We start from the raw sequence: 72,089 nt of genomic DNA, 5'->3' as shown, positions 1-72,089 counted from the left end.
ATGTAAATAGAAAGTACCCTTTTCTTTAAAATCCAACACTTGGATTTTTATTATAAAATAATATCTATGTTTCGAGAGCTGTCTCACAAATCTGAAAAATGAACTATTGATGAACTGGCACTGGGGGAATCCCAGCAGTTATTATTTATATCTGGAAAGATAAATTGCTTTATTTCAATAGAATATTTTCACTCGTTGTAGCACGTCTGCTGTCAGCTACTCTTGTGATCTCTGTAGCCTAATGGAGGGGATATTCTGATTTTTGAAATGTTTTTATAAAGCCTTTTCTTTTTCCTTTTTGTACATGTGTGCAGTGGTGTTAGAGTGAAGTTCATAGGCTTGTGTTTCAGCACACTTATTTGATTTTGGCATTTTGTTTTATAAAGTGTTTTGTTTTTCTATGTTGCAGGGGTGGGGGTGGGGGGGTTAAGCCTCTTGGAAGCAATGTTCTTATGAGAAGAGTGACATGGCACATTACTGTTCATCAGGGTAATTAAAATAACATGCAGTACGATAGCAGGTGTTGACTTGTGCTTACAGTTATTAAGTTTGCTTTAAACATAGGGGTATGGCAGCCTATACTCTGCGGAGAAGATCCAGAGCTAACCCCAAATAAACCAGCTCATCTGCATTTTTAGGGTGTGTAAGTTTGACGCTGTACAAACAGTTCCTTGGGATTTCAACAACATCAGAACTACACTTCGTGAACATCAGTAACCCTGTGATGCAATGGAGTAGAGATCACAATACAGCTTTCGCAAATAAACAGGTGTATATACTGCAAAGTGCTGAATTGTGGTACTGATTACATGGATAATGCAATTATTATTATTATACCCTTTACCACACAGCTGAGTGTTGACATCACTGAGTGATATAATGGTGCTTTGTGTCTACATTAGCCACAGCATATGTAGATGATTATTATTATTATTATTATTATTATTATTATTATTATTATTATTATTAATTGGTTATTTAGCAGACGCTTTTATCCAAAGCGCCTTGCAGAGACTAGGGAGTGAACTATGTGTCATCAACAGCTGCTGCTGCAGAGTCACTTACAGGACATCGATTTTCCATCTCGTCCGCAGGACGGAGCACAAGGCAGTTAAGTGACTTGCTCAGGGTCACACACAGTAAGTCGGTGACTGAGCTGGGATTTGAACCAGGAACCTCATGGTGACAAGCCCCTTTCTTTAACCACTGGCTCGTATAAGCCAGTAAAACCAATAATGTAAGACTTGACTAGTTTATTCAAGAATCACTGCAATTTAAATGAATTATAAACTATACTGGGAAACCCTGGAGTTTTGCTTGCATTTGGTGTTACATGCTCATTGAATGAGCTTCATTGAAAGCAATTCCAATATGTCACATATTTACATAGTTAACTAATTGAACACCAGAGGTTTAAGGTTAATACTGTCCTGCTATTATGGCTTCTAGTAGACATTTGCGATACCGGTTTTGTGGTTTCTTTGACTACATGTTAAATAATGTTAATGGCGACTCAGTGCTAAAATTCAAGGTAGCACGAAATGTTTGGCCATAGCTGTGCACGTGACGGGAAAGATGGTACAAAACCGCAAAGTGTGTGACAGAGGTAGACTGCTGTTCTAAGCAGTTCTGTGTGTTTTGTCCTTATCCTTTGGTTAGTCTTCCTGAGCTAGTGTTCAAAATACAACTTTTTGTCTGATACAGGATTGTGGGACACCTTCCATACCCTTTTTTTGTTGTTGAATACATCCTAAGACAAGTAATGCAAATACAACTGCACCTTTAAGTTGGTATGCACTGCATCAGTATGTTATAATGAGGAAAGGTGTGTCATCTTTCTTTCCACACTCTTGCGTTGGCTGACGTAAAAAGACAACCCAGTAACCTGGGCAGGTTCTGAGTATATAAATTCATTGGCTTCTGACTAACTGCAGAATAGTACATAATTGGAAGTCTCCACTCTATAGCAAATATCATAGGTATCACAATGAAGATTTTGTTATGTTTGGCTGTCCTTCTACACACAGCTACCTCTGAAATACATGACATTGGTAAGATCATTCATTTATCTATCTATCTATCTATCCTGCTACATAGTGAAATTGTATTTATACCTTCAAGGGACAAATTTTAATAATTATACAGTAGTGTGCCAATTTATTAGAACCTTGATTTATCATTGATATCCTTTTTATACCTGCCTGCATGAAAACCTCTGGATGTGAGAATTTCAATTTCTGGTCAGTAATTAGTGATATAGAACAATATGGGTCTGGTGGTTTGATTTCATATGCACGACAAATCAAAACTGCAGGAGCAATGGAGTGTTTTGATACACTTGCACACTAATGTGGCTATTTATTTTTATTTACTAGTATCAAACATTTACACAAGAGACATGGGGATTTTAAGGATTATCTGCGGTTTAGTTTATTCACTGCGGGGTCAGCACATGTACAGCTCAACAGTGCGAGCATCACAAATACAAGAGAGACCTAAACAAATACATGAGAAAATTAAAAACATAATAACGCAGTTCCATTGCAGCGCAAACCATTTCAAGCACACATGCTGCTGAACTGTAACAGCCAGAGAGGCGAGGCACGATGTGTTAGTCTCGTCAAGGCTTGGTTTCGGAACACCAAGTGTGAAGCAATACCGAGCTTCCCCGCCTACCTTTCATCCACATTGCTCCAGAGCTGTGCAATAATGCACATGTTGGCTTTTTAAATTTCCATTAGTAACCTTTATTTTTTTCACCAGTTGTTTCAGGGGTTTTTGAGTCCAACATCATGACATATAATTACTCCCAGTCCAGAGAGTACTGTCTGTCGCAGAATGCAACTTTAGCATCCTTAGAGCAGGTGACCAAAGCTCAGAACACCAGCTTCCAGACCTGCAGGTAACGTATGCACAGACAGAGTGGTTACAGCCGAACACATGCAGTATCTTACACATTTCAGTGTTTCATTTAACTTCTTACCGTTTCGTTTCTTATTTTGGATCGTTCTCTATTGCTGTTTATGCCTGAGGAGTTTAATGAATATTCCAGCTTCGAAAAGCTGAACTTCAAGTGTGACGTGTTTTCGAAATGGCCACTGGGGGGTGTGTGCACGTCACTTCGACCACACATCTGCAATTGTGATCTGTGAAGAAGTCACTGAAAAGAATCTTTCACAAGGAGCTGGAAATTAGAGATGCACACCATCCTAGTGGGTCAGAGTCCTCGCTGCAGAAATTCAGGATTTAGACACATTTTGAAAAAAAAAAAAGACTGGAACATCCTGGAAGACAATAATCTACAAGGAAGAAACAGTAGAGAGTGGTAGAGGACACAGATAATAGGATATTAAAACAGAAATAAATGAAGTACTCTGAATCATGTTTTAATAAAGTATTAAACACAAATCATACAGCATCTTACAGTCTGGTCTATTTTACCTTGAATACCAGTGTCTAACACATTAACTTGGCTAAATCAATTGAAAATAACCCAGAATCTGCACAACCGACATACCAATGCAGTTGCACTACACTGCAATCAAATATCAGAGACAAAAAAAAAAAAATCAAAGTGTTTTGAGGGATTCTTCCAAATTACAATTTGGATACATTGCACTGTAAATGTAATAAGCTGTCCCGTAAATCGAATTCCTAAACACATCAGAGATTTTATACTACACACTATTTCTGAACCACATTCAGTTCAACTGATTTCATTTATTTTATTTTATATTTTTTTTATGGCAGTAAGTGCTTTGGCTCACCCTTCATTCTCATATTGTAACTTTTCTATGGCAGGTATGGATGGGTGGAACAGCAGCAGATTATTCTTGCCCGTATCACATCGAGCACAAGTTGTGCCAGCGGTCAAACCAGCATTATTAAACAAGCGCCCTGTGGATACTACATCGCACCCAGTGCTTACTGCTACAAATTTAACGGTAATCGTCCGGAAGACTCAGAGTCTGAACCCTGCCGTGTTCTGGTGGAAATGTCTGGTCATTTGATTTCTAAGCCAATTAATTTACTTTGTGTGTTTCACTGGAACTGATGCACACGTACATCACTTGTAAAACACTTTTTAAAACAATTCTTTCCAACTTATGTTTCTGAAAAGTCTTATTGCATGCACGTCACCTTCAATTGAAGGCCTTGAAAAATACTTTAGTCAAAACATTTCTGATTTGAGTTTTTGCAGTGTTGGTATTTCTAAATTTAGCACCATTGAAGCCTTTTCTAATATTGCATTTTTATTTTTCCAGTGGTGACAGGAGTGTTTCAAGTAGGTTCTCAGACTGGTAAATACAATTTAACTTTTGTGGAAGCCAACTCTACTTGTGCGCGCCTCAATGCGACCATGGCAACGGAGAACCAACTTCAAATCGCGCATGGCGCCGGGTTCCAGACCTGCAGGTATTTGAAGTACAGTTATTCCAATAATGACAACGGCAAAAATGCCAAAAGAGGATTCGTACACTATGGATACTTCTTAATCTGAATTAAGTTTCTTTTCTAGTTTTTCCCCATTTAATACAACGTGTTCTCTCTTTCAGAGCTGGATGGGTAGCAGAACAGAAGGTGTTCATTTCTCGGATAACATCGACTGTTGGATGTGCCAGTGGACAAGTGGGAGTAATAGAGTACCCGGGAACAAATCAGAATTCGGACGTGTTTTGCTTCAGAGGCGACTGTAAGCATATATTTTGCATGCTTGTATGAATTTATTAATTTATACTGCTGTTTTATTTTTACCATGTTATGTACACAGCAGTAAATATCATAAAACACTAAAACAAACACTGTAAAGCTGGTACTGTAAAGACTGGTATGAGACATCTTAGAACAATACAATGTGCTGTTATTGCTTTAAAGCACATTCAGCCTAAGACCAAAAAACAATTGGTCTCTGCTCAGTTACTTTACAACTCTTTCATTTTCCCACCATCCCCCAGTGGGGGCACACAGAGAGACGTCTCTGTGCATCCTGATCCAATTAACTGCTACACCATTACATGTATAACGCCTATTCAGAATCAAAACAGAACAGCACAGGGTATGACAAGAGGCTTTGGAATCATTTGGGCTCTGTTTCTTCAACAGTGAATCATACCAATGTATATGTGGTCTATCCTCCATTTGGCAACAGTACCATGACTTACACTGAAGCTATGCAACAATGCCAATCCCTTGGGGATAGCTTGGCATCAAAGGAGCAACTGAGAAGTGCATCCACACCCATCTCTGATGCCATGTAAGTACTGAAACCGCTCTGCATTGCAGTGTGTGAGGGAGGGAAGCAGAGAACCTCTCTTAGGGCCTAATGATTTCAATCACCCTGTTTTAAGCACCTCATTGTAAAACAATAAATAAAAAAATCAAGTTAGCATAATTGTATTTGTGTGAATCATATGTCCCTTGTAACTTAAAGTGTTAATTGAGCCAATTAAACCTCCAGCCATAACCTGAAGTAGTTTTATTCTATAATTGTCCCTGTTAAACCAGTGGAATGGCCCTCGAGGACAGTGCTTGCACAACATTGATTTAAACAGGGGAGGATGTCATCTCAAACCTGGCCTACCACAGTCCAGCATACTGGTTTTGCATTATGTTAATAAGGAGGGAGGGAGCCTGTGAGATAACTGTAGAGCTGAATGCGGATTCCTCAGTAAATCGCATTGTCTCTTCCCATGCAGACCCGGGTGGAGCAAAGACAATGACGTGGTTCTGTTCTCCAGTGGCAATGTGACAGTCACTCCGTGTGTCAATGAACCCAGCCAGCTTGCTGCAGCCTACTGCTTCAACCCTAATAGTAAGCTTTATCTGTCATATTTTCAAGTCCTATACAATATAGTATGAGCTTTTTAAAAGTTGCATAAGATGGTTGGATTTTAAATCTTTTTTTCTTCTTTTTTAAGTCACAGATTTTATTCCAGTAAGCGCCAAGGATGACAGATGTAAGCAGTCACTACCCACTCATATATAATACAGTATGCTCTCAAAGTGATTTCCTTATCTGAAGTGAACTTTGTTTTATGTTGCTGTTATTTTACAGTGTGGCTCAAGATTACCATGGTTTGCATTATCGCCTCTATATTTACCATCCTGCTCATGGCCGCTGCCTTCATGAGAGGGTAAGAAAACATGTTTCTAACAAATTAAGCATTTTTGTGTGTGTGTGTGTAATTTTTCAATTTTAAACACACTGATAAATGCACCAGCTACTTTTCCTGTAAGGTATGAATGTTATTGTAAAATTTACTATAATAAGTTACAATAATATAGGAACTGGTAAAAGGAGGCTGTGTGGGTCCAGTGGTTAAAGAAAAGGGCTTGTTCCAGGAGGTTCAAACCACGGCTCACTCACTGTCTCGCTGTGTGATCGTGAGCAAGTCACTGAACCTCCTTGTACTCTGTCTTTTGGGTGAGATGTTGTTGTAAGTGACTCTGCAGCTGATGCATAGCTCACACACCTCGGTAAGGCATTTTATTTATTTTTTTGTTTCCAGGAATAAGTGCATCTGCTGCGCCAGACCTAAAAATCCAGCGCAAGATTCTACCGTAGAGAAAGTCAAAGGACTGCACCATCCCAAATGGAACAAAACTAGCATGTACGTCCCCAAAGATGACATATTCCATCAGATTCATTCATATCAGAACTGTGACACGGCAACCAAGCCATCTGTACTGAGTAAGGCCTTAAACACTGGCTACCGCTGTCATACCTTCACTAACTATGGCTTTGAATCCACCCCCGAGGACAGTGAGCAGAGCTTTGACAAAACTCACCCGGACCACAGCCCTGCTGGCATGAATCCTCAGGACATGAGCCCTGGTAACTCCCACGAGTACAGCAACGCTGCCTTTGACAGTACTTATTAATACATCCAAACTGACTCGACTCAGTGATGACGGACACAAATCGGCAGAATTGAATGGACTTCCTCCACTGTAATTATTTTTTTTTAAATGTATTTGTTGTTTAGTTTGAAAAACACTAGTGAGTCACATTTTGAGTGTTTCTTATAGCAGCTGAGTAATAGATAACAAAAAATTTGATTACTACAGACTTTGTGCAATGTAAAAACAAAACACAAGAGCTAAGTGGGGGGGGGGGGGGGGGGGGGGATACGAAACAATATTTTGGATCTGCCCATGGAGTTTTATTACTAGGGTGTATAAAACCAAATTAACTTGGCAGCTCATTAAGCCTTTTGTTTTTAGTTATTAATAATAATAAGTAGGTGTTGTTTAAATACACTCAAAGAACGTAAATGAACAGAAGCTGGTGTAATTTGCAGGCTGCTATTTGTTAATGTATTTGTTTTTTTGTATTCTGTAAATCTTGAGCAATATGGAATGAAATGTGTACATTGCTTCATACCTTATTTCCTGTACCTGGGTGTGTGCTGGAGAACTGTGCTTCACCCAAGCGCTTCGAAATGCACAGCCCAGCTGCTGAAGAAAGGGATGGTGTGCAGTGCCTGTTTGTCTTTCCTGCAAACCGGCATGTCATTAGGGACCAGCAATACACAAAATCGACTAACGAAACTGCAGTTTTCTCTTTCCCAAAACTTCTGCAGCACAACACTGGACCATGCTGTTTACTCTTGTTTGATATAAAAAATGACCTCTTCCAATTTACAGAGGTTTTAAAACGCACTAACCTGTTGCCATTGACACGCCCGCTTGTTAAGAACCTGCTAGCAGCAGATGTGACGTCACACTAAAGAAGCGCATACTAGTGGCGCGTTAACGGAGATCATTCTGCGCAGAATCTGACCAATTCAGCCAATGGGTGAACGCAGCCAGTCTTCGCTTTCGCACGAAGCTTTTCCACCTTTGCATTGGCTGGCTGGAATAGTCCATTGCAACCGATTAATGGGGGGGTTGCGGTCTACTAATATGATGTAGCTCGTAAAGTTTTAAGAAAGTTTACAAACGAGAGAAGGCCATTCAGGGCATATTGCTTAAATAGCAAAAAATATTAGATGAGTGACAGTGGTGATTTGTTGTTTAGTTTCATGACTTATCTACAAAATACTGTAATACACTTGGACATATTTAGGGTTATCTTTGCAGTCTGTGTGCCAGGGGCTGGAAATAGTTTGGTTTGTTGCCCTGAAGCAGTCAGCAGCAGAAGTGACGGAGTCTTGCACATAGAAAGAGGCTGCTGGAAAGAGCTTGCGAAGCACTGTTTGGTAAGAGGTTTTGTTTTCGCCTTTAGTATATTAATTATACGTCAGTATAGTTATTAAAGGTGGACATATTATCCTAAAAATCACAATATTTACAAATAAATAATAAGATCTGCATTGTATTATACGCACGTTTAATTAGTATGTTAAAGAATATGAAGTACGGGTTTAAGTGAACTTGCTTATAGAAATAAAACCTTCCTGGTCACTGTTTAAATCTTTGATCTAGCTGTACGAACAGATTGGCATCTCGCCCACTCAGGGCCAGCATAGTGTCCGCTGCTTGTCCCCTAGTATTATTCCATTGCGCATTGCCACACCCGACAGATCAATGCTGCAGCTACAAGAAGTGCGTCATTAATAAAATGCGTGCTGCGGTGCTATCTGATTAGATAAGCAGCTAGTCACATCGCTGCTGTTACAAGTGTGTACAATGACTTCAGAGTTCACAGACTTTACATTAGCTTAATAGCAAATTAAGATACATCATCAATATTTGCTATTTTTTGCAGTTCGGTTTTTGTTCTAAAATGCTAAGTACACAATTATACAGTAGATTATTGAGGGTATAACTAATCTGGTTGACTAATTAATTAATAAGTCATTAATAACAGTTAATTGTTACTCACCATTGGTATCGCTCAGATCCTGGTACTATGTTCTGACATGCATGCTTTCAAGACTATTTCGCAGAGTCTGTTCCCTGCTTTCGACAACTGCACCTCCTGCACGAATGTCAGGTCCCTTATGAAAGTTTTTTACCATGGTAAATTTACACAGTACTTTTGGAGTTTTCCCAGACTTCCCCCTGAGTTTTAAGGTGTTTTTATTTATTTATTTATTCATTTTTGGATATTCTTTACCATAAATACCTGGGCTTTACTACAGAGCTTACATATGCTATAGGAGGCTGTGTGGTCCAGTGGTTAGAGAAACGGGTTTACAACAGTGTTTGCTCCAGGACTGAGGGGCAATGTGGCCCCCTCTCAAATTTTTAGGGGGAAATTTTCTTCCGTGAGGGGGTCCATATGTTTGATTCAGAACCAACCACCCTTTCCTATTTTTTGTTTGTTTTAATTATGTCAACAGAGTTTACTGAGCTTTTTTGTGAAGAGTAAAAAAAATAAAACTGTAAAGCTGTAGATACAACCAAGGTGTCTCTACAACGCTCACTGTCACTTTAGGGAAAATATTGGGAAATGTGTCCCAGTGATGCTGGTGTATCTCTGAATAGAGGATATTCATTGTACCAAATCACTTTGGAACAGGGGTTTTCAATCTTTTTAAGCTGCGAACCCCTTTCCAAAAAAAAAAGTCTACTGTGTATCCCCATCTGAGAGTCATAATAAAATGAAAACAGAAAAAGAAAGGTCTGTCCAATAACATGACAACAAAACGCACAAGCCTCGGGAGTGTGTGATGGGTACAATTATAAAAGTTACTGTATTATAACGGAAACATCAACATCATTGTATTGTAATTACTAATTAAAATCAACGAAGCCTCCGTGCTAGCCTTAATCACTCAGAAATGACGTAGGGACTATTCCTTGATATCAAATGGCAATCATGTATTTGTATTGATAATACAATTACAGAAAAGCAGGCATAGAAAAGTTCTCTATCCACGCATCTTTACAGCTGACCTCATTGCAAAACATGTTATTGGCATTTTTGGCGTTTTTAATCTGGCTGTATTTAATCTTGATCGCCCTTTGGTAGTAATGTAGTATTGCGCCAACAATCCGTATTCTTCACTGAATTGAAAGCTAAAAATTCTTACCCTCACGACTTGTAAAATTACACCATGGTGGAAATACTTCGGTTTCTGATTGGCCATACATTCTGTATTTTGAAATTAACCAGTAGCACCTAAATTAGAATAAACTTTAATCGGGTCATTGAAAAAAACAAACAAAAAAAAAGCAAAAAACAAAAGTACAGATCTGTTTGCAGGCACGAACGCACACAGGAAATAAAATGGAGTTAAGCCTAGGGTTTTAGTTTATTAAAATATGTATTTTTTTATTTATTTATTTTTATCCCAAAGACAGACTGCAGTAACCGCCCAAATGTTTATATGGCATTTAAACATGGCTCATTTCAAACGGACCTATTTAATATGTAAATTAGCCACGTGTGCACTGAACGCTCTGTCTCAGCACATCAGTCTGGTGTTAGTGATTAAACGTTCATTACAAGACCAGACTTTGCAATAGACGGGCACGTTAAGAGAAATTCAGCGGGACGTTGTTTTAAGTGACTCTGCAGCTGATGCATAGTTCACACACCCTGGTCTCCTATCTTGTGAAGCGCTTTGTGATGGTGGTCCACTATGAAAGGCGCTGTATAAAAAATATTATTATAAGGGCTATCAAACCAGCTCCAGTCTATTACAATGGTATGTTTGTTGCTAGGGTGTCTTGTAGCTAGTTTGTACCATGACTGCCACACTGTTTGGCACCTTAAACATTCTGCTAGCGCAGGAAAAGGGATTTGACACACAACAAAGTTCAGGAAACTAGGGCTGTACCTGTGTTTATTAGTCCAGTAAATAGCCACTTTCTGAAAAGTAAATACAAAATAAACAAACAAAATCCTTACAGGAGTGCTAAACGTATCAGTTTTGCACTGTAACCGGACAGCTACAGGTAATACCTTCTCTCACCCAGGCCTTAGCCTTCACACAGACAGCTAACACACCTTGGCCTGCTTTTATTACTATCAGGTTTCTAATTAAACTAGAGCCATGTGATTCTGATCCTGGCTAATTCCAACCCAAGGTATTCTGGGGGTTGTAGATCTGAACCTCAAGGACTACACCTTTCCTTCCCTCTACTCAGCCACAAGAGGTGTAAATATTCATCACTAAGGTTAATGGCATGGTATGCAGAGGTACAAAGACAGCCAGCCTACACATGATTGTTAAATGAATAATGTGTTAAATTTGGATAAAGAAAGCGGTTTGTAATGTATCCATTAACCAGTTATGTTTAAATACAAAGGATCTTATTCTCCATGCTTTATTTGCAGCCGTTTTGTTTGTTATGCTCCATGTAAAGGATATCCCAGCAGAATGAAGAACAGAGCGGTGATCTGCATAGTTTTGTGTGTTTCCTTCTTCAGTGTTGGTAAGTCAGTCTGCGCTTTTTGTGTTTTTACATGCTTAGCTAACCTGATCAATACATTCTCTCCACAAACTTCAGTATTTGGAAAGTAACATGCTATAAATGAATAACATGTCAAATGCATCTATTTCTTTTTCATTGTTTTTGAAGGATTTGCTCTAAAGTGTTATATCTGCCAACAACCGGAGCCATCCTGTGAGCAGACTTGTGGAAACTTGAATGATGCTTGCTTGAAATTAAGCAATACAGGTATTTATTTTAAATAACTGCTGCTACAGTTAATGATAACACCTAACTAGTTTAAACTGAGGTCAGTATAACAACTCTTTATTTCCAGGTTGTATTTTTAATCAATCCTGTATGCAAGCAGTTACATTTGGATTTATAATAAGTCATTTGAAATATTGTAGAACTGGTAATTGTGTTATATACTGCAGCATATATATATGTATATATATTGTATATATATGCATTATATGACGTATATAATATATATATATATATATATATATATATATATATATATAATATACTATATATAGATATATCAAATCCAGAGGACCAATCCAGATTTTTAAAGAAGTCCTTTGTAAGACAGTTTTGAAGCCTGCTTTACTGAAACAGAAAGATATAAGATTTGCGAGTGTGATGTGAACAAAGAAACAAATTAATTTTGTCTTGATGTTCATTTTTTTGTATATGTTTTGTTTATCTATTTGTTTGTTGTTTTGTTAAAGGTGGAACTGTGCTTCATCAGCAGTGTTTCCGGTATCAGGATTGTGACATTTTAAAACTTGGGCAGCTGTTCCCTCAATATTCTAACTTCAAGTTCCATTGCTGCAATACCAATCTCTGCAACAGTGGCACGGTTACAGCCCTGAGCAAGTCTCTTCTCAGCCTGACCACCGTGCTCACTGTCTTTTGGATGTGCTTGATGTAACTGTAATTAGATAATTAAGAAAAATGCTTGCTTTTAAGGCTTCCAAATGCAAAATTGTACTTGATGCACCTCGTCTTTCAGAAACCCTTCGAGAAACCAAATTCACATTTGCAGGCTTGCCTAAACACATCAAGGCTATGTTGTAACAGATGACCTTGTCTGTCAGCATACTTTTGCTCACATTGTTGCGTAGTCTTGTGACATTTCTGTTTCTGGTAGACAAGAGGCCAAAAACTTCACATTTGATGCACATCTGCATTCTAAGTTAATTTTGGGGTGTTGCAGATTAAAAGTGTGGACGTGTGACAGCCACAATTTGAGAGGAAGTTTATGTCTGTACAGGCAGAGCGGTGAGGCAGGGTTAGTGCACCAGGTTGTGCCACACGGAGATGACAAATGTCTGTTAACAGATGGAAGCTCACAAGTATTGCTTTATATTGACTTTTGTAATTTTGTACTAAAACTGATGCTGATTTGTATGTTTGATCTGGGGCCAGGCTCACTGTAAACACAGCACCTTGATCAGTTTGAATACATGTTTCAGCTTGAAGAGATGATGTGATCCTATACACGGTATGTTTGAAAAAAGCCAGTCTGAATTATTATAGATCTATGTTTTGAATGAAATTAAATACCAATTTGCAAGTGTCTAAGCTTGCACAGAAGTGTTATTGTTTATTTATTTTAAAATTTCAACAACATAATTTGGGGAGTGGAATCTCAATATGTATTGCAGTAAGCAACCAAGGTCCATTTTACCAAGACAAACAACCCTGCTGCTGTAGTACATATAACAAAGGGGTTCTTCAGGAGTGCAGGGAAAGCCAGTTGATAATCAGATATCAAACCACTCTTGTCATGAGCTTAAAGCAATCAAATAAACCGCTTTTTAAAGTAAAAACAGTGTTGCTTTCATTATTTCAGCTGTCGGGCCACTTGCATTTCAAGGAAATCCATTCTGTTGTTTTGAAGATACCAAGGAATTTGCCAGGATGAAGGGGGAAAGATCAGGACTCGCAAGCTACAGTAGCCAACATAAAATACTATCAATTTCCAAAAAAAGCGGCTATCAATTCAAAAAAATTGGGCTAATTCCCCAAAAAGTGGCTATCGACTTTATATAGTTTTTGCTCTACACGGTTAATAATGAAATGAGCATGTGTTTGTAACCAGGCCTGATGCACAAGTAATCTGCGCTTTCCTAGTTTTAAATGGCTCCTTAGAACACCTATAAATAGTGCAACAGCGACACCTTGTGAAGATACATGTTCTCAACAAGCGGCCAAACCATTAGACTCGATCAGTACTGTTCCAGTGAAAATGTTATTATAAAGAGGCTTGGAACGCTTGCGGGAGATTGTCAGTGCTGTGGTGTGTTACAAGGTAATAATGAAACTCCTGAGCCGATCACTATTTCAATGAGAGAGTTCCATTATTACAGGGGAACACGCTATCACAGTGCCATTATCCCTACTGTACTACAACTTTAAGGTTATTTATTTTTTTACCTTTGTCTGAAACATTCAGTAAGCCGTGTTTTAAAACAGGTGTCATTATGACCAGGCAGCTGTGCTGTTTTTGCCGTTCCACAGACACGCCCATTCCCAACCCAGCGGTTGTCAATGGACAGCGATTTGGAATGACTGCTATAGATATTCAGAAAATAAATAAGCTATATAATTGCAGGAGTGCAAGTGGTGAGTCAGCTGACTGTATCTGCATGACAAATCCTTTTCTTTTCATATGCATTTTTTTTGTTTTCTTGATATGTATAATAAATTTCTATTCCAAATTGCATAATGTTATAGACATTTATGTTACGTGATTTATAAATAGACATTTATAAATCACACGCTGTGTGAGAACTCAACCAAGTCAAAATAATACATCTTATCCTGTGTGCAGATGGCATCCCGTGCATACAGCATAAGGCAGAATTGTATTGGTACATTGGCACGAGTATTCTGCACAGTTTGAGCAGACAGGACAGCCAGCCTGGATTGCGACCCTCTCCTCACAATGACAGACTCAACATGATAACTTCCAAAGGGCTGCACCCTAGTAACTTTGGTCACATGGTCAGATTACAGCGAGAACACATTCAGTCAGGGATGGTCAAAGTTGGCTTTTCCATTCCTGGTTTTTGTTCCAACCCTGATTTGAACTATTTAATGAAACCCCAATCCAGACCCTGAAGCAGTAATTATCTCATTGTACCTGTTAAACCTGGAGTGGAATTATCCTCCAGGACCGGGATTGGACAGCCCTGCATTAAATGAACAGGTACAGGTCCCAGATAGCAGCAGCCACTTGTCATCTATATTGTTGAGTTTGATGTAACTACCACTTCTAAACTGATATACAAAATCCAAAGAACGCAACAATCTTCAACAGAAATGAACAGCGCCACACTGAAGGGAAAGGAGACTGGAGAATTGAGTTCACCTACCTGGATACCTACCCAGATCGTTCTAATTGCATGTGTCTGGTAACAGTGCCTTCCAGTCAGGTGTGTGCAGTGTCAGTCAAGGAACAGCACTATTCACCATATGTAGCCGACAGTAATCTGTTTCCAAAAGTACCTGGACAAGGAGCTCAGCTGAAAATTGTCAAAACAGTTTTTTTTACCTTTCATTAGCTCAACTGCTTTTTCCAAAGAGGTTGATTAAGTTGATTTCCAAAGAGGAAGATAAACCAATGAAAATGAACTTATAAAAGTTCAGCCCTGTTTTTGCAGTTTTCTCATGCTTTTCCCTTGATTACACTATGCCTTTACGGTAGTTTACCTCTCTGTGCTTTACGATGCATACCTATTCTTCACCATGCTTTTATTTTTATTTTTTTAAACTTAGCTGTTAAACTTTTAAAAGGGCAGCAAAATATTTGCATTTTAGTTAAATCTCTGCACAATATGTCCGCCCCTTTTCGAATTTTGTGATGCACAGGTTCAGAATCTTATTTATTTATTTAAGGATTTATTTTTCCAGGTTTTACTGAAGTTTGATGTACTTGACATCCAGGACTCTATGTATTGCGCCTCTGACTGTATGAAAGTTTATGATTCGAAACTACAAAGTCTCCAGTCTTACTGGACGAATCTTGTGGGAATGGTAAGATTTCTCCAATAACTGCCAGTGGTAACGCTCTGCTTGTTGAGTCTGTCAGCGATCAGTCAATTGCTAAAACCAGTGGTTTAAACCACCCTTTGATTTTGTTTACCTCTAGTTTATAATCATCACTATTTAATACTGTATTCCATCAAAGTTATTGTTTCTTTTTTATTTGCAAAGTCAACTTGCTTCTTTCTTACAGCGGCTGCCTAAATGAACCACGGCTCCAGAACACTGCGTGGGATTCATGCAACTGTAGCTGGAATCACAAGTTTCTTTTTTGCCCAAAGATAAGAATCCCTCTTCTCAAAGCACAGAGATATCGCCTAAGGTTCCATAAAAAAAAAAAAGGTCCTGTTGTCTTGCATATACTCAATAAAGGATTTTATTCTTCAGCTTGACAAAAATTATTCAGGACCGAAAAGGATACCACACATTTACATTTGGTTTTACACAAGACCATGGGATCTTATGAATTTAGACATGATTGGTTTTATTTATTGTTTACATCACATTAGGTATGACATAAGCATAGCACAGATTTGTACTCCAATGAGCAGAATCTAATCTTTTTTTTTTTAATGGTTAGGGTTTATTCAAGTTGACAGCTGGTCTGACACACTTGTACATGGAGCAGCAAAGAAGACTTAAATGTTTGAAAGCACAACAAAAACTGCATAGGAATTTAACAGGGTGGTTATACAGTATAGTCACTGGGGGGGTCAAACAGCGATGGGGGACGAAAGGTACTGGCCAATGAGAAAGCACTGTCGTTTGGTAGCTTGAGTTGCCACTCAACATGCTCTCCATTATCTCTGTGGGCCAATAGGAGATGAGCCCTCCTACTGTCCAAATGGCATCATTGATAAAGTTAAGAATTAATTTCCAAGGGTGCAAACACATATGGCAGCGTTATCATTTGCATATCAACTCCCTGAAAACACGGGACTGTTTCCATCACAGTATGATGATGGAATTTGATAATCTTTCTTTCTATGGTTTTAAAGTTGGATTTGGGAATTACTTAGACCCTCCTGCCAATGCTTCTCCTTCAGTCCACATAATTATATGGCAGCTGACTCTTTGAGCTAATATATATATTTTCATAAAAAAATGAAAAAGACATTTCTGAAAACACCAATCGTAGCGTTTAGAAGGGATGCAAATTTAGCTGACATTTTAGTCCACAGTAAACATAAAGGGCCATAGATACATTAAGGGGCATTGCAACCTGTAAATGCACATGTAAAGTGTACAAATATATTGGTAAAGATAAAAGTGAAATAGCAAATAAAGAAATATTCAGTTTTAAAAAATCCCTCATGTAAGGATAGCAACCTTGCAGAAAATGTAATCAAATAAAATGTGCAGGAGAGATAGATGCATCACTGTATAAAAGAATACAGAACCACTTATCAAATACAAGAAATAAAAAATAAAATGAACCAGCAGTTCAGCACTTTACATAGAACAGGCACATCATGAGAATGCAATTAGCTAATGTACAGTATAGAAGAATAAAATAAAATAAATAAACATACTAAATACCAGGATGCCTGCACATTTAAATAGAAAGGAACAGTAGATCGTTACAACATCATTTTGTATGGAACATTTTTGTGAAGGGAAGCATGCAATATCTCTCTTTCAACCATTTCAGGTACAAGGGACACGAGCGTCCCACAAATAAAAAACAAGCTAACGTTCTTATTTTTGCAATGAGGTGCACGCGACAGGGTTTGGAATTTAGTGACAGGCTGGATATGATCATCCGAATTGTCACTTACCTCCTGGTGCTAGCCTCTCTCTCTCAAATGTATTTAAAGAAGAACCTGTTTGAACAGCTGCTCAATTCCTAGTCTACATGAAGGGGTTAAGAGGCCAGCTGTTTAAAGCAAGTCAGCTGCCAAAGACTGTACAACATCATATCAAATATAAAGGGATGCAGGCGAAGAATGAAAATCTATTAACACAAATGCTAAGCCAACACGATGCTGCTTTGAATTGCGAGAAAGGTATTTTAAATGATAATTATTCATAATAGGTTTTATTTCTTTAAATGTTATGAAAACATAACAAACTGAAAAACAAAATAACAGAATAAATATTGATCATACTTTAAACCCCATACTGTATGAGGTTGTCTTGTACCACAGATAAACCAAACTGTACTGTTCATTAACAACAATATTTGAAATATTTTTTTTAGCAGCGTTTTATAAAATATAACAACAAAACCAATAGATCGATCTCATGAATATGTAATTATTCTGAAGCAGCTGCTTTACATATTCACTAAGTAAAATCAAGTCCAAAGTAAGTTAATTATAGTTAGTCCCGCTGTACCACTGTAAAAAGACAAAACTACAGCTAAGAGGATTCAAAAGGATAGTTGTATCTTATGGGTAATTTTTTTTTCACATTTACAGAGACCATCAATAAAACAAATAACCCCATCCCGTGTTTTCCTTTGTAAAACATGTGTGTTTGCATGGTTACTGTAGCCATGTTACAGAAAAGGTGTCCGTTCCGAAATGAAATCCGTGTTACTCAGTCCGGCATGAGAATCTGAGAATGTGACGCCGAGAAACCATGTTTCTCCCACCCCTGTAGATCATACTGTCCGGCAAAACAAGTCGAACCGTCATTTAAATCAAACACACCATAAAACATGGACATGCCGTCCCAATGCTTTACCCCTCTTTGAACAGTGATCTCAACTGCTAGAACAGACAATCAAACTGTGTTTTTTTTAATTCCAGCTGTCTGGCTGTTGTATATGCTGTGCTTCCATCTTGTAATTGAATTCTCTGTTTGCCTCGGAAAGAAGACGACCCTCTTTTGCCATGACGGAGCCTGTTTACCTGTATGAGACATCTCTGTTCTTCCACTTCAATCGGGAGTCAGCGTCCAAGACCTGCCCAACCAGAGGGCCTTCAGTCTCGTGTGTCCGCAACCCAGGGAACTCGACCCCACCCCATCACACATAGCCAGGTTTCACTGACGATCGGCGACAGTTTGGGCAGCCTCGCGTCCCGTTGGACTGTAGGCATCTGCAAAGAGGAAGACGCCTGTCAGATTACATGCAAGTGGATCAGCCATTCTAGAGAAGAATGCTTCAGTTTTTCCACCTCCAACTCTTCTAAAAGTTTATACCCACGTTGAATCAATCCAGTCCTGGCAGCCCAGGGTTATTAAGGCAGGTGGCGGATTTTTGTAGGGTTACCATATGACTCCACATACACTTGGACAAGGGTGCTGGAACTAGGGGTGCTGGGGGTGCGGCAGCACCCCCTTGGCTCTGCATGGCTTCAATCATATACAGGGGTTACAGTTTTGTTCAATGGCTTTCAGCACCCCCACTTTAAAAATTGTTCCAGTGCCACTGCACTTGGACAGTCTATGCTTTTCACCCCCCACAGTGCATTCAATGTGTAGTCATGCTGTGAAAGGTAACTCAGACAAGTAAAATGTACCAGAATGCATTGCAATATGGGCTGAAAAGCCTGAACTGCCCCAAACTGTCCACATGTACATGGAGTCATCGGGTAACCTTAGTTTTATATTGCTATTCAATTGCAAGCAGACAGAGCAGGTCACTCTCCATACACACCACAGCGAGGTTTAAAGTTTCATTGACTATCGTCACAGAACAGGGGATTAACACAGCAGCTGATGGACCTTTGGAAAGACATGGGAACCTGGTTTCCAATCAGCCTACCCTTGGATCACCCAATAGGAACCCTCCCCTGCCCCTGTCCGAGCGCCTACTTTAAGTGGAATACGTGGGAGCAGGGCAGCGCCTGCAGCTGGTGGTTCTTCTCCCCGATGGACTCCCCACACATCCCACAGTAGAGCTCCATCTCCTCCACGCACTCGTGGAACTTCACCACCTGCTCCCGCAGCTCCGTCTGCTGCTCCTTGGAGCGGAAGATGCCCTCGTTCAGGCAGTGAGCCTTCAGGATGCACAGCTGAGGAGGTACAGGGATAACAGACAAGGTCCTTCTTGCGCTGACTGCATCCATGTGTCACGCTTCTAGTCTCCCATAGACGCCTCTCCGAACATTAATCTAAACTCACCTGTTGCTTCAGCTTTACATATTAGTGCTCACTGAATGTGATGCACTGCAGCAATGTGGAATTGCAATGCAGTTGGTCAACAGGTTTGCCTACATGTAAAAAGCCTGTAGGCTGTGCCTTTCTCCTGCACAAAGTGTGCTGCTTGGATCTTAAAGTTGCTTCATCTTATAGAGCTCCTGGCCTGTTGAATACATAACATACATTACCTTATTTCCCAAGTCTTCTGCTAACTCTTGTGCTCTCTGAACAGTGTCTAGAGCCTAGGAGAATAAAAGGGAGATGACATATTATTCATCCAATGTTGTTAGTACAAAGCATAATACAGTGCAATACAGTATCTCCTTAGATTCAACAAAAAATAAAGCGGAACTCGATATGCATGGCTACAATGCTCTCTATGCCTCCTCTTATAAAAGCTGTCCCCAGTAAAAGCATAGCAAAGTGTAATAAAGCATAGTGAAAGCACAGTGAAAGCATAGTAAAGCATTGGCAAGCGTTGTAAAGTCTGGCAAACTCTGGTAAATGCATAGTACAACAATGGGAAAACTGCAAAAATACAGTGCACCAATACCAGGGTACAAGGGCCGCAGTATCGGCAACATTCTCCAGAGATACAGACCCTGTCGTGAACATCCTCGGCCTCACCTTGTCGAGCTCCTTCTGCATAAGCCAGCACTTCGCCACGCCCAAGTAGACGTGCACCTGCCCAAGACGATTACCGGTCTCAGTCATTATACACATGGACGACTCGTAGCGAGGGAGTGCTTTCTAAAATAAACAGACAGGCGCTTTATATAACCGCTACGGACAACTGGCATTCAATTCAGCCCACAAAATACATGGCACACAAATAAAGGAGATGCGTTCTTTCATTTTAAAAGACCTGCTCATGGTGACTGCTGATGGTCCACCGCCAGTCAAATGTCATGATCACGTGTTGGAAATAGGAGTAGAATTTTAATGCGTTCTATATTCCTCAATCACCCAGCAACTGTTTCTGTTTGGTATCCTAATTCCCTTGGTGCTCAAACATAATCATGCACCAGGAGGACCCTCCTGAAAAGGGAGATCTAGTGAATGTAAAATAACGCGCGATTGAAAATTGATTGACAGTAAGTTTGGTCCAGCCTGCTCTGCATCTTTGCTTGGCTTTCAGCATTTGGAACAGCTCTTGGTAAATCATCTATTGATTTCAAAACGCTCAATCACGCACAGAATTCCAAGGTAAAACTATAAGGAACCAAGCGAAGAAGATAAACGTTTCAGCTGGCACCTTTAAGACCCGACACGTTAGTCTTTACCTCTGAAAAGCTCTTGTAAGAAAACATTGCGGTGTCAGAAGAGGGAAGCGAAGCCAACATACTGTATAGACAGAGCTGTACCTCCACATCGTTTCTGCTCCGGTGTATGTCAGCGAAGCACAGCAAGCAAAGAGACTGGAGTGGCCGATCACCATGCTGCAGGGCGATCTTCATTGATTCCTGCAAGCAGAGAATAGATGACCACACCCATACCAATACACTACCATCCTCCAGATCAGGGGTGGCGATTCCCATTTTACTTATGTCTAATTACAGTTGTAACTGATGACATGTTAATTTTTTTTTAAAAGGTTATAACACACATATCATGTCTTTACAATTAAAAAGCTGAATGTGTAGCTCCTAAATTTAAATGTGGCATACCACAATATATTGTACTATATATTGCTAATTTACTTGTCCTTACTTGTCCTAGTTACCCATTAAAAAAATTAGCAAACGAAATGAATGAATGAATGAATGAATAAATAAATAAATAGCGATATTTTGCTTGAAGTTCCACAGGATTGTAATGCACGTGTATTGCTTTTTGAATAGGTTACGTCAAAAGGCCATCTGAGGGCAGTATATACCAAGGACTGAAAAGGCTGCACTTTCAATAGCTATGAAAGAAAAAACAGTTTTGCCTGCCTCACACTAAAAAACAGTAGGGAGCGATTCATTTAGCATTTTATTTCATTTTCACAGTTTTGCATGGTTTCTGTCACGGTGTAATAAAATAATAAAATAAAATACAGTTATTCAAATTTTTGGAAGTACACGACCCATAATGTGAACAAATCAAAGAGAAAGTGTCTCTATTATTATGTAAAGCGTATCCTGGAAAGGATTTCAGGAGGCAATCCTTTCTTTGTTTTTGTTTGTTTACTTTTTACTTTATGTCTCATTCGCAGAATTCATTTTTTCACTTTGGGTCTGGTGAAATCCTTCCCCCGACTCAAAGTGCAGCGGGTATCGACGTTTACATACAAAAAAAATAAGTGTGAGGTTCAGGAGGGACCCTAATACGTGCTGCACAGGAAGTTAGTCCACAGTGTGGTAGCAGGATGGACAGACTTTCTCAGAGTCAAAGTGAAAATAACATCAGAGACTGTACATAAGCCATTTACTGCAGGAGAAATGGTTGCCATGGTGACAGGAGTTTTACAGCCATAGCAACAGCCTCTTAAAGGGCTGGCACTGAAATGTAAGGACAAGCCTCTCCCGAATAACTGACAGGTTTCCAAACATCCAAAGTTCTTGCAAGAATTAGTACTGTAAACAAACTGCTTTAATGGGAAGCTCTAGAGTAGGCAGAGGGGGGTAGATTTTAAACCTGTTTGTAACAAGATCTGATCTGCTCTCCATTGACTCTGCTAGGGTCTCATTTTTTTTCACCTGACAGGATGCAGTCTCTTAAGGGACAAGGTCCTCAGAACATGACGCCGGGCTGCGGTCTCCTCAGAGAGGCGCATCTGTCACAGTCAGTTTGTTGTGTTTACTGCAGGAGTGAAGAGCAGGTGTTATGTAGAGGGGGTTGGAGAATATGATTCAGAGGGAGGCTAACAGGATGGGTATCTGAAGCACGCCTCAGATCAAAGTGACGCACACTGAAGAAGACCATTACTACAGGCTGCTGTGCAGCTAACAGTTCTGCTATAGTGTTTTTTTTTTCTCTCTCTCTCAAGGATTTAGAGTGTAAGACAAGTCAGGCAGTGTGTTAGAATGCTGTAATCACATTGACAGGTTCTGATGCAGAATACCAAAAAAATGAAAGCTTAAGTTTTGGAATTACAACGCTATTTTTTTTTTTTTTATATAATACATGCTGTTTTACCTTGCAGACAGCATACTGCATAATATTTTGTTCATGCAGTGATATTATTATAATGACAGACTGTCGCTTTTGTTTTATTCTGTGTGGCGTGGAACCTGATTTCAGGAGGCTAGGTTTCAGGCCACTGCACAGCACACCAGGAGAGACTTGGAGTTTGATACAGCAACCTCAAACTAGGTCTCCCGGTCTCCTGGAACCAGGTTTCAAGACACTGTTCCTAAAATAGTGGCTTCATGTTTGCTCATATTAAGAGCTATGGAGAATTATGATACGCTGACTGGAACTCATGAACTGACCTATTTTTCAAACATCAATAAAATGGCACAGCTGAACAAGTCAAAGTGGCGTGAGAAAACACCTTCAAACGTCTTCAAACCGCGCTGTCCAGTAACACTGTAATGAAGCAGCTATACCCCACAGCACTGCACAATTACCTATACCTCGCAGCGTGCCACAGTAACACTGTAATGAAGCAGCTATACCTCACAGCATGCCACAGTAACACTGTAATGAAGCAGCTATACCTCACAGCATGCCACAGTAACACTGTAATGAAGCAGCTATACCTCACAGCATGCCACAGTAACACTGTAATGAAGCAGCTATACCTCACAGCATGCCACAGTAACACTGTAATGAAGCAGCTATACCTCACAGCAGGCCACAGTAACACTGTAATGAAGCAGCTATACCTCACAGCATGCCACAGTAACACTGTAATGAAGCAGCTATACCTCACAGCAGGCCACGGTAACACTGTAATGAAGCAGCTATACCTCACAGCAGGCCACAGTAACACTGTAATGAAGCAGCTATACCTCACAGCATGCCACAGTAACACTGTAATGAAGCAGCTATACCTCACAGCAGGCCACAGTAACACTGTAATGAAGCAGCTATACCTCACAGCAGGCCACAGTAACACTGTAATGAAGCAGCTATACCTCACAGCATGCCACAGTAACACTGTAATGAAGCAGCTATACCTCACAGCAGGCCACGGTAACACTGTAATGAAGCAGCTATACCTCACAGCATGCCACAGTAACACTGTAATGAAGCAGCTATACCTCACAGCATGCCACAGTAACACTGTAATGAAGCAGCTATACCTCACAGCAGGCCACAGTAACACTGTAATGAAGCAGCTATACCTCACAGCAGGCCACAGTAACACTGTAATGAAGCAGCTATACCTCACAGCATGCCACAGTAACACTGTAATGAAGCAGCTATACCTCACAGCATGCCACAGTAACACTGTAATGAAGCAGCTATACCTCACAGCAGTCCATCGCCTCTAGTAGGCGCCCCAGCTTCCTGTATGCCACTGCCATGTGATACTGGCTCATCGCCCGATACTTCAAACTCCAGCCCTTTCCGTAGTCGTTCACGAGCTCTGCAGCTTTACAGGGGAAGAACAGCGCCTTTTCATAGTCCTGCAGAGCACACAGGATATAAAACTCATTGCCATACGTGGAAACGATCCAGTTCATTCACTCTGCAAAGGGTTATTTTCAGCATCCTGATAGGCAGGTTTACTGATGACTTCTTTACTAAGACCGACTGTTGATAACAGGCCATAACGCCCTTTCCTAAAAAAATAAAATGTAAAAAAAAAAAAAAAAACAAACAAAAAAAAAGGCAATATAATTTTGCAAGGTAGCAAATAAATTACTGAAGTGAAAAAAAAAAAGTCAGGTAACTCTCACGTGTCTCAGGAACGTGTCTGGTACCTTGAGCTGGGTGTAGAAGTTCCCCAGGCTGCAGCAGACCCTGCACTCCAGCATCTTGTCATCGTTGTTGTGTGCGTAGCGCAGGCCTTTCTCGTAGTTCTCCAGCGCTTTCTGGAAGACGCTCATTCCCAGGAAGGCGTTGCCCATGCTGAGGCACACCTGCCCGTTGAGCAGCAGGCTGGTGGTGGTGCCCTGCATGTTCAAACAGGTCTTGCAGTAGGAGATGGTCTTCTGGAAGTCGCAGAGCTTCTCGTTGCTGCGTGCCAGGTTCAGGTAGGCCTCCATCAGGTAGTCTGGGTCCTCCATCTCACGGGCTGTGTCTATCTGGTTCAGCGCATACTGGAACACACAAGCAAAGCAGAGCCTGTAACAGAACTGCGTAACACGTAAAACAGCAAGCGATCAGTGGGGGCATAAAAGGCCATGCAGCTACAACAGTCAAGACAAAAAAAAGAGAGGTTCTACCCCCTCTCCAGCAGACAAAAGGGGGGACCAACACTACCCTAGCTGTGCTGTTAGAAGAATCCTGCAAAAGCCTGCTGTCTCTGTTTAGAAGCTGCCATCAACAAGAGAATGCCTCCTCCCGGCGCTAACACACCATCCTCGTGATGATTCCTGGCGGAGCAGCATTCCTCACTGTGAAAACCATTGCCGTTCTATTAAAGTGTTCCTCCGGGAGGCTTTGAGTGGCCCTCACTTTTGAGGATTGGACCCTCAGGGTCATTTAATTGAGTTTCCTTCTGAGAATATTTATAGCTTCTTACCGTCTACTTACTTTAACATAATCCAGCACAAGAAATGCTATTATGTTGCTAACGTGCATAAGAGGTAAGAATATTCATGCTTGTACAGTTTCATGTTGATGCCTATTACAGGAGATAACATCAGTCTACAGCTGTGGTCTGTTACACCTTGTCTTGTTCAAGTCTTGTCAGTGTCTAGCAGTGAAGCAAATGAATTACCGGGCAGAAAACCGTTTGTACGTTGCACAAGACACACAATGTGAGAAAAAAAAAGAAACAGTACAAGTGAGCCAGCGTTTTGTCAGGGATATTGTTTGTTTGGAGTGGATGAGTTTGGAGATGAGATATTTATCACCTGAGCTTCATTAACCTGGTTTATCCGAACCGGATTCAGGCTGTTCTATAGCAATGCATGCCATGTCACTGATCAATAACAGGTTTGGAAACTGGGCTTTCTGGGGGCTGCATACGTTTCAGGCATTCTAAACCACTTAGGGCTAGATTCTCCAAGCTATTCCTGAATGGAAAAAACACAAAGGAAGCACCTAAACGGTGTGTTTCTCCTTTCTGGAAAAAAAAAAGTGTGCCAGCGATAACTGGAGTAAAGAGAATCTGGCCCTCAGTGTTTTTAATTGCATGGATCAGTACTTGCAGATTTGAACACAGTGTCGTGTTACAACAAGCATATTATTTACTGTTGATGTTCCCAGTGCCATGTTCTCCACCTGTCACGCCAGTATCTTTTTCAACATAGTCCCGGCTGTTTTCAGTCTAAACTGGGTCATAAATGAACCAAAGATGCATTTCTGCATTGGTAGAGGAGGGTTTAAATTTGGACACACGAAGGATACCTGCCAATGTGCTGAAGAGACGGTCTCTCTGTCTACTCTTGCAGAAACATATTGTATAACAGATTCGGTTTTATGTCCCGCTTGATTTAAGCCCTAGTTTACATAAACAGAAATCTCAAAATAAATTGTGTTGAAAAACGTATTGGTGTGACATGTGCACAATTGATGCAAGCGATGATGAGAACGCATTTGCAGGTCACCCAGTTTTCCTGTGCATGCATCTTCCAGCACATTTCTGGAATGAGATCAGATTTTTGTCAGGGCTGTGGAGAGGACAGCAAGAGGAAACATGGTGGTGTTGTAATTACAGTGAGGACCTCTTCTGAAGAACTCATTTGGAATGAATTTTGAAGATATTAATATAGGTAATTATAACACATTAACGAATTAAGTATAACTGTAAGAAACTAAGTAGACAAAACATTTTGGATAGTGCCTTCATCAGCATCCTAATGTAGAAGAAGGCTCCAGTCGAAACTTCTTTGCTTCATAAAGCCCTGTGAAACCTACTGAGTAAAGTTACGTTGAGATATTGAATTACATCGTTTTCCATATAGGTCTACTTAATGGAAAACTGACAAAAATTGAAAAAATATGACATTTTGAAATCTAACATGAAATACTACTGTAACTTACTAATACTATGGCTTCCGGTAGACTTTTGCAATATCAGTTCGTAACTTGGCTATAGTTAGGGAAGTATTAAAGCATTACCTGGAGCATATCCCTGTATTTGCCCATCTCAGAGTGGGCAGTGATCAGACAGCCCAGGACCCTGAACTTCCCTCCGGGATCAGAGGTCTTTTCCAGTACTTTGAACCAGATGTGAAGCGCCTTGTCGGTGTAGTTGGACTGGTAGAGAAGGAGCCCCTTCTCAATCTGCTGCTTGGTTTGATCCTGGCCCATTTCCACTCCAAAGCGCTTCATAAAACTCTTTGCAGGATACAGAATTCCGTTTGCATCAAAACTTTCAGCTGCGTACAGCACGTGGTCCTTTAAGCTTCAGGGATACTCCAAGCAATAAATAAATACAGTAAAATAACCACCCCCTCTCCACTACATCAGCTCAAAATGCATGACTTAAAAGTTTAAAAACAAATGGGGTAATAATAAAAAAAAAGGTATTAGGAAGGTAGCCCAAAAAAACATGTGTGCAACTCATTCAAGATCTTCAAAAAGAAGTTATACATAGATCAGGACAAACTTCTACCACTGAGCGAGAGAGAGAGAGAGAGAGAGAGAGATATCTTGCAAGACCAATACTGAACAAACAGATCAATAAATATAAACATCAAAACTCAGCAGAAGAAAAAATGATATACAGATCAAGGAAAGCTGTTCAAATCCTTCCAGCTCCTGAATCCAGGGACCTGAGACTGGAGGCCTTCGGACAGAACAGCCCTGAAAGCTCATCCTTATCCCAGATAGAAACCCTGAAACTGGAGAGGTGGACGGCTGCTCTTTGGCTTTCGCTCAGGAGACAGGCTTCCTTAATGACTGGCTCCAGCTGCTCCTGCCACTCCCGCCCATGTGGTCTGACAGACATTGCAGCCTGCCCTCTGCGACTCCGAAGGTCACACCCACCCAAAGAAAGGTAACACCACTACATTGCAGTCTGCTAATGCATCCTCTTTCGTAATGTGTGTTCATTGTTTTTATACCATGCCATAGCATCTATCACATTTGTGCGCATCTATGAATATGGGATTATGACTTACAAGGACTCTAAAAGAACTGGAATTTTTTCCGACATGGCGTGCATAAGGAAGTAAGTGCGCACAGACAATAAGTTGCTCATCAGGTTTGCTCTACCGAGACATTTAAAAAAGAACATAAATTATTAGAAAACGAAACTTCAGCATCACAAGAGGTGCCATTGAATTGCATAGGAGAATGGATTGTGAAACCCTGCCTGCTATAACTTCCATATCAGTGCAAGAAGTCGTCCCTAGGTTTAATATGAAAGTCATTTGGCAGCCAACACGACACTGCAGGAGCATAATCCGCTGGCAGCCTACAGTTGTGTCAGTCAAAGGCTCTGAATCTCAAGCGCTTCATTTTTCAAAGCCGTGCTGCGTATTTCCACATCAGTCTCTTATTAAACCACAGGAATTTGTACGTTTTCTATATCCGGGAACCAGAGCTTTATATTAATTGCTGGCAAACCGTTAACAAATTGCAGCAACAAATTCAATGTCCTTTCTTGAGCACAACTTTCTATAGAGACAGTGAGAACGGTCCTTGTTAAGAATGGTTTTCAGCAGCCAAAGGGTGTGGAGTTACCATATATACATTGCACAAAGGACTGTAGTTCATCAGTAATGTATCACGTCTTGTTTGGCCTGGAACGTCTCAGAAGCTAGAAGGAATCTGTCTACCAGCTGGTTACTCTAATAGCAGCCCGTGCTTGGATGACAACTACTGACAAACAGCCTGGAATGCTTGGAGATGTGTTCTATAATAGCTGGGTGCTCTGCAATGAAACAGGAAGAGCCCCCCCCCCCAATGATTTCTGAAAGCAATGCAGGCATCATCAAGCTAAGTAAATAAATAAAATTCATCAACAAGAAAAAGAAATGCAGTAGAAATGCCTTCCATTGTTTCTTCTCTAGTTGCACTGGGCTTGATATATAAACACTTGGTTTTAGGCATTATTCTTTTTTCAACAAAACCCACAAGTGTGAATGTGTGTTTCAGCACCAGCAGTAACTGCTTTAAATACGGTTTGTTGCGTAGACCAAGATCCAAATTTAAACAACAAAATGCACAGAATGTTAAGTGCGTGCTCCAACTGTACATCAATCAGCCCTAAATACCTCGTATACATGATGAGTATTATTAGAACTGCTGTAACGCATTGCTTCTCCACAGGCTCCCTCACTCAGCTTAAATTATAGCTGAAGGTTATTTGTGTATTGTATGCACGTGTATCAGATACCACTGCCATTAAGTTGCAGGGTGCATTGAGCTCAGTAGAAAATAAAATATGAAGCTTACTATCAAAAGATATCTCATTAAGACTTATTTCTCAGTGTTACTGTGTGAAGAAGTGAAAAAACAAATGGTATTTTCTAGTAATCCAGCCAGACTTAATTTTCCTTCACCTTTTATTTTGAGATGCTTTGGCGACCCCTTCTGGAAACCATCTTCAACAGCAGCAATAAATCGAACATAACAATCAGTTCTCCAAGAGGCTTCTTTTATACACTTTAGTCTTTGTCTAGGTTAATGAAAACAGGAAGAAACAAGCCTGGACCCTGCTTCGAGTGAAGTTAATAACAGGCCGCTAAAGCAGAATAAAAATCCCAGGCTTGAGTTTCAAAGGAACTTTTAACGACTAGCTTACTTGCTGCAATGCCTCTTCCGCTCTGCAAACATAAACTCCCTGATGAATTAAGTGTTAACTTTTCTGTTTTATTCAGTCTGCCTGCCCTCTCGATTATTCTTTCACAACACTAGAGGCCACGTGCTTTAGGCACTAGTGTTACAAATTGAGCTGCAACCTTGTGTGCTGTGCTGGAGTGGTATGTGGATGATGCAATGGTAAATAAAGCCAAAACTTGTATAGCTCCTACTGGTGTTCTTTTGAGCAGCGTTCTTTCAAAATGAAATGTCAGAACAACACATCAGACACACTCAGTATATACACAAACCCCACAGGATGACAGAGATGAAAGGGCATACTGTGCATTGCACTGAATCAGCACCAATGTTTTCTCTCAAGCACACCACATAAATTGTGTTCTGAAATGCAACTTTCAACAGTTGCCTGACTCAGAGGCTTGTTAACAGGCTGGATGTCGGGAGGTAAACACATGTTGCATTTTCTTCCTTTGTCTGCACCATTTGTCGTTGTAGTCTTTTTTTTTTTTTTTAAATGTGGGTTTTACAGTAATAAGGGCCAAAAAACAAAACAAAAAGAAAAAACAGAAGGAGTCAAATGAAAGAGTGAAAATAAATGTATACAGCTGTGAAGATTAAAGTACCTTAAATATCAGACAATCATATCTTGGGAAACAGGCCCTAGTATGAATAAAATGAAATGCTGTGTAGGGTACGTCCTTGTTCATTTTTAATTTTGCCTTTGGATAACGCCATACAGCAATACCCTTTTGCTTTGTAATGAATCCTATTTCCTTTCTTTATAAAACTCAGAAGCGTGGCATGTGTACGTATGTCTCCACTATATCTCCATTGCCAAGACAATAAGGGAAGAGATTGATTGATCGCTCCGAATAATTGGGCTTGAAAGAACCACTTTCATTTGTAGCGCCAGGAGGTAAAAAGGTTAATATAGAAAAGTATTGCATCAAGAATAAGAAAGCTGAATATCAACCCAAAGCCAATTACATCTAATGCCTGACACGCTGGGACAAATCATTCAATAAAGTATGAGACAATGGAGAGCGCAGGCTGCCATCTGAACTAGATTAGTGCCAATTAACTGTGATAATGCACCAAGTCCCTGGGAGCACTGATATGAAAGTAAGAGCGTAAGGCGAAAGATCTGGACAAAAGTTGCTTTTGTTAAATATTCAGACAAAATGGTTGAAAAGGCGTGCTCAGTTTCTGTGCATTTCTTATACAAGGCTACTTCGTTATAACGCAACCTTTTATAATGCGGAAACAGTAGCTAGTTTAAGTTGTATTATGTTTGCTTGGGAATGCGTCACTATGGTAGCTTTTCTGTGCATGTGGTACTCTATTTTTTTTTGCAATTGTCTTCTATGCAGCTCTCCTTAAAATAGTAACACTTTTTAGGTTGAAAACTCTAAGCGAGGATTTTTTTAAAATTGATACATTTCAGACAATCTGTGGAATATTTGGGCACCTGTGTTCCAATCTCTGTTAATGTACAGCAAGTTAACATGGCACAGATTATTCAAAAAACCCACAAAACATACAGGCGCCTTGCTGAAACCAATGAACACGATGTTGTGCATTGGCAAAACCACAACACTAGCTGGCTTTCTCTCCTGTATTTTTTTTACTGCATGTTTTGATGTTTTTAGAAATGTGTCTGTGAGGCAGAAAGAAGGATCACAGACACACAAGGCATGTGAATCTTCTCAAACTGTTTAATTGTAAATAAACAATAGGTACCACACTTACAAAATGACTGCTTGTTGCATGTGCAATTAAAACAGTTCAAGTACCCCAGTCCAGATGTAAAGGTAGGAAAATCATTTAACAAATATTGCTGTTCCAAACCTGTAACTTTTTTTTTTTTATTCAACTACACAAAAAAAGTTGTTTTAGCTAATTTAATAAATCATGTTTTTAAATTTTACATCAAAACCACAAAATTACTTCCAAAAAAGATTTTTTTTGTTGTTGTTGTTGTTGCCAGAAGTAATGAAGACTTCACATTTCTTTTTTTTGTTTGTTTTAATAATTTTATCTTACTGCAGTACAGACTGTTAAGTTTGGTCATAGTGGCAAATTCTAGAAGGTTTTTCTTTTTTTAATTTCAATTTCACATTGTGAAATTGTACAACATTTTTTTTCTGGTAGAAAAGGCAAAAACTGTACAAAACCTAGTGTTAAATACAATCACTTTATACCAATAAAAAAAAACCCACAGGTTTCTTTCAAAGATTACATTTTAATTCACACACAAAAAAAAGCAGCTGAAAAAAAAATGCAGTCAGTCACTTAAGTATCTCAAATCAATGAAACAACCAGTCTAACACATGATCAAACATTCTGACATTTTAGTTTTGAACATTTCCACAGGATTAGGGTGACACTTCTGAAATTGAAATCCAAAACATCGTTTCAAATTGGAGCAAGAAAAACTCCTGGCGAGCATGTGTTCACCGCATTCAAGTATAACGTTAATTCAGAACGAAGCTTCTTGTGCGATCAGAAATGTTATCAATGGCAAAAGGGGGGTTTTTCTGGCTCCGAATGAGTTACCAATGTTGAAAAAAAATGATCAGGTGAGGAGTGTGTTTAGACTATTGCATAGGTACTAAAAACATATTCAGACCCAGATGCTTTTAATGGTTAAAAACGAGACCTTTCACATAAAACAAGGCCATTAACCTGCAGTTGTATCACTTTATTATATATCTTTTTTTCAGCCCACAGCTCCCCAATACACAGAACATCATTACAATGCTTTACAAGGCATGTCCTGGAGAACTCCTGGTTTTCAGGTACAGTATGTGTCGAGACGAAAAGGAAACGTACACATATGCTGAACGTCATGGAAAGATGCCCGAAAAATCTTAGAACGTGGCTGCTGATGTTCTCTGGTACACTTCTAAAGACAGCTTAATTTGGTAGATGATTCAGGACAGTGGGATTATAATAATGAAATATTTATTATACAAAAAAAGGGGGAAAAAAAATCATTTTGCACATGCAGGCAAGTCTTGGCAATGTCCACTGATATGAAAGGCTGTTGTGTTTTCCTCCAATTCTGTCAAAATATTTTAAAGCAAGATTTAGTTTATTTCTGTAGAACTCAATTACAACTGTGCTTTTGCTGGAAATTGCCTATCAGTGGTTCTTTTTACATTTCCAAAAGACAGTAGCAAAATTATTCAATAAAAGGCTATGTATTTTGTACAGAAAACAGTGGATGTATTTCAGATTAAGTGGTCCTGTTTTGGATAAACTGCAATTGTTTTTTAGTCATTAAAAATCAAGGCTTCGGGAGACGAATTTCACTGAAAACATACGAATAAAAAGGCTGGAGAGGGAACCATCTTAAAATGAATTATATTATGCAGTACCACCCTATTCTGTAGCTTAGTTTATTCTGAGAATACTGAAGTAAATGGATACTTCAATGTGTAAAATCCTCTCATTCTCTGTAGAAATGTTTTTAAACCTTATAGAATTTGTGCACACTAATGCAAAGCACTTTTATACTCCTAGACTTGTCGCACAGTGTATGTGTGTGTGTCATTATATATATATATATATATATATATATATATATATATATATATATATATATATATATATTAGCAAATGGGTAGTATCAGATTTGTGTGTCACCATTACTCATTCTATACCGTGGTTCAACACTTATAGTCCTTAAATCAAAACTTTTTTTTTGCGCTATTACAACCAGAGAAAGGGACGTCTCTTTCGCGTAAGGGTGTACAGAAAAAAATGGTGACCAACAGCAACATGCAAACTTTGGATTAATCGTACTTATCATTGTTTTTAAACAAAATAAAATCACAAGAAATTTTGCGAGGATTTTCAGTGCAGTTACGAAATAACACGATTGCAAGATATATATTAAACTAACTTATTGTGACAAAGATCTAATTATTTGCTTGTTAGAATATTTTCACTAGAGACAAATGCTGATAACCACACAAGGAAAAGAAATTGAAAAAAAATGACACACTAAAGAAAAAGGCAATCCAAGTGTTTATAATAATAATAATAAATAATAATAATAATAAAATGAACGTCACTCGGTTAATAGAGATCTCCCAAAAAAATGCATCATGCCAACTAACCTAGCACAAAATTACAAATTCATCCTCGGTTTCAGCAAAATGTGACCATCATCATCCTAAAAAGGTTTAGAACTAACAAGAACACCACACATAATAGCTTCTAAAAACCGATTGGCTGCTTGAGGACAAAAATACAAATACTACATGTGACATGCTAGGAAGACTGCTATTAAAAAAACAAAAACAACAAAAAAACAAAACAAATAAAAAAAAGTAGAAGTAGTTTTTTTGTTGCAAAATCTAGTGGTTATTTTAGGAAGTTCTAGAAAAATAGACTCTTTGCTTGTAACAACATTCAAAAGGTAACTTCAAATAGAATGTACTACTTTTTGATTAGCAGTCTTTCTAGCATAACTGATTGGCAGCACACACACAGAAATGAAAAAACAAAACTTTTATAATTAATAAATGTCAAAAGTTAACACAAGGTCAAAGGTGAGAGGTCAAGCATCAGAGAAGCTCAGAAGACAAGGGTTGGACGATGAACTTTTGACGTCACAGCGACATGCTAGGCAAACGATGAACAAACGGGCACGAAGATATCTAGAAAAAAACAAAACAAAGAGGGAGAACAACCTAGTTAAAGCAGCAACAAAAAAAGAAAGGAAAAAAGAAAATCAGAAATGATCACCTTTGCATGGTTTTTTTAAATTTTTAACAAACACTGAACAATTAATGCAACATATGGGAGAGAAGAAAAGAGGGGAGGGAACTGAGCACATGCCAACAGTAACAGATGGGACTGGAACACACACAACACTGAGACGTTACAACTGCACACTTGTAGTGCGAAACTGTGACCTGGCCTTTCCAGCGAGGTTATTAGAAGTACACTTGAGACAGAAGGAAGGTTTAGCAGGTATTAAAGTCTGTCGTTGCTGTGTCACTGAAGGTGAAGGATGTGTCAATAACTCCTACAGGCGTTCTGAATCTGAAGTCAACTGGTGCCCTTTATAGAAAATAACCCTTTGATGCTTGTCTAGCAAAAGAGCCATATTGATACTTTTAAGAAACGTTTAGTTACTGCTAAATCTCAATACAGTATTCACACAATACTCCTCAGTTTATTTCCATATTTAAAACATATACACCTGGTATCACCGACTCCAAATTGTGCTAATCTTGTTCTACTTTACCCAAGAGGGGCTCATAAAACCAGCCTGCCAGTGTCTGTTCTAATGATCTAAATAATAAACGGCAGGTCAAGCCTAATACACTTACTGCGAATCAAAAAGGGAATGCAATTAAACATTAAAAAATGACTCCTTTTCTTAATACCTACAGTAGCCAAATACCCAGACCCTTTGCATGCCACCCTATGAAACACTGGGCTGTTTTTAGAGGTATGTTTGGTCTGGTTTAGTTCATTCAGAAGAAATCTAAAAGGCAGTGACTGCTTTAATGAAAGACAAGCTTTCACGGTAGCAACATGAACAAAAATTAAAATGTTAACCGAAACCCGTTTGCAAAGCTTTACATGGAAGGAAAATAAAAATAGTAAAATAATAAATAATAATAATAATAATAATAATAATAATAATAATAAAATGAATGAATGAAAACCTGGAATTGTTACAAGTTTTCAAGTCATAGCTCTAAGACTAGATTAGCCCCGATCACACTGTAAACAAATCTGTTAGGACAACTGAATATTTGGCAGAGGCTGGTGTCAGTTATGTTTTCATGGAAGGTACACAAAAATTCACATTAAGGCCTCCAATCAACACCATAGAATCAGCCTTCACATTATGTAGAATATATACGAATGTGTCACCTTGTTACAATAATCTTGAGTTTATTACCATGTACATTTTGAGCAATGTTAACTGAATTCAACTTAAAGTAACAGTTCAATCAGATTTTTCATCAATAATCAAATCAATAGTATTCAAATTCCCACATAGAACTAAATGGGAGGTAACCAGGACTGCCACTCCGGTAATGCGTGGGCTACCGTTCCTGTGAGAGAAAGATGTCTCCTAGTAGCTCCTAATAGATCGAGATGGCCCAGGGTGGATTAAGGCTACCATAGTGTACAATCTGGTAGTACTGTTGAATCACTGGCAGTCTCTGATTGTCAGACATCCCATTAATTTGATTCCTTTCATGTTGCATGGGTTCACAGAGTGGTGATATAAACACACAGATAGCTGTTCAGAGAAGACGGCAGCTGCAAATTCCATTAAAGATTGTAGCGCAACCCAGGTCAAGATGTTTAGCAGCGCTGGCAAAATCCTTCAAAAAAATTGCTGACACATTGCACGTGTATGTCAGCCTTACACTGCACTCAGTGAAAAGGGTTACACAAGTCAGTAGTTTTAAATCCCCCCCCCCCCGAGAAATAATTTAAGCAATAAATAGACTTCAAATAGACTGAGGCGCAGTACAAAACCTCTATAAAAATAGAAAAACCATTCCAGTTTCGTAATATACATTGTCTGGACACCTTTTGATTTTTGCATGTATATAAAACCCTCATTGATATAATGACCCTGGAAGCCAGAATACTTTTTTTTTTTTCTTCTTTTAACGTCCCCAATTTGAAAAATACTATCATAAATAGAGACACTTGGAAATCTATGGTGAAAGCCAGCACATCTAGGGTTAAACTGTCATTCTATGTAATGAAACCCTTTGTCATTGTGTACCTACTTTAAACAAAACATCACAAGATACTTCAGAGTTTGAGTAAGGTGTGCCATCAAAACCTTTATATATTTGTTGAGGAAAGAGGTAGTATAAAACATTCACTGAGGGCATTGCAAATTACTACAAAACTGCAGCACACATTGACTGTGCGCCACATTAACAAACCAACTCAGACTAAAAAACATCAATGTGCTGAGAGGACAATTTGCAAGAGACTGTATTAAGCCACTTTTGATACACCTGTATTTCTGTACTCTTTTGTAAACTCCCCGTTTTCCATTGATTTTAATTTGCTTCTACCCAAACAACTGTAAACAAACAGCTGTGCTTAACTCTTTCAGCCCCAAGTAACTTTACAGAAAGATGAACCTAGGATAATCAAATAGGTTTCAGTGTTTTGTACTGAAAATGTAATACAAAAACAGGTTTGGATATACATATTGGTATATTAGATTAGCTTGCTGTTTTGCATGTAGTTATCTTTCCCAGACCTGTATACAAGTCTGCAGTGATGAAAGAGTTAAAGCATTGTTTGTTTGTTGCAGAAACAGAATTTAATTCAGTATTGGGACTGCTTTCTATTTAATGTGCCTTCAGCAAAAATACATTAGTGCTTTGACTTCAGAAGAGGTTTCATTGGGTTTGACTGCCTCAATTCATGGGATCACAGCAGTAAGCATGTATGGCTACTGGATTTCTTTTTTGTGCAAACATCATTTCTATGAATGTATCAGTTACACACAGCAAGCTCCTCGTATCTATCATATGGCACCTTAACTCATAAATACAACTTTCTTCAAAATAAACATTTAAAAACCACAACAGAAAAAACTAACACTGTACCCATAATTTTGAGCAGAACACAAAATCTTCAATTTAACATTCCTTTTAGAAAAGAGAGGATTAAATAATAGCCCCAGTAGGTGGTTCTGATAATATGCAGGGGGTGCCTATTTTTTTTTCTTCTTTTTTCCACTCCCAACTTACCAGAATTTTTGTTTAAACTCAAGTCCATTTGAGAGAAAAGCTCAGTATGGCTTGCTGTCGTTTTTGGATCGCTTGAGCTGAACTTTCAGTCGCTTCATGCCTATCTGGAAACCGTTCATGGACTGAATGGCTGCCTGAGATGAGACTGGATTGTCATAACTTACAAAACCTGCACGGAAAATTGAGACGGTTACATTTTATTATTACCATACTTTTAATAATAAATTCAGGTAACTATGCTCTGAGCAATATTAAAATAAGTGATATGCAAGGAAATTTGGCTACGTTTAGAACCGCCTGTACAGCTCCATGAAACTGATGAATATAAACAAATGCATACATACATGACGAGACAACATACAAGCAATACCATTATATCCCCATTGCCTTCTGACAGCTTACTATAATTAGGGCTTCTGACTTTTGGTTTTAACAGATAAAATCCGATAAAACTAAATAAATGAAATGGGCAGATAGCCAATAAACACAGGAAAACACCTGAAAAACTGTGGATCGGATTAATCAATTCACATTGACTTTACCTTTTTTCTATTAACAAATAAAACCTACTACAAAATACATACATACATTTCCCAGTGCTCATGGGCAATGTCCCGCCTTCGTGACTTGCATCTATCATTGATTCATTCAGAATACTTTCCACCTGCCCCAACTAGAGAGTGACAGCACATTCCTACCTTTCTATTGGAGACTCCACTTGCAAGATTTAAAACGAGATTACAAATCAAGAAGGAGACTTGTTAGCAGCTGTATCACAGTTAAGATACAGAGAATTTAAAACAGAATTACGGCGAAATGTACAAAAATGTCTCCACACAAAAACCTCAGAAGAATGTGCTTGTGACCAGAGGAATTTCATTGTGGAAGACAGCAAAGGAAAGAAGGTACAATTTAAGTGTGCAAGTCCTGTCGAGTTACTACCATACATATTGACAAAAAAAAAAAAAAAAAAAAAGTCAAGCATTTTGGAAAGTAACCAAAAACATAGTATATCAAAAACGAAAGCCCCGAAAAAAACGATTTACATAAAACTTGAAAATAGCAAAAAGCACCGAAAAATACAATTAATAAAACCCGAAAAATAGAAGCCCTAAATATAATTCACTATAATATTTTATTTTACTTGCATGTGCAGTTAATATGAGGCTCACTATCATACAAATAACTCTATAAACATAACAAAAACCAGGCGATACAACATTTTAGATTTTTGTGAAATATCCACTGCAAGCAAGGGATCCACAAATGTTCAAAAGGAAATGGAAATTCCTTTCAGTAAATAACAGCGCCAGTGGCTGCTGTAAAAATCTGGAGGCTCAAGGGGAAGGTATTCAACAGTATGAGATGTGTGCATATGTTTATTTTTTATGCACTGGTAATGACAAGGCAAAAAAAACAACCTGGTTCTTTGTATAGTAGGAAAGTTGCTATAGAGGAAACCCCCCCCTCCCCCCAACATAATAAATATATCACGTTATAATGAAAAACACTACGTACATAAACAAAACATATCCAGGTTTTCGCTTGTCTGTTAGGATGTGTAAAAAGTATCAAACATCCCTATTAACCTACCGAAACACTTGCTGAGGTTGGTCTGCTTGTCAATGAAAACCTTGGCCGAGATGACATTCCCAAATGGCATGAACATTTGGAGCAGATCCTGATCCCCAAACTCCTGGGGAAGATGGTAAATGAAGAGATTCGCTCCTTCGGGACCTTGGAAAACAAAAACACACTCAAAACTTAACAGAAAATAAGAAATAATAAAGCCTCGCGTGGGTTTATGTTTCTGCATCTCTTTAAAACAGGCACGTCACACAAACATTTAAGCGTATGGACCACGCTCCTACAAAGAGCTGTAATCTTGCCTTCTTTCTGGCTCCCCGCAGCCCCGAGGCTCTGTTGTGTTAGCAGACTCTGGTTATAAAGTGTAGGTAATGCAGCTGCAGTGTACTGCTGGATTCCCGAATATGCCTGAGTCAACGCTTCCATCGTACTGCCTGTGCCGTTCGAAAGACTTCCACTCCCTAATCCTCCGTTTAAAGCAGCCATTCCTTAAAAATGAAAACAATAAATAAACAGGGGCATGGCAACACAGCACAGAGACTTTAGATCCAGAGTGTCTTCAGAAAAGCTACGTCTGACACCAGCTCAAAGATAATTTGAGTAAGGAACCAGACAAACACAACCACTGCAGGCACAATCGAATTGGCAAAAGAAACGCGACAATGATCAGATTATGGCCAAATGCAATCCAACGCATGTAGGTAGTTATCGTGTTCACCAAGTGTCGTGTGACGAACGGATGGACAGACAGGCGGATGGATGGACATGATCAGCGCATAAGGGTCCCCAAATACAGTGGGTGAAAAACACAACATAAAAATCAGCTAAGCTAGAGTCTGTTTTTAACACTGCCAGGTGTATTTAATTTACGAGAAACACAGATCTGCCAGGGATTGTCAAGAAGAGCTGCAAGTTCACCTAGAAACCTTATCCAAGGAGTCTCCCTTGTTCAACACTGTGGTATGTACAGACTTCCACAGTGCAAGATATCTCTATTTTATATTGCCCTCACCTGCTGAGGTGTGTGTGTGTGTGAAGTCAGTAACAGCAGAGCTGCACAGTTCAAGAGGACTTGTCCAAGCTCTGCATCCTTGTTGCTTACCTGCTAAAGACCCAACGTTTAGTCCTGCAGTTGCACCTGCAAGGGACTGCAGAGCTCCAAGGGAAGCCATAGGATTTAGTGAAGAGTTGCCACTTGAATTGGAGGAGGAACCTGCAACAAAGAGGTATGAAGAGGGAGTTAACAGGGTCCCCAAAAAAAAAGCATACAAAAGTCAAAAATCTTGGCAGTAGCAATATAACAAACTGAATCATTTAAATCATTATAGTCATCTTGTGTTCCACTGCTGAAGTCATTCTAGCTCACTACCATCTATGTTTCCTTAAGCTTAAACACTCATCATAAAAATGTAAAGATTGTGTTGGTGTTGTTTCATCTCCAACTACTGAATGGGCTGAGCACTTTACATACAGTTCTCATTAATTTTGTGCATGTACAGCTGACATTCAATCTAAACCACAATTAAAATAAACACTGCTGTTACCTTACAAAAATAGATTAAATTTTATGCAACCCCAATCTGTTGAGAGAGAGGACTTAACCAAATGTGCATGTGGCCATAGTAGCTTTGGTACCAGTGTCTCCACCTTAGCAAAAAAGAGATTACAAACCCTTGTATGCATCCCAGGTAGAATGTGCCTGCTGTCCACCGCCTGCATTGGTGAGGAGATTGAGGGGACTGCTGGAGCTGGTGAGTGAGTTTGTGCCAGACATACTATTCTGAGAGGCACCGGCAGCAGCCGCCAATGCAGCCAGGTTCTGTAACTGCACTGCATTTAGCCCTGCAACACAAAGCCCAAGGTACTATTATACCCACTCCTCCAGGATCCATCCTTGCATGGCTTTTGGAGAATAAATAAATAAATCGAACCCAAGACAATGGAATGCAGGGTTCATATACTTTTTCAACATCAAAATTCTATACTTTTTTCCAGACTTCCATTTGTTTTTCCCAGACTTGTGTTTTAGTTAGTTTCTACTAGTTTTCTATAGTTATTCACATAGGCGGGCAGCCACAGAGCATTACAGCTTTTTGATCCAGAACAGAAGTTGCTCCTGGTTTTCTAAAAGTGTTTGTCAAAATCTGGAGGTGCATATCAAGCAAGAGACAATCCAGGTATGCAAAAGAGAAGTAAGATACAATCTAAGAAATGTCCAATATTTGAGAACTACGTTGCATTATTTACAAAGAGAACATAAAAAGTTGCATACTGCAAGTATACTCATGTTAAAGGGATTACTTTTTTTGTAAAGGAATGATACTGCATTCCAATTCAAACTTATTTATACCCTCTGTTAAATGTTGAACACTATGTGCAAGTAAAGTATATAAAAATCCTGGAGAAAATTCATAACTGGCCAGAGCACTGAGAATCATTATGAAAGCCAGAGTTGGCTATGTATACGTATATATCAATGTGTTGTTTGATTACTCTGTGATAAAGGGTGACCCACAGCAGCAGCACAGTGGCTTCACAAACAGCTTCTGCACCAGCAAGAGAAATGTGCAGGCTAACTGATTCTCCTCACTGCTGATAAATATTTACAGATAAAACATGTGGTTAAAATTTCATGCATTAACAAGAATAATATATCAAAATTATTCGGAAAACTTCAAATCAACAGAGGGACCCAACGCACTCTCTAACTTTGTTACAGTTGGGTTACAATCTGGAGAAAAATGAGCAGCCTCTAATTCACAAGCTGAAAAGGATGACGATAAACCAGGGAACTGACACGCTGGAAACAAAGCATGGGGTTTCTTTTTTTTTTTTTTTAATAATAAATGCTTGTGTTTTAACTGAAATAATTGTTTTACAGGGGGTGCTCTTCAAACTGATATATTACACACATTACAGTTAACTCCATCTGTGGCGTGAATTATGTTAAAGCATCTCTGTCACTTCAGTAGAAATTGAACATTAGCCTTTTTAAGTCGACAAACTAATGATGAGTAATGCAATTCCACTAGCTTGGAACCAACAAAGATCTTTCCTAAAATAAACTAATGGCAATTGAGCAATAAATAAAGAATGCCTAGCTTATTACATCCTATTCACACTCGGGCAAGTCAAAGACTTAGTCTTACTAGAGCAGATCACTAGGATTTTTACATTGTTTTTAAAGACTGTCGATAAGCTAAAATGTGCTGCACCACACACAAGTAATTTGGTTTATCTTGAGAAAGAGCAGGACGATACTGTGCCTGTCTGACTCATGACTTACCCGTCATGGGGTGAAGGTTGCTAAGTGCGTTCATATTCCCTGTTGAGGCGGTCTGTTGAAGAAGCTGCAAATAAAGCTAGACATTACACCAAAACAGAAAACAGAGAGGATCAGGACTGCATCCACGCTGGTGAATATTGGAGAAAGAGAGAAACTTCAGAAGGGAGGAAAAGAAGATAGAGAGAAGAAAGAAAGAAAAAGAAAGAAAGAAAGAGAGGATTCACAGCACACCATGGAGCAGCACTAAGATCATTTGGACCAGACAAGCCATGTTTGGGCTCATTTTGTAATCTTGGGTTTTTTTTGTTGTTGTTTTTGACAGAACTGTCTGCAGACATCCAACATAGCTTAATGGCCCAAGTGAACACCAATAACAATGTCAAACACGCCATAGCAAACCAAAAGGAACAAGATATTTAGTAGCAAACTGACAATCTATCTTCCAGATCAACTCTGCACATAGCACTAAGTTTTAAGCCATCCAAACAATCAGAAATACAATACTGCAAAAAATACTTTACATTGTTTCAATAACAATTCATTTAAATCAAAACTAGACATAAAAAGTTTACCTACAGCAAATTACCAACTTCTTATAATACAGTAAAAAAAAAAAATTATATATCTATATTACATACATATACACACATATACAGAAAATACTGGTACTACCAGGAAACTCAGAGAAAAAAACGGTCTTATCCTGTCAAAAGCGTTCAACTAGGTTCTAAATCAAACAAAACTTTTATCCTTTTCCAGATTAAAAAGAAAAAAAATTCACACCATGCAAAAGCAGCCAAAAAAAAAAAAAAAAGTCCAGCCCACACTTACTGCCAAATACTGGGGCCCAAGTGTGTTCAGCCCTGTAAGATTCCCCCACATGGAGGCAGCATTGAGCTGCTGCATTTGCTGTTGTAACTGCTGTGCAATCCGTTTCTGCTCTTTATCTTTCTGTGTATCTGCAAACTTCACAACAATCGGCGAAGAGCAGCCCTGGAAGAAGAGAAAAAAGCAGCACATGAATGCATGGATATTCCTCAATGAAGAATAGTGAGGCTTGCAGCCAAATGAAGTAAGCAGCAAATTACAGCTAGGTGCCATGTCATGTTTACAGTCAAACGCAGACAGAGCAGAAACATGCTGGTAAAATGTTGCTGGTTCTTGTGCACCATTTCATTTCTCACTGTTTTACAGAATCCTATTGGATGCAGGTCATTACTTTAGGAGTACAGGAATCGAGTGCACATTTTGGGTGTGAACGCTGCCATACATACCTCCATAGTTTGCGACTGGTGCATTGCTTTGATAGCGGACTGTGCCATCTGTCTTGCCGTGAAAGTAACAAATGCACAACCTATTTATTGGGGGCGAAGAAAAGAAAACTATAAAATTGCAAGAAATGTTGAAAGCTTATGTGTTACCACACAGCAGGAACACATTTGTGTCCCTCCCAGTCCTGCATTGCTAGTAAACAGATTTAATTTGGGGACACCAAAATATGTACAAGTGGGATAAAATGGGCAACACACAGGGTGCACTGCATTGAAAGAAATGCAATACTGGCTTGATGGCTTACATTTTTATTTTTTTTTTATCCCAGCTCTATTATACATATTGTTAACATGGTTTACTCACCTCGACTCAAACCATCCGGTCCGCGTAATATTCGACTTTCCTCAATCTGTCCGTATGGTGAAAACATGAGCCTGATATCATTTTCATTACACTGCTTCGAAACCATTCCTATGAACAGCTTTCTGTCTTCTATAGCTGGAACAGAACAATTGTAGGATAATTCTATTACCCCAGCCAATTTACTGGCTGCTGAAAGATCCAAGTTTTTAAAATGTATTCCTAAGTCCTGTGTATATATATATATATATGAATATATATATATCGATATATATATATAATATATATATATATAATTAAAAAAAAAAAAAAGGGGGGGGGGGGGGATTACCGGCAGGCTGCCAAAGGTTTTTTTGTTACAAGAAAACATCAGCCACACACACACACACACACACACGGGTTTATGTTTTGGAAGGACATTAAAATTGATTGTTATTTCTAACTCATTGATAGGACGCACCAATTGTGCAAATCCCATTTAAGCTGATTTTGAACAAATTTCACTTTCTGTAAGTGGCGTCAATCTCTAATCTGATTTGGCAGAAACTACAAAAGCTATTCTGATTCAAACTTTGAGCGCCTGTTGCAGCATTACAAGGAGCATTATGCGAAGATATTTACTTTAACGAGAGTTCCCTGCAGTTACAAGGAAGACAAACATTCATGCAGACACCTGAACCGGTTGTAAATAGTGTAAACATAAGGTACCAGGCCCCATGATCTTTCCCCAATGCTAAAAGACACAATCAAATTTGTTTAAAGACGAGCTGGGGTTATTGACGGCTTTCATGAGTGGCTTCATGCCTACCCACCGCAAAAAGGCAGGTCTCGTCTGGAAACGAGCATTAATGTTTAAAATATTTGCAGGTTTATGTCAAGCAACTCTAGCCTGAAGCCATACTGTTCTCACTGGATAAGAACCTGCCATATCCCATCTTAACTACCCATCAGAGTGGTAAAAGTAAATGTGTACGAATATTATTCATTTTCTGTTTTATATACCCCACACACACTCCCTTGCTTCCTCTACATAAGATTATGCAAAAGCTTGTCGCACATTAGGTATTTACCATTATTCTTCTCGCTGTCTGCGGGTTTCATTTGAATAGGATGATGCATCTGTAAGATGAATGAAAAAGCATTATGAACCAAGTACCTGGGCTTTGAAAACAGAGTCTATATGCTGAAGGAAAACATTAAATGCTATATTGTATTTTGTATAACAGTAAAACGGTTCCTACTATTCACTGCATTTAAGTAGGACTGAAAAACCCCAATGCATGAAACAGCTTAATTCAACTCAACCAAAAAAGAAAACCATCAAAACTATTATGCCACATCCCTATTGGGAACTATTAGACTACACTTATTATGCTGAGAGTGAATTATTATCTCACACGTCAATGCTAATCTTCTCTTGCACTCTTTCCATGACAGACCTAGCAAAGACTGCATATAAATGAACTCCTAACATGACTAGAGATTACAGCCACCGAACATTTAAAACATACAAGAACTGCAGGTTTGTCTAATTATTTTAGACCTGATTCTCCCCAATTTAAAATGTCCAATTACACTCTGTTAGGCAGTAACTCCCCAAAACAGCTCAGGAGAAGTGATGGGTCAGTGGGCGTCCTGCGATCCCACCGCCAGGCTAATCGTGTCTTTACACCTAGGAGCGTGACAGCGGATGTCAGAGACCTACTGACCCTTGGAAGAGGCAAGCCCTGCAGACATCTGCTTGAGCTCACTGGGTGTCTGGTCAGTAAGATCTGCTGTAGCACAGTGAAGTAAAAGAACCTGCCAATACTGCACATACCCCTCATCCCAAAACCAAACCCATGGGGGGGTTAAGGACTACAGTACCTAAATCATGCAGGCAAAGAAATTACCAGTTTATAAAATGTAATCTTTTAAGCTCTTCCAAGTGAATACACTGTTCTTGATCTTCTATTTTACAAACAGAGAATCAGGGTTCTTACCGCTGGTAGGATTTTCATGTTGTGAAGGGCATTTTGTGCTTCTAATGCTGCTTTACGAGTGTAATAGGTTACAAAACAACAACCTGGAGAAACAAAAACAAGTTACAATCTTTAATTACATTTTTTAATTAGGAGGCATGCTGAATTCCCCGATGCAGGCTTCACTGAAATGTTATGAATATAGGGATCAGCTGAGAATGCTGCAACTACAAATTTATAAAAACAAAAAATGAAACACCTGACGGCTTTAAAATACTCCCACCTCCACTATTCTTCTTAGTTATAATGTTCTTGCTCAGCCAGTGAAACACAGCGTCTTGTATGGTACATACTTGCTACAGCCAATAACTGTCTGGCATGTACTACATTTCCTGTGGCACTGTCCTATTACAGATTAGAAGAACAGTTGAGGTAGGTAGTACACTACTGGAAAACACATAATTGTAAGACTGCAAGACCAAAACAGAGAAGATCATTAAGCAGTTAAGACTCTTCTTTCTGTACATCAAAGTAACAGACAATTAAGCCTGGGGGCATTTACTGAACCAGTTACAATAAACAGGTAAATGTAAAAGCCACAAGCGGGCTATAATGAAATGCAGTTTTCTATTTAATTTCCCATCTTTGAAATGAGATAAAAATGTAATTCTATGGAAAATTACATTTTATATTTTTGGGCTTTTTAAAAAATATATATTATTAGCATATTTGTCATATATTATAACAAAGCTATTATATACACCAATAGTATAAATACTGAATTTGTGTTTTTAGTGACACCTCAGTTTCACTGAGGTTACAGGGAATAGTCTTCACCACAGTGTATGTACATTAGGATACAAAATATTGTTGACATTGTCCATTTGTATGGAAGAAAATTACATGTAATATAGCAAGGTATATTGGTACTTATTACAATATACTTAAAAGACTATTCATGCACTGTAATCTCTATTTGTCAGACCATTACAATAGCAAGACACCACAACTGCTTTAAAAATGCAAAAAATGTATTCTTTAAAATGACACAAATAAAGTTTGACAGAGTAAATGACTGTAAATCATGTCGCACACAGCCACGTCCCCTCCCATCAGGAACGCGTTTGCTCCCTCCTCGCTATGATGCTCACCTTTGCTCTGGGGGGGTGTTTGACTTCTGTCTCGGAGGATGTTGATTTCATACACATCGCCATACGGTTCAAACAGCTCTCTCAACTCCTTCTCAGACCAAGTTCGAGGAATCTGTCCCACAAACATCTTTATGGTATCGATGTCGGGCTGGTCTGGGTGGTCCAGAGTCCCGTTCATTTTCTTAGATCTGTGGGCAAGAGAAACACATGCAGGCATAGTTCATTGCATTCTGTTAAATTCAGAATAGAAGAGAGATTTATTTGTGTACAAAGCCGCACACCCTGGCCAGGTGTGTTTACACTGGGTTCCACAAATTCATCCATTTATAAATGCCCGATATCGATTAGCACTTCCAGATGGTTGGTCCAAGAAAGAAATCGCATGCTAAACAAAATATAAGGCTGTATAAATCCACACATTCACCAATAATTGTACAGAATGTCTTCAAAATATTTAGTATATGATCAGGAATGGATTCAGTATGGAAGGGGGGGGGGGGATTTTAAGTCATTCATTTTAAATGTAATTGAAACGAATGGGATGTGCAAGGAGCTGGCTATCTCAAAACTTTCCAATCAGCTGTTCTAGATGTCCTGTAATTCACACAGAGGTGAAAACAGTTGCTTAAACCATGAGAAACAGTGTGGAACAAGGGATGAGCTTCCTTGCAGTAGACTGGCACAGGGACAGTGAAGCAGATGGAGAGAGCGTTGGCAGGATTGACATGCTGACTGCTGGGTATGTCTCACCAGCAGCGGAAATCATCTATTGAAGCACCTCAAACCGCACACTCCCAGTCATCTGCCTCCTGTTCCGGCAGATAGAGAATAAGCATTTGACAACAAAGACAGCATGCAGTGCATTTACAGCTACTGAAGTGAGAACTTGAGAAATCCGACTGTGCTACGTCAACGCTTTCAATACTGCCCTTCGGTTTAATAAGCATAAAATGCTTTGTGTTATGCCCTAACTCAGTTGCTTAAATCTTGTTCATTTATTAAACTCTACACATTTCTTCATATAATGTACAGCAGTGGTCCGCAAATGGCGGCCTGTGGACAGGTGTTGTCTGACGGATGCCTCCTGGCAGAGCTGTAATAAGGGCTGAGCAAGAGCGGAACTTCATTTTATTATTACCGCAAGGGGGCAGTCATGGGGGATTCTCTGTATGACCTTCATATGTTTCTTGCAAGTAAGCAGAAAATTAAGTGTTTTGCAATTTCGATTCCAAAGTACAGTACTTGCTGATTGTGATGATACATTTATGCCTCGCTATGGTACTGGAATCCTCATATGACAGACAAGAATGCAGAATAACATACAACACAATTCAAAAGTAGCACAGCATTGTGTTGTGACATATTTAATGAGAAAAACTGCACTTTCGTTCGGCGATCAGCTTTGGAACACCAGGTGTTAGATGTGACTGTGATAGGTAGGCAGTCCTCCAAAGATTCGTGTGTTAGCCTGTTTCGTGCATCTGTTTTTAATATTGCATTCATTGTGGAATAAGCCGCTTCACATGTGTAAGTAGATCCAAACATGGAGAGCACAAACAGAACCAGCGATAGTTGTCTGGACATATATAGGCAGATCAGAAGGATTCCAAATTCGCTTTGTTAATGAATTCAGTTTCCAGCAACGAAGATACCTGCAAACATATTACTAGTTCTAGTTGCTGCCTCGTCGACTGCGGGAAGCACTTAATCTGCATGGGACAAGAAATCACCGTCAGGGTTGATTGAAAACTGATCACAGACAAAAAACGATACATACCTGGGAATGCAGACATTGTCAAAGCAAGCACTGAAATTGTCTTTCACCTGTACAATCAAGTCTGTCATCGTTAGGGGTCATTTTGAGTAACATTTCGCTTACAACTTATCGGCACGTTAAACTAAACTACTTTGTCTCAATAGATACAACACAGATGCTATACTACTGTGCTAATTTTTATTTGGATGTTACAAAGACATACTACCACAATTCTTTTTTCCTTTTCAGTTTGTTTTCAACTGGCTTGACCAATATTATTATATATATATATATAATATATATATATATATATATATATTATACATATATATACACACACACACACACACACACACACGGTACACCTTGTGCCGCAACATAAATCCCCCCATTTTTTATCCTCAATTCATAAACAAGGGTTCTGTAGGCAGTCAGGAAAGTAGAGTAAAAACCAGGACAGCCAAAAAACAAAACAGAGCCCTGTATTGCTACATTATATTGATTCACATTAACAAACATAAGTATGACCTACTGTAGTCACATTGGAATGGGGAAAGGACAGCACAGACAATGGATGATACAACCACAACGTTATCCTTCTCCTTTTAATGCCTCTACTTCATGCACAGTATGTGTCCTGCATTAGTGCAGTACTCCAGTTTCGTGAACAGGAAGTGGATTACATGCATTACAGCATGATCTCAAATCACTGTAATGCATTCTTGAAGTACAGTAGTTCCTGATCTAAAAAGGAGGACAAAGGGAGCCTGGTAGCAGCTATATTCACCGTACTGTACTTAGTGTATGCACACAGTAATACAAAAGAAGGACCTGCTTAATACCAGTCAATAGTACTTTATTGTACTTGCATATTAATAAATAGTATCTTTAACAAAAACCTTAAAAAAAAACCTAAACAAAACGGAATGACCAGGACAAGTAAAACTATAGTCTGGAAACACTAAAAACCAGGACAGCTGAGCAGCCCCGTTCATTTCCTATTCAACAACTAAATGGGCAAAATGTACTGCTAAAAGAAAGAATTCCTTTAGACCTCATTCACTGCATTTAGTTATTGTCCCTGACCACTCAAAAACATTTTTTTGCAGAATTGATTCCTTCTGTAGATTCAGATCCATCTGCTTTACAAATATCTTGGAATGCACAGTGTTATCAAATGACTAAAATTAAAATGAAATATGTGGCCATACAAGCTAGCCTATGCTTCCAAGTTGCACTGCACATAAAAGGCACAGCTCTATCCAACTTACAGCAGTATACACGGTGTTCTTGTCTAGAGGGGAAATCCTTCAACTGGAACCAGCTACCCCTCTCAGTCCTGCAGACAGACAGGCACCTTCAGCTGCACACAACATCCCTCTGAACCCATTCATTTGCCAGCCAGTGTAATGGAATTTGACAAAGCTGCTTGCTCATGCAGTTCACCAATTACCTCTTCACAGCTTTAACATTTCAGGTGCTTTCTTTAATTGTTCTAAAAAAATGTTAGGAAATGCAGAAAACGACATAGCATGCATGCACGCATGTATTTAAAAATATTTAAGTGCATTATACATCACATTACCAAGGGTGTCCTGGTATTTCATTTGTTTTATCCCACATAAAAGGAGCTCATGAAAACGGCTTCAAATTTACAAATAAACACAAATAGACCCTTTGGCTTTAAAACAGAGACTGTAATATGCATACCCTTTAGAACAGGGGTGTCTAAAACTGGTCCTTCCACTCCTGGTCTTTGTTCCAACCCTGTTCTAAATTGTTTAACTGAACTAAAATTAAACCTCCATCCAGACCCTGAAGTAGTTAATTATATCATTTTTTACCTGGTTAACCTGGAGTAGAATAGCCCTCCAGGACCGTGACTGGACACCCATGATTTAGAAGTATTCCTGACAACACAAAATTTATGGGGTTTAAAAAACTGAGACCTGCACACAACTTCACACTTCTGACAAAGTTCAGCTGAATGAAAATAAGGAACCATGGCCAAGTTACAGTACTGTGAGTCATTGAATTCCCCCTTGGCATCCAATAAGCCAAACCTACTGAAACATTTCCAGTCACACGTAACAAAACACTTTCAACGATGCAGTCTAAAACAGAGTAGCCATCGTTACAGGTTTCAGCTGAAACGGACTGCACCTCATTGGTTACCGTTACAATTCACTTTTGTAATGTACGCAGTATACTGTGAATCGAGATGTTAGTTTGTTTTGGGGTAGGTAAGAAAATAAATACAGCTTGTTAAAGACAGCATTCATGCAATTGAGAAATAAGAGCACAGTAAGGTAAACATTGGCGATCCTCTTTCACTCAAAACACGAAGATAAACACATTCTATGCATAACTAGTAAGGGAGTCCCACTTTCCAGGGTGAATATATATATATATAATATATATATATATATATATATATATATATATATATATATATATATATATATATATATATATATATATATATAGATAGGATTTTTTAAAAAATTTACTACTTCACTGCTGTAATCTCAGTCAGTATACATAGAGACACACACAAATTTCACGTTCCGACTGGTAGAAGCTAGGTAAAGGTTATTTAGACAGCTGCATAGAATTCATTAATCATAACTTCAGATCCTGCAAAAGGCGCTACAAGAAAAGTGTGAAAACCTCCATGTTCCAAGAACCAAATCCCATTGCCGGTTTAGTTCAAGAAATCAGTGAGTCTCAGACAAACACTAGCATTGTCAAAACCATCCAAACAGCAGTAATGTTGTAAATATGCCAGTGAGGTTTCTAGAAACCGAAGGATAAGCCCAATTGAAAGAGGACCAGAATATTTTATCCTCATGTTTCTCGGCTATAGTGACAGCGAATGAAACAGTCCATTAAATAGTAGTGATTGTCCTAATAAAAGTTAGTATGTCGTGATGTATAAATTGTTTGTATACTTACACAGGACTGGGATTTAAGGTACAATGATCCATCATCATTTCAGGCAAAAAATCCAGTTTAAAAGAACCCATGTTCCCACATAACCAACACTCACAAACCTATTGTACTAATATTAATACTCTTGTTTAAATAATTATAATTTAAATACAGCTACAAAAAACCAAAATTATATAAAAAAATATGCAAAAACAAAAAAGGTAAATTGTCAACAGCTCACAAATCTTCAGCAAGTCAAAAATTAAATCTAAATCATTATATATTATAGATTATATATATATATATATATATATATATATATATATATATATATATATATATATATTTATACAAAATTATTTTAAGGGGGGGTGGGAACCCAAAACAAGCAGAAGTTGGTGAAAAACAAGCAAACGACACAACAGTACACTTCGGACTGGGAGGACACTGTGCCCCGTCCCAGATTTGTACTGGATTAAAAAGGAGATGGTAACCACTAAATGCAAATCGCTATAATTTACAAAGAAAACTGCTGATGTGTTTTAGTTTTTGTGAACATTTTTACTACCAAAGCAGTACTGGGTGCAGAGTCAGATAAATGGACTGTCAGATTGATGTTGATAAGAGCATGTGACAGGCTGAAATGAATGAAGACTGTGACTGGTCTCTAATCCAGTGTTAATGAGCAATGCTGCAGACATTCACACTGGAATCAACAGGGCCGCATGTCATAGGTCATGTTTAAAGCCGTTTCAGTCAAATGAAAAATTACAAAAGAAAAAAAAAGGTAGCGGAAGAAGTACTATTTTATTATTTTTATAGTCATTAAGAGATTTTTAGCGCTTTTTAATAAACAAAAAAAAAAGCTTTAACTTACGGTGGTCATACACCAAAGAATGCATTTTGATTATGGTCGTGCTATTCTTTTAGCAGATTGTAGTACCCAAATACTGTAACGTAAGCTGAGTGCAACTATCAATGTTAACACTGCATAAAATGCAAAAAGCCATCAGTGCTGTTGTTTTTGTTTGTTTTTATTTGGCACTTTTTAAAAGATGCCATTTTATGAATAAGACAGCAGCTCCATAATTTTGTCATGTCAAAATATAATAAATGCCAAGGTTATTGAAACAATTCAACTAAAAGCAATTTCTCATACCGTACCATACAAAAGACAAAATCCTTCCATGGATTCCCTGTGTGTATTTCATAGCTTGCTCCCTCATTAACAAAGTAACACCCCCAACACCTCAGCTCTATAACCCCCATCAATCACTAGCAGCAGGAGCGCTCTTTGTAATATTCTAGGGTGGAGTTTACGATACTGTATATCGTGTAACGGACGCAAGCAATAAGCTTTATTTTTTATTTCCAATCATGTGAAGCATGTTGTGTAACAGAAATGCGTATGCTTCCGTGCACAGTGCTGCAAACTGTTCTCTTACTCTCCCTCGGCAAACAAACATTTTAAATCCCTGCAGTACACAACACAACATCAAACAGTAACGCATTTCAGGGTAGAGTAGGAAGGGACAGCATGGGAAAAGAAAGAAACACTGCAAATCCTCACAGGAAAATGAAAATCCCCAGGATGCTACTAAAGATAACTGAAGCAGACAATGCAGCCAAGAGCAAGAATAAAAGGACTGAATAAACATTTCAAACCAAAACAGAACAGAGATGCTGTTTTTGTCTGAGCCTTGTTGTTAAACGGTTCTCAAAACAGCTGCAGAAATCGCTTGCAGAACTATCAAATTTGTTCCTTGACGCACTGCAACATGCATTTTTATTGTCTCTCCCAATAATTTAAAACTAATTTTAAATCATGTGTCTGCAAATTTAATGTCATATACATTTATTTTTAAAAAAAAGGTACTGGAAAATAACGCTGCTTAATAAACACATCATTGCTCTGGTTGCTGTACTGCAGCTTCTAGGAAATATTTATGTTCACCTTTAGGTGATTTCAATGTTATATTAATATCACAAAGCTTGTGTATAGATTGTGACTATTGATCCAAGCAGACCTAGTTACAAAAAGGCAGCCAGTGAGGTGATACAGACCCAATCAATAAGTAGTTTTGCCAGGCCCTCCAGAATCTGATCAATACTCCCCCGTTGATCCAATCAGGCGGAGTACACACACACCCCTTTGAATGTCTGTAGGTCACAGAGTTTATAGCACTGACATTGGCACAGGCTAAAAAACCCAAAGCATTGTATAGGACCATGATGCATTGGGAAAGTACTCAAGCCTACAGCGTGTAGCGCATCATTCGACTGGAAACAGATCCGCTTTGTCCTGGTCAAAGACTGGCTCGATTGGTTACGATCCACTTGCAAGCGGAGCTGTGCTTTGTAGCGATGCTTTTCACTAGCCACTACGTCTAGTGGCTAACATAAAACGACACAGGCCTAACATTCTGGCCAGTAGATGTAGGAGACACACACAAGAGGCACAAATGACGGCTCAAACTGAATTGTGGTATACAAAAAAAAAAAAAAAAGCTTGTAGAAATAAATCATGCAATAATTGTTCAGGTGACAATCCCTAATGACATTTCCCAGCCAACACAAAACCTCACAAGTATGATCTCCTTCACGGAAGCAGCCTGCAATATCCCATCCTGACTATTTCTGTTGGGAGTCTGTTTGGCATTTTCCAGCTACAGAATTAAACCTGCTAAACGCCCAGGGAAACACCTGCCCAATCACAAAAGTGTCCGGGTGGAAGCACTGGAGCATACTGTACCATCAACATGCACTAACAATAATTAGAAGGGTTTAACAAAAAGCAGTAATAATAAAATGACACTCACCATTTGTACAAGTACGCGCAATACAGCAGAAGACTAGCCTTTAATTGTATCCAGCTGATGTGGGAACAGAAAAGGTAATGAACGTTTAAGCTACATGACATTCACTCCACTGCAAATTTGTAGTGGAATCTGCATCAGCACACAACTTCAAAATCCAGGTCACCGGCATTCTGAAAGATAATGACTTCTTTCAGTTTCTTAAGCATGCAGTAACATGCCCTACTAAGCAGATTGGTTGCAACCTTGACTGGTCCTCCATTCTATCTCTCCCTCTCCCCCCACCTCAGCTCATGCAGGTTTTAAGCTTCCCATTTGAAAAGTCAGTTTTGCTGTCCCTGGAATATTTGGGTGAAATGAACAGTTTTTTCCTTTTAGTTTCTGCAGAAATGTGGTTAAAGTTAAAACCACTAGAGATCAGTAAGAAACAAAGACAGCGCTGGGGGGAACAAGGGCAAGGGAATTTTCGGGATTAATGAGGCAAGACTGGCCATCCTAGAAAAGCCTACAATGAGTACTGTGCCTCGGATGCTGCAACTGTCTCACAGCTTACACAGCATTACATAGACCTTGCAGTACAGTACAACCCTCACCCCATAGAAATGATTTCATTTCAGAAACCTAGATTGTCCTTCATAAGTAAACTGTAGTCGGTGCAGTACTTGTATTTATTTTTTCTTTAAATATTAATCCCTTTATCTAAAGCAGTATTATTTTAAAAGAAACAAGTTTAAGTTGTATGTACATATTGTGTAAGTTGTATGTACATTCCCAGAAAGTCTATCCTGTTCTGCAGTGTGATAGCAGTAATAAAATGAGAGATTGACAACTGGTGTGATCTTAACCTTGTTGGACCGAAATTAGCCATGTGCTTTTCTAAATGCTCTGTAAGTGGCCAAAATCACATGTCCAAAATAACAGAATTATTATTTTTCTGTTAACATTTTCGAAGGTCCGTCTTTGGAAAACAGCAGCACACATTATTAGATTACCATATAAATGAACGTCTAGTGAACACATTAACTAAATACATGGGATTACAAGAAATAAATTGGAAGCGTCTTTAAAAACAGCCACTGTGTAACAATCTATTTTGTAGGCTACTTTTGGATAGCAGTCAGAAGTATCATCAGTAACTGGGGCCTATTCACAAGTTGTCAAGCTCTGCCATTAAGAGTTGCAACAGATCAGCCCAGCGTACAGCAAAACAATCGCAGTGTAAAATGAGTAAGGAAGACCCAAACAACTCCAGTACAAACTGCTGCAGAAAAGTATAACTAATATTTAACAACACCTTCAAGTCTCAACTTACATAGATCCTTGCTGTAGTACTAATGTTGTGTGATAATGCAAACAGTTACTAGAAGTGTCCAAGAATGTGTATTCAGCACAGTGTCTAAGTCTGATTTCAACTGCAATGCAATGGTAGCAATGCAGATCAAATCAAAGCACAGTACAGAGGCAACTACTGGAACCAAATGGAAGGTGTTTTTTTTTTTTTTTGTTCACTGACGAGACAAGGGCCACTTTCTAATTGTGCGTTTCCACCAGGCCATAAATAGACTCAAATCGATCTGGACTAGGATTGAAAAACAAACAGTCCACACCCAAACCAAACCTTTAAAATCCATTTCCCCCATGGTGATTAACAGTACTCTACATAATATTGATGGATTCACGGTTATTAAATCAAGACGTATTAATGGGCAGCATCCAGCTGTCAACGACAAAGCGCCTTTGCCATTTCTGCTGGAATGTAAGCATTCCATTTGTTCCTATCACAGGCATCATACAGGATGCAACTAATACCTTCACAACAGCTGCCACTTGTGATTCATGATTACTAAAGCCATTCCAGCAGACAGCACAACAACTTGCTAATGCTATTCACTATTTTTAAATAAATAGGCCTATATTATATTCCAAATGAGATCAACTATTCAACAAATCGTTCGAAAATGGGGCTACTACAAATATCCAAATGGTCTTATCAAGTGTGAGCCCACTGCTTGGCTATGTGACTGTGCAAAACTAGCATTTGCATGCGCGTGAACACAGAATAAATGAATATTATATCTAGCAGGGAATTTGTAAAACAGAATTACTTCATCTTGACTGCAAAACATTTGTAATGCTTTTTTTAAAAAATTATTTTGCCAAATCCAAAATGTTTCTAGGCAGCTAGAAATGTACAATTAATTTGAGTGGACATTGTTGCAAAATCAAGACAGTTCTCGTGTTCTCCACGTAGTGTTTGACAGATGGACGGACGGACAGGGTCAGCACCAATTTCTTGAACAAGGACCCTACAAATGAAAGCGATGCACAAGTGAGCTCTCATCTATATTCCACAGACCTTGAAAAAGGAGTACAGTACCGCCATCACTCACTCACTTTTTGAATTGGAAATTAGCATGCAAATCCATATCTATCAGTCCAGGCAAAACAAGTTTAGCGAATTAGTGATGTAATCGAAAACAACATCATCTCCAAGTCCCATTTTATAGACCATTATAATTTCAATGTGTCTAATTAGCCCATTTTCTTTGATTATCATCAGCAGAATTTTAAAATGATTATGTTTACTGCCTACAGTATTTAGCAGCCACCTGTTTAATAAAATAAAATAAAATAACCAAACATTTTTTTTTGGGCTTTGTTTTTGTGGACATCTCAAAACTGGCGACCCAAGGAAATAAATTCATTGAGAGAGAGATTTAGACCTAATTTATACACAGACAACAAAGTGTTAAGATAACTGACTGTTTCTCAATTTCAGAAGGCGTCTGGTACCTACAATTCAAGTCATGCGTTAGCCACAAACCCAGAAATGCTATGCGCTGGCTGGCACTTTATCACACTACAACTGCTGTAAGTATAGAGACAAATGAGGGCACCATGAAGTGACATTACAGCAGAATTATTGCCCTCAGTAACTCATTTCCTTGAAAAGAGCCAAGCAATTCTGTGTTCCTACAGCCATTAGGTGACAATATTATACCCCAGGCACACACCCACGTGCCATACATCACTTTGGTCTCCTGTGTGCACATGCCATACAGCTTGCTAAAGCAAGGCAGCACAATTAATAAGTCCCAAACAACGGCACCACAATTAAAGGCTCATTTGAGAATGCTCCTGAGAATAGGCGAACAGGACTTGCGTTGAAGAAGCCACCCCCCCCTTTCAATATAATTACAAGGGCACAGACGAAGCCAAATGCGCAGTATACTCATCTCATTTTTAATGATCAATTTTATTTTTCTTGGTGGCAAAAAAGTCGATTAACAGGATGTGAATGCTGTCACTGGACACAGGCCCTATAGTCCTACTGTGGAGGTTTTCTTCCTTCCTTTGTTTTTCTTTTACAGACAAGAACGAGCTGGTGCTGTGCAGTAATGGGTTTGCTCAGTTGGTGCCTCGCAGCAGTGGGTCGCCAGTTTCAACACTCACTGCGGAATCTCTTGTAAAAAAAGACTTTGCTTCTATGTACTGAGGTATGTACAAAGTGCTAAATATTGCCTAGGCTCCTCTAAAACCATCCCCTATTCACAGGCATCAATATATTATTATTGCACGATTTTAAGAGTTTATGGGATTCCATAACCCTTTTATTGCCTTTTGCCTGGGAGTAATGTTCCAGCTCCTTCTGCAGGGAGCACCTAATGTCAAAATGAGAAGATCTACAGATGAAACAAAAGGTTCAGACTCTCCTTCCGTCTTCTGGTTAGAAGAACAACAGCAACCGAGAAAATTCAATGAAGCAGTGTGCAATTCCATTATTATAAAAGTACCATTTTGGTTTAAAACGTTATTAAAAATGGTAAAACCTCAAACTAAATCCAAATGTGGCACTGCAATCAAACAAGCTTCTCAACACACAGTGCAGTGGTATCATTAGGAAGCAGCGATACTATTTTAGTCCAAATTCTGAAGCTGCTACAGTAAAATCAGGACAGGGCACCTGTATCTGCATTTGCTTTAATCACCTCTTGCAAGACACCAGCTACAAAAAAAACAAAAATAAGACTGCTTATATCCAGAACAATGAACGAATCTGACAAACTTGTTTGAATTCCACAGAAATCAGACTCATGCAGCCACCTCCCTAAAATCATAAAATGTTTATTGCATTTATTCGAAATGTGCAAGAGGCTGTTAACATACTAACATGGCATGCCTCCTAAGACAGGACTCACATTTCACATGTATTATGCTGTATCCAGGATTTACAGCCCATCAAGGGCTCATCACATGCATCACCAACCAGAATGCCTGACCCCCGCCCACACCTTGTTTAAACTGCTCTATTTATACCACAGCCAAGAATGATACAGTACTCAAAGCGCTTTCAGACCTTTCTGAATGCCACAGGTCAGGCATTTATGTTCTGCATATTAAACACCTTGAAGAAAAAATAAATCACAATCAATCTAAATGAGCCCAAATCCTTTAAAAAAAAAATAAAATAAAAGGTTTAAACAAATTTTGAATAAATCTATAAACAGATAAATAAAATAAATGTAAAAAACCCTGTGGCATGCAAATTTATATATCTATATATAATCTCTCTCAAAACAAGCGCCACCCAGTGTTATGTTTCCAGACGAAAAAAATAAATAAATAAAATCCTCTGGGGCTGGAGAGGAGCTAGCGTGTCAAGTCGTGAATGGAACCCCGTCAGTATTCGTCAAATTAATCCGGGTTTATGATACTAGATAAAAGGATTCATTGACCGCCTAATTGGTGATGATTTAAATGGAAAAGTGGATAAAAATAGAGCACTGCTCAATAAAGTCCACTCACCTAATTTCATTCTCAATCACCAACCCCTGAGAGACTCTGTTCACCCGATTAACATCACAACTGTCAGCAGACGCTGTCATCACCAAACCCTCGGAGGAGACCACAAAGGGGGAAAAAATATATAACAAAGCTTCTGTGACTCTTCTACGCACAGAGGAATTTAGTTGTTTTTTTTTTGTTTTTTTTAAACAGCGAGATTACCATTTAACACTTAAATCCAACCCCAATCTCTGCAGTTCCTAAAGTGCCGCTCTCTATCCCTGCTTTGTACGACAACACAATCGCCCGGAGCTTCAAAGTGTTAAGCTGCTACAGCCTCTTGTAACCTGCTCTGCGACTCTGCTATTGTCTGAAACTCTCAGCCCAGTCTGACAGCTGTGTCTGCATCAGGACCCCAAACACAGCAGCCTGCTGCACGCCTGAGTGAACAGCTTTAAAACAAAAGCAGATTTCTCTTCTCTTGCGCGCTCTTGGTCTCACACACTCTCAAGATCAGAATACATTCATCACTAGTTTCACCACACTTTTCTATAATTCATCAGAATATGTTTTACACACACACTGCAAGTGCAGAAGGTTAAAACAGGACATAATGTACAGGGTAGGTAGGGATAAAGGATTTCCAGCCTGGGTACTGTAGTGGGTCTAATAAGAAACATATTGGTCAGTGTAGCAACTGTCTTTTCTTTTAAGAGTGGAGTACTGAAGGTTGCAACTTGTCTCATTTCCCCTCTACTTCTTTTCTAGTGACATTAATAGAAAAAAAAATTGTGCTTTAACATTACCGTATGCCCCAAGCAGCCATCTGTTTCCCAGTGGGGTCCTGCTACCACCCATCTCCCTGGCATAAAAGGGTTATTAACCAGACGACCACAAAGCAAACTGGCATGCAAAACCCTGACCACTCAGCCCTCAGTTAATACTGCTCCTCCTTTTCAGTAAGAAAGTACGGTAGACTTAATTATATGAATCCACCCACAAGCTCACAAATTATAGGGCTGCGGGCTTTAACTGTCAGTGGATGTGTGCTTATATAGTCAATTATCTCTGCTAACACCATTCACTGGTTACACATACTACTTGACGAATAAAACACACAGTTCTTTAGTGAAATACACCATCATTCTCTATTTACATCACAGATTCTAGCAACAGCTTCTGCACAAAAGCATGCAGTGTAAAAAATGATTGCTAAAATCTGCATCAGGATATAATATAATCTGCATGCAAACAGTGCTGTGCATACCATAGTTCCTGCAAAATCTAGACATGTCTGGTTGCGAACGACCCAGTGAACTACAATGTAGATAAACAGCAAACCGTAAAAGCTCTTACAAATTGGACAATTTCAGTATTGGTGTACTGAAGTAAAATTGATAGCCAGATACCTCTCAGTAAATGAAAAGGTCACAATATATTCCACACAGACATTGTGTTACATTAAGCTGTAGCAGCAGTTGTCTGTGTGATGCATCATACTAAATAATGCAGATTTAAAAGCCAGAAAACCTGCAAGAAGGAGCCTTGGGTAGAACGCTTACAGCAGATGAAATAAAAGCTTTAAAAATAACCAAGGATGTTACTGTGGTGCTTTAGCAACAGTATTAGTTACCAGGTCTTTGTACCATTAAGGTGTGGCAAAATGAGGTCTGTAGAAAAATAGGATGTAACACTGCCCTACATTTACCACTACAAAACATTACAGGACATTCCGAGATAGGTATACTGGCACTCCACTCCAACACTGATACATGCCAGGCCTACATTAGTGTCAGTGATGATCACACACCCTATGGATGTATGGAGAATGGACCAGAGGCGGAGGAATATTAATTTAGTCACGTATAGCAGCACAAAACGTATTGTATATGGAAGCATCACGTTTCAGTGATAAACAATGGTTTCACCCTAATTTATGGTATGTTATAAAATAGATTTTGCCTAGAAGAGCTACTATTACAAAACTTTTTTTTCCCCATTTTAGGTGACAGGATTACATAACAGAACTTATCTCTTTATCAAACTGCATCCTGTCAAAGCCACAATGGCCTTATTTACACTTCTGTAAAAGAGCAAGATCTTGGTAACCCCACGGTAGTGGCTTTTACAAAAAATAACCTAAAAAAAGTAATACTGAACATGAAGAGGGGAAAAAAAACAACCCAATTTCCACATAGATGATGAAAACATTGACATTTCTGCACTCTTTGAACCACCAATGACAGCATTAAGTGCATTCAAATGTTCTGTAATTCCGGTTATTCAACTAGAGCTCAGTGATAATGCAATACATTGGAATATTAATAACTACACATTGCAACGAAAACAACCTACACATTTCCTGTTTTTAAGAGACAGTGTCACACGAGTTATTGAACTATTATAATATTACAGTCTTGCACGCTTTTGTGCAGCACCTGCTGTGACGAATGCTTTTATACATCACTGCTAAGCAAATGCACCTTATAAGTGCTTCTTTCAAGCTGAGTTTCATTCTTTGTCAGTGTCAGTGAAAGCAGGAAGAACACACTTAACAGTATCACAGGGAGGGGCTGTACCACATCTCACAAGCTTGAAAGCTCAACAAGGAGTCACTTCCATTAGTAACTAACAATACCTTATTTTATTTTTTAAAAAACTGTCCAACAGTTCTTTGCCAGTAGTTGGATAAGCCATGGCATACCAAGCAACTTAATAAAATAGCAATTTTATACTACAGTAATAATTTACTGTACTATATATTAACACTTTCATGTGTGGGGGAAAAACAAAGGCATCCTCATAGGAGGTCATCATTGCATTTGTATCGTCAGTATGTCCCCATATGAAGACCAGAAGATTAAATGTGATCTGACCCCATTCATGAAAGGGTTAGGTCTGTTTAGAATCACTTTAGTTCAACTATAATGTCTGAAAAGACAAGAGGCCGTGCACACAAACACAATCTTCCATCATGGAGAGCCTCTTCACCTACTATTCCATTAGTCACCCTCTCTCCCTCCTTCCTTCCTTTATGTTTTATGGAAGTAGGATCACAAAGCAGTAGGAGGCCCTGCTGTAGAACCACACTTAAGACTTCACATTTATATGCTCTTACAGTACTTTACCAAACAGCAAAGCCACACCACAGTAGCTGCTGGAAGTTAACAGTAAAACCAGGGAACAAACATGCATACATTGCCACACTGTGCAGTACTCCGGGGGGGGGGGGATAAAAGCAGAGCCGCAGGGTGTGGAACAGTTACTTAATGGCAAGCTTTTGTGGATCAGGGCAGCTTTAAAAAGGACAATGAAACTGACAGATGCTTCAATTCACATTTGATGCAAATGTGAAACGTCATTTGCAACATTAACACTAATGCAAATCAGGCCTACAGTACTTCAAGGTAGTGAACTTATTAACAAACCTTATGGCAAATGCACAGTGTTTAAAAATGAATACCGTGGTGTTCTGCTTGGCATGTTGCAATTACAATAAGAGGATACTTTAGATAGCAGATACAGTAACAAAACGGGTGTCAAGTGTCCCGCAGCATTAACAATTCAGGGTTAGGATTCAAAGTGTCGTGTCATTTCAGTATAAGGTTCTGTTGCTATACCATTTACTCTTCAGTGAAAAACCTATCTGTACACTATCACTGTGCCTGCCTTTTGGTACAGTTAAACTGTAGCATAAACAAATCAGAACTGAAAAGACAATTTTAAAGGCACAACTTTAATGCTATGGAAGTAGTACAGGACACTGATAATCGGGATTTCCACTTAAATGGGACAGAACTCTGGGAAACGGTTCTTCCCAAAGCTATTTTTGTTGTTTAATTGGGATATCAATTAAATTGGGATACAGTACTTTCAAATGATGAACAGAGAACGATTTTCAGAGAAAGACGTAGCACAGTGCAGCGAGTACATGTTTACACTGCAACTTGTGTAAATTGCATAAACCACGCTGAACTCTTGAAGGAGCTGCTGGAGTCTCCTGTGGTTTCTCAGGCTGCTGTGGCAAAGAAAGTTGGCGCGTCAACATCGCAGGTGCCTCGCACTGTGAGAAGATGTGATTTCATGCTGCATTTTAATTTAGAAAAAAAGCAGCCCCCCCCCCCCCCCACATGCAACACTACATTATGAATAGAAGAGTATCTTGGGTCCTCTCGAATGCCTCTGGTTTAATTGGGACAGCCACTTTTTCAGGATGTTTTTACAATTCCCAAAGTGCCACGAACAGATTTTATCATCTGTTGCATCTTCTTTAGCAGCTGCAACATTGTTTGCTGTCAGGAGTTTAAGGATGATTTAAATCACCCAGCAGATTGCCTAGTTAGATTAGAAGCTTATCTCTTCAGCCAAAGACGCAAGCATGGCCATTTAAGATGTTACCAGAATGAAAAACAGTCATGTAGCGTGAGTTTTGTACTAAAGCAGGGTTAGCTGTTTCAGAGTAAACAAAGTTTATTTCTCAAACAGACCAGAAAGGTGAAAACTGAAACACATATAAATACTTACGACTGTATTTAGCAAGTGTACTCCTGAGAAAAAAAAAAAAAAATTTAAATGAAATTAAATGCACAGCAGTAAAAAAAAACAAAAAACTGCCATTCACGTTCGCTCAGATTGTACCAATGAAAAATATGACAATGTGCTTGCTGTGGTGTATTCAATATCGAAAATAGCAGAACAAACACGCTGCAATTTAAAACTTGTTTTTACTGAAAAATAAACGGTAACATGTAATCATAAGAGCTGTCTGTGTTACATGCTGTCAGATCAGGACTCCACTAACGCACAGCACGGGATCTGCAGCATGCGGTTTCCTGTATTACAATTCCACACACATTTTCACAGTCTTGTACTGCAGGGGCCTTGATGCTCAAAAAGTCTTTTTTTTCTTCTTGTTGATCTTGCCTTGCCGTGAGCAGTGCTGAAATAAAGCTCTTTCATTGCACTAATGGACTACTTTGTCAGACACTACAAGCAGACCACTACTAGATCTAGCACATGCTTAAACCATGCAAAAAAGCGCCAGAATGCATCATTTTAATCCCCACACTCTCCCACCTAAGCGCTACTCGCCACAAAGAGATCGGTGCCCATAATACCTTAAAGGGTACACAAAGACCTTTTTATTTCATTGTGTTAAATGTTCCCATGTGTTGCTACAACTGTTTACATAAGGTTTATGTATTGTTTTAATTACACTGTTGGTTTTTTAAAGACACTCTGCCTGGAGACACGCCTTTTGTTAAATCTTGCAAATAACACTGCAGAATTAGGAAAGAAACAAGAGGATTAATTATGCGTTTACTTTAAAAGGGGCACTATTTAAATTAAGGGTAATACACAGCAGTCAACCTGTTTTATAGCAACGAGTCAGTCAACATGACTGTCAGCGTTTCATATTTTATCCTGATTATTATTATTATGTAGGTAAAACACTAAACTTAATTTGTGGAGTACAGTACATAGGATTACTCTCACATGACATTGCCAGTCTGTTACTAAACTGTTTCATATTTTTTTTTGTTATTGTAAATGCCAGCAATAAGCTAACCAGGTCTTTTCAAAACACCTTTATTTGTAGACTGAACTACTGTGTTCGTGGAAGGCTGTAAATATGATCCTCACAGCTGTGCTGGACATTTGGTTATCTGAACTCTTGTAATACAATTCTTTTTGTTTTTAATTGTGGTAATATTTATTAATTTACCTATTTTAACTAGCAACATTATATTTATGTTCAAATGCCATATTTAATTATTAATACGTTCACAAAATGGGAACAAATGGAATTTAAATTGAAAAATTGTTGAGATACTTGTGTTGGAATCATGGTTGAAGGTTTCTCACTGATGATTTACCCTTTCTCAGTGAAAACGGCAAGTTTCTCAGTATCTAAAAAAGCTTAGAGGGAACGCCGCTTGTAAACTTAAAAATTGTTTTCAGGGATTACGTTTCCACTGAGAAACAAAAGGAATAGACAATATTAAATATTTTATAAATGTGCAACCGTGAAATTTCACTTAATTATACCTTGCATATCCAGCCACTAGCAGAGGCAGTTCTAGAATCTAATGTAGAGCTGCCTGTCTAGTGTCACACAAGATGACATGGTGCAAAACACAGCTTTGTGTTAAACCCCATGGCAATTAGCTCTGCTAACCCAGAGTGACAACAATGCAGTTCAGGCAAGGAATTTTTTCGCAACCTGTGGGGCAATGAATGGACTTGATTTTCTGAAGGAAAACAAAAAAAGCCTTGACTGCATAACATGAAGTAATCTTTCCTGACATGCACTGAAAGGCTTTACAATTTGAAGAGGCATGAGCGTCAACCTTGGTGAACCACTGCCAACGCCCCTAAAAGCTCTTCCTTTTACATTTCAGGGAGCGGACAGTTTGAGTGGAGACATATCAAGGCTGCACAGAGAGAACTCCTGTTACTCCCCTTCTTTTTATATCAGTCTCGAGATGGACAGAACACAAACATAAAGATATAAAAGTAGTGAAGCATTGCTTTGAGAAGTATACTGCAAGAGCAGCATCGAAAACCTTGCAATGCGTAGGCAGAGTACCACTGTTACCATGGCAATGGCATGCAGATCCTGTTTCAGACGGATCTCAGCAAGCGAGGGGAACAAAACAAAGCCAAAAAGTTAGCAGAGACATATGGTCTTGTCTATGGCGCCTTTAAGAAGGCAGCTTTGGTGGAATAAATTACATTTCATACGTGAAACTGTTCTAGACTCCAAGTCAGTAAAGAAACTGATAAGCATGGCTGTTTGATCTCTTACAAAAGCAAGCCCCTAGTCTCTCAGCAGCAGCTGCAAGCGCAGTGCAGAATTTGGTGAGGGGACACACTGAAGTAAAACCGAATCAGATGTGTCAGGTCCAGAGGAATCCTCAAAAGTTTCATACTACAGTTTAGCTTTTTTTAATTTAGTGTGGGAATGAAAATTCTTACCGCCTATGTTCTTCTTCTCAACACAAACTTGATTTTCTTTGTCTCCTGAAAAACAAAAATTACAACAATTTAGTGAGTGAAACATTTAGTCAGTCAGTTGCAGTAGTTCCATTTCTAATAATAAAACTTAATACTGAACAAAAAAAAACGAAACCCACACACACACACACAAATACGACACAGAACCACAATGTGCACAAGCACACTAAAGAAACCTGTATTAAAAGCCAGTTCATTATGTTTTGCACAAGGTCTTTTAGTCTGCAATAAGCTGACCTTGATAAATGTAAAACACCCATCAATGACTTTCCAGAGGCCAGTTGATAAAGATCTGCATGAACAGTAAAAAGTACAAAGCGCCAGAGATCAGGCTGCTCAGGGGGTGTGCCAGTCTTTCACCTCTAAAGGCTGTGTTTGAATTCGGCTGGAGTGGAGTGAGTATGGTGACTAGACAGCCGAGAGGATCTCAAAACCACCAAGCTTGATCCATCTCAAAACGGCACAGATATCTTTACGGTCCAAGCTATTCTCGCCTGTTTTTTACTGCTGTTACATTTGTGGCTATAACAGGTACATGTCATATATGAAATGAATGTGCTCACACTCTGCTTTAATTTAAAAAAAAAAAAAAAAAAAAAAAGTGTGAAACACATCCTGCTATATAGAGGTAACAACCACAGAAAGAGAGAGACGCTTTTAAAAAAAAAAAAAAAAAAAATTGTAAAAAATATTTCAGGAACATGGAAAGAATTTGAACAAATTGGATAAAAAAATAAAGGATTGATGTCACCTATATAAAACGGACCAAAAGCAACCAAAAAAAATATTCACTGAAAATGTGCAAAAGAAAACAAAAAACAAAAAAGAATCAAAGACTAATTTAATTTATTCGTCCCAGGAACCCTGATCATGAGGCACAAGATGAGGCTGTTCACTGTGGCCTGAATATCCAGCAAGGTGGCGACCATGGCAACATAACCACACACAGCTCTGGTCTCATGCATCTGATCCACAAACATGAAATACAAATATATATATTTAATCTGAAAACAGGTCAGTGTCTTTGATGATGCCATTTCTCTTATTTTGTGTGAAAATATTTGTTTACTGCACCAAGGTGGGTCTGTCTTCAGCCCAGCAGCAACAACATTCCAAAACACTTGCATTCACAGCTCTCTCCTAATATGGTCATCTACCGGAAATACACAAGCAAGAGCTCGTTTTTAAAGCTCAGAATCTCCTCTTTCCAAGCAGGGCTGTCAATCACAGTGCCCGAGGAAACATATTTAACATTGGGCAGTCCCTAAAGAGTTAAGGAAGCCTCAAAGCGAGACGCTAAAACTTCCAAGCAACAGCACCACAGTAAAAATGAAAATCAAAGGCCACAAAGAGGGCTTGCATGTAATTGCACTGAAGTAATTCTACTGACAGCTCACCAACTCATCTGACAACATGCAGTATCCAGCAGAGTTTGGTTACCTTAACCACAAAACATTGACGATTCAAGTGCAAGGCTTCTGGCATCACTATAAACTTAATTCTTGCAACCCATGTTATTGATTAACTTTGGGTATCTTTAAAACACCTGAAGGGGGTTGATCAGAGAAGATGATACGCAAGGCAATGCAGAGACTTTAAAAGGGCAGAATGTGCATCTCTCTTATCCAGACATGGTGTTCAAGAGAAGGGTGTGGAAGGGGTCGAATCACAAAAAGGAACCATTATGATGTATTTTGCAAAACCTGTCAAAAATACTACTTTAGAGAGAGATAAGACAGTCATTTTAAAGAAGCTGAAAAGAAGAGACACACACTAACAGTGCTGAATGGCATCTCTGAACATTTCCAATATTACAGCATGACCAAATCTGTCAGATCTTGCAGATCTTTTGCTGTGTGTCACATAACTTAATTTTCTGATATGTTTTTTATTTCTTTCAAGAAATGTAAGCCAGTACTACTGAATGTATCTCATGCTTCTGTCAAACCGAATTTTGGGATAAAAAAAATACTCTAGGCAATAAAACTAAACTATCACTGGCACAGAACTCGACAAAGCATGGAGTATTTGAAATGACTTAGCATGGCAATCTAAAACTAAGTTTGAAGAAGCTTCTAAGAGGTAATGATGCATATTAAGAAGGCACATTAGGCACAAGTTACTGTAGGCACTTGCAGGGTTGCCTTAATAAAGCCATACTGTGCATTTAGAACAATAAGACACTGTTAGGAAATCAATCAGACCAGCCATTATCTCCTCAAACAAAAACAGTGTTACCTTGAACTCTTTTTTTTTTGTGCTATTTGTAGCTTGTTCTGAAGATGCTGTTATGCAAATATTAACTTAATAGCTGGAAGATTTGCATTTTAGTGCTTGTAGTGAAAAATGCTCACATTTTCTTTATATGCCTTGTGCTCTTACTACTGACGCTGCTTTCAGCATGTTGATAACAGCTGCAGGCTGGCCTCAAATTGAGCAACAATGGAAGGGTTTATTATATTATTCCATTCAAAAACCAATTTCTAACAATTACATGAAATACACTTACACATTTAAAAAAAACAAACTGGGAAAAAGGGTTACAGCTGAGAATTTTAACTCACTAATCATTCCCACAGAGCAAGGGAGAGAGAAGATTCTCACTGGAATTTCTCCATGAGACACTGCAGTTACCAAGGCAACAGCACAAAAGTAAAAATAAATAATACTAATAAAGTCAAGGGTCAAGGAGTCAAGATTTGAGGGCAGCAGTGCTACAATGCTCCACTGCATGTTACAGCAGGTAGCAGGACACGTCTGGTCACATGATTAAGTCTTGTTAAGTCTTTCAGCTTGTTTTCATTGCCTAAAAATCACTCCCGGGTCAAAATGAAAATAAAAGGGAAAAATTCCAGTCATTTGCTTGTTTGATTGTTTAGGTTTTCCTTACTTTTCACTTTGTTTTGTATTATTGCTCTTATTTGAAACCTTGAGAAACTGCATTATAAGCCAATTGAGAGCCCTATTGATAATTGTTTTATCACTGTACAGCATAGTATTAATCTACAGTACTACTAAAATGACTGCTATGACATAAAACATTTGAAAGTTAAGAGCCTAAATTACGCTATTAAAATATCATGAGCTTCTGTTTTCAACTAAAAAAGTAACCACTAGTGGTACATCCATGACACTTAAGGTCTTTCAAATGAAAGCACAATTACCTGTACTTTACACACAAGCACATAAAAAGGATTCAACTCCAAACATCTCTCAAAGCTTCACTAGTAATAAGTAACAGGACGTTACTTTCCTTGAAGTAGTTCTCAAAAAAGGTTTCTTCAAAATCAGGTTAAAAGAAATACAGACGCAGTTACAAGGCAAGTCCTTGTGCTGTCCAGCCTTCAAGAAGCAAATACATGTTTACAGTACAAACCTTTTCATGTGGTTCGCTATGATTCAGAAGGGACCTGGTATGAATATGGAAACTGAATAGCTAATAATTGCTTCTCATTTCAGGGCTGCACCTTTGGGACAATATCATATAACTAAGCAGTAGACATCCACATAATTCATAGTCTAATGGTCAATTAAGTGCATTTTTTGCAGTAGTATTCAGTATCTACTGTCTCTGCATACTGTTTTCTCACAGTATAATGAAGACCTCCACTCCTTCCTCCGTTAAGCCATGTGTGAGCTCTTTGTTACCAACACCCAAAAATAGAGACCCTTGCGCAGTGAAGGCACAGTTCCATGGCAACAATCACACTCGCATAAACCCACTGCTTGAAAAACAACTCGTCCTATTTAGAAAAACCTATCTGTAGTTGTAAAATGTAGCGTTGTTTTCTTTTACAGATTGAAAATCGGCGTTCAGAAACATTTGCTTCTGTTCTGTATAAACCCCACAGCAATGTGCACACGGTGAGCAAGCGGAACTATACTGTAGGGCTACATGTGACTGAGTGGCATGAACTTTACTAGTTTTACTGACCTGCACTTCTGAAGGAAACTCAATCCTGAACCTGTTGTACCAATTCCTACGACAGCAGTTGAGAAGGTTACTACACACCTAAAGAGCTGGAAACGGCTGTGTAGCCCCCAGGGAATCGTGTAACACTAATGTAAAGACCTCTTATTTCTTTACAGTCTTGTGTTATAAACTCCTACTGCAGTTCTTTTCATATGAGAAGCGGAATGTTCATAGAGACAGCACGGAAAAAAACAACAGCATGGACAATGTAATCTATATTATAGTTTAATATGAATGGCAAGGTTTAAAAGTGCCGAAGTACAAATACACCTACCGGGGGAAGAAAGGCTGGTAAACCTCAACAGCATCATCAATAACATTAACACTGATACAGGCCTCAATCGCCAACATCTCCCAACTAAACTTTTACAAAGTAACAAAACGGGGGGTCGAGGGTGGGGGTGCTGTCAAAAATTACACACATTTTTTACGAAATCGTTCACCGATAAATATATTACGCGAAAAACACATACTGACAACACGTTCTCGGGGGGGGGACTAAAAGAAAAAGTCGGATCAAACCTGAAAGACAAACACTTAAAATGAACAACCAAGCCGTTTCGCAAAACACTTTTCACTTGAAGTTAAAAAATAAATAAATAAATAAATAAGATGCTCGATCATAAAAAAAAAAAAAAAACTTGGAAAAGGATAAGAAAGAAACACACTTATATTGTCTGTACACGCCGCGCACTGCGGGTGTATTTTGTAATCCGGTGAACAATCGTTAATCGATCATTAACTCACAAAACAATATTCATACCTGATGTGCTGAGGTTTCACGAACCCCACAATTAATAGAACGAATATTAAAGTCCAGCCGGTGTCTTTCGCTCGCTTCTTTCTTCAATTTCTTTCGCAGGATCCTCCCTCCGCACTGCAACACACCCCAGCCAGGACAATCTCGCTTTGCAAAATGGATGCCTTTCCTGCATTTACCAAACGGTTCTTACACGGGGTCAAACTGAACCTAATTTGTTTTCAACAAAACGCCATACAACCTGCCCACGCCAACACAAAAGTCTGCAAGATCTTTATTATATAAAGAAACAGTTTATAATCATGTATCCACGCCTTCAATTCAGTTTTAAAACGTTTTATAAACATACAATTTAAAGATCAAACTCCCCTCAGTTGTGCATAATGGTAGCGACCAAACTATTTTTTGTTTAAATAAATAGGTGGTGTTTCATTTCGTTTTTTGCTGGTTTGCGTGTTTTAATTTCAGCTGCAAAATTAGCGATGGACGCCGTGGTTCATAGACTGCGTTCCATTATGATTTGAGTTATAATATGTACACATTAAAAAAAGCTATGTGCTAAACAGCAGCGTACAATATACTTGACAAGTTACAAAAAAGTACAAAACCTCATTGGCTGTTATACTTAAGTTAGTAACTGTAAGTTTAGTTTGACTGCCTGAGAAATTAGGTCAGAAGTGACATAGTAATTAATTTTAATGTTACACTAATGACTCACACTGATGGTATCTTGAGTTCTGGACCTTTACTTAGGTGACCATGTGGCATCGCGTTCAGCGAACACTTCAGGCTTTTCAACTGGCAACCCAACCCAACGTTTGACCTGTCTCAGGTACCATTCTTACCTTTAAGAGAAGCAGAACTACACTTACCAGAATGCATTGGGTTGTGAGTTGAAAAGCCTGAAGTGTTCCACTGAACACAGAGCCATATGGTCACCTTATTCAGTGAACACAGAGCCATATGGTCACCGTATCTTTCTAGTACTGGTGGTTGACAATGCATTACAAAGTCTGCCCAATGTCAATAATGATGGAGGTTTTTTGAAGGAATATTGTTTTCTGTTTGTGTTTATATGGTGAGGCTGTGTAAATGTCCAGTTACATAGTATGGTGAATAGTTTTAACACCTGTTTGTCTGTCTTTGTCTTTCTGGGTGTTTCAACCAACCTATACCCTGCTATGATTTTTGAAGCCTTTTACAGCACCAGGGAATTCCATTGGATTGCATCAATGCTTCTTTTTAGGGGTTCTCCACAGGATAACCAACGATGGGTAGTTGGTACAATCCAGGGTGATTCCCCAGTGCTATAAAATGCTTTTAAAAAAAAACTCCTAAAATCCACAGCTGTGGCATATCCTGGCTGTGTTATATTATTACTATACTAT

General features: G+C 38.8%; 3 protein-coding genes across 14 annotated transcripts; 1 reads left to right on the top strand and 2 right to left on the bottom strand.

The window, feature by feature from the left end:
* Positions 1 to 1,928: 1,928 nt before the first annotated feature.
* On the top strand, positions 1,929 to 7,360 carry LOC121294496. The gene is made up of 10 exons (XM_041218251.1): positions 1,929 to 2,051; positions 2,764 to 2,902; positions 3,802 to 3,944; positions 4,266 to 4,416; positions 4,557 to 4,693; positions 5,104 to 5,254; positions 5,697 to 5,812; positions 5,919 to 5,957; positions 6,056 to 6,134; positions 6,510 to 7,360. Exons 1-10 carry the CDS (start codon positions 1,988 to 1,990, stop codon positions 6,880 to 6,882), a joined length of 1,392 nt encoding a protein of 463 aa, XP_041074185.1. The 5' UTR covers positions 1,929 to 1,987; the 3' UTR covers positions 6,883 to 7,360.
* A 9,152-nt stretch (positions 7,361 to 16,512) lies between these two features.
* LOC121294386 (43 kDa receptor-associated protein of the synapse-like) lies at positions 16,513 to 28,502 on the bottom strand. Its single transcript, XM_041218015.1, has 8 exons — positions 26,638 to 28,502; positions 24,330 to 24,668; positions 23,874 to 24,032; positions 20,838 to 20,936; positions 20,101 to 20,223; positions 19,662 to 19,715; positions 19,147 to 19,346; positions 16,513 to 18,428 (listed from the first exon to the last, which is right to left on the bottom strand). Exons 1-8 carry the CDS (start codon positions 26,848 to 26,850, stop codon positions 18,356 to 18,358), a joined length of 1,260 nt encoding a protein of 419 aa, XP_041073949.1. The 5' UTR covers positions 26,851 to 28,502; the 3' UTR covers positions 16,513 to 18,355.
* A 4,867-nt stretch (positions 28,503 to 33,369) lies between these two features.
* On the bottom strand, positions 33,370 to 70,858 carry LOC121294601 (CUGBP Elav-like family member 1). 12 transcript variants are annotated; one of them, XM_041218473.1, is made up of 17 exons: positions 70,705 to 70,858; positions 65,930 to 65,974; positions 63,476 to 63,498; positions 54,170 to 54,223; positions 46,664 to 46,851; positions 45,534 to 45,616; positions 44,622 to 44,670; positions 43,555 to 43,716; positions 43,194 to 43,273; positions 42,751 to 42,912; positions 41,920 to 41,995; positions 40,305 to 40,475; positions 39,736 to 39,846; positions 38,936 to 39,121; positions 38,640 to 38,783; positions 37,047 to 37,215; positions 33,370 to 33,953 (listed from the first exon to the last, which is right to left on the bottom strand). In XM_041218473.1, exons 5-16 carry the CDS (start codon positions 46,839 to 46,841, stop codon positions 37,088 to 37,090), a joined length of 1,530 nt encoding a protein of 509 aa, XP_041074407.1. In that variant the 5' UTR covers positions 46,842 to 46,851; positions 54,170 to 54,223; positions 63,476 to 63,498; positions 65,930 to 65,974; positions 70,705 to 70,858; the 3' UTR covers positions 33,370 to 33,953; positions 37,047 to 37,087. The 12 variants fall into 12 exon arrangements, with proteins under 12 accessions (XP_041074407.1, XP_041074408.1, XP_041074406.1 ...); XM_041218474.1 differs by lacking the exon at positions 54,170 to 54,223 and adding an exon at positions 50,264 to 50,329; XM_041218472.1 differs by lacking the exon at positions 54,170 to 54,223.
* Between the last annotated feature and the right edge of the window lie 1,231 nt (positions 70,859 to 72,089).

The sequence above is a fragment of the Polyodon spathula genome, chromosome 19 (assembly GCF_017654505.1).
Source record: "Polyodon spathula isolate WHYD16114869_AA chromosome 19, ASM1765450v1, whole genome shotgun sequence".
Classification (NCBI taxonomy): Eukaryota; Metazoa; Chordata; class Actinopteri; order Acipenseriformes; family Polyodontidae; genus Polyodon; species Polyodon spathula.
This window is presented reverse-complemented; position numbering and strand designations above follow the sequence as displayed.

What these genes read in the sequence shown, in the direction of transcription:
- LOC121294496 (XM_041218251.1), top strand. Translation starts at nt 1,988, where the DNA reads ATGAAGATTTTGTTATGTTTGGCTGTCCTTCTACACACAGCTACCTCT. An exon ending in ACCAGCTTCCAGACCTGCAG is followed by an intron (nt 2,903 to 3,801) that starts GTAACGTATGCA and finishes TTTCTATGGCAG; the next exon opens with GTATGGATGGGTGGAACAGC. An exon ending in TTACTGCTACAAATTTAACG is followed by an intron (nt 3,945 to 4,265) that starts GTAATCGTCCGG and finishes TTATTTTTCCAG; the next exon opens with TGGTGACAGGAGTGTTTCAA.
- LOC121294386 (XM_041218015.1), bottom strand. Translation starts at nt 26,850, where the DNA reads ATGAAGCGCTTTGGAGTGGAAATGGGCCAGGATCAAACCAAGCAGCAG. An exon ending in AATACAGGGATATGCTCCAG is followed by an intron (nt 24,669 to 26,637) that starts GTAATGCTTTAA and finishes TGTGTGTTCCAG; the next exon opens with TATGCGCTGAACCAGATAGA. An exon ending in TCCCACGTATTCCACTTAAA is followed by an intron (nt 18,429 to 19,146) that starts GTAGGCGCTCGG and finishes TCCTCTTTGCAG; the next exon opens with ATGCCTACAGTCCAACGGGA.
- LOC121294601 (XM_041218473.1), bottom strand. Translation starts at nt 46,841, where the DNA reads ATGAACGGGACTCTGGACCACCCAGACCAGCCCGACATCGATACCATA. An exon ending in ACATGAAAATCCTACCAGCG is followed by an intron (nt 44,671 to 45,533) that starts GTAAGAACCCTG and finishes TTCATCTTACAG; the next exon opens with ATGCATCATCCTATTCAAAT. An exon ending in CAACCTCAGCAAGTGTTTCG is followed by an intron (nt 37,216 to 38,639) that starts GTAGGTTAATAG and finishes TTTTCCGTGCAG; the next exon opens with GTTTTGTAAGTTATGACAAT.